At 40.4% G+C, this 72,089-nt stretch overlaps 2 long non-coding RNA genes across 5 annotated transcripts; one reads left to right on the top strand and one right to left on the bottom strand.

Moving 5' to 3' along the window:
* Positions 1–30,329: 30,329 nt before the first annotated feature.
* On the bottom strand, positions 30,330–44,865 carry LOC140690452 (uncharacterized). The gene is made up of 2 exons (XR_012065724.1): positions 44,569–44,865; positions 30,330–30,628 (listed from the first exon to the last, which is right to left on the bottom strand). It is a non-coding gene; the product is annotated as an uncharacterized lncRNA (long non-coding RNA).
* LOC140690451 (uncharacterized) lies at positions 38,713–46,608 on the top strand. Of its 4 annotated transcripts, XR_012065723.1 has the most exons (6): positions 38,713–39,042; positions 40,976–41,072; positions 42,999–43,088; positions 43,601–43,788; positions 44,545–44,620; positions 46,359–46,608. It is a non-coding gene; the product is annotated as an uncharacterized lncRNA (long non-coding RNA). The 4 variants fall into 4 exon arrangements; XR_012065722.1 differs by lacking the exon at positions 46,359–46,608 and having other exon boundaries at positions 41,013–41,072; XR_012065720.1 differs by lacking the exon at positions 46,359–46,608 and having other exon boundaries at positions 41,006–41,072.
* The last annotated feature ends 25,481 nt before the right edge of the window (positions 46,609–72,089 follow it).

Below are 72,089 nucleotides of genomic sequence, written 5' to 3'. Positions count from 1 at the left end.
CCTCAGTAGATATTGGTTAAATTAATAATGAATGAGTGAGAAATGAAGCATGGCAGATGTATAAATTGTGCCATGTTTCATGCATCCTTGTGGTGGTGGTCAACTTAGGTGTCTTTCATAGTTTTCCTTCAGGCTTTGTGAGGGCTTCATTCATCTGTGTATTTATTGAGTATCAATTAAATGTGTTGCATTATTATTACAGATACCGATAATTGAAAGGATTTTGCTGAGTCTAAACAACACAAACACAGTTTCCCCCTTTACCAAGAGAAATTATGTCTAGTTATATGCCTAGAAAGATAGATTCATTGTTGGAAGAAGATTTTTCTTCTTCTGAAGGTGGACCAGTGTTCAGTAGCTCTGCCCTTCCCTTCATTTTGTCATTCATTCGCTATCTATTGGACGTCCACTGTGGGCTAAGCACTTTGTCTTTTGAATAATCCCCAGCCTCAGAGTGGTGTTAGCATCAGAGCTAGGGCTTGTCAGGAACAGATGCATGATTTTCTCCTGAATGTCCATTTATGCCTGTGTGGTTTATTCAGCAGCACACAAGCAAAAGCTATGGCACATGACAAAAAGTTCACGTTCATAAGGCGAAAATACTTCTCTCCTGGCATATGCAAGCTGAAAGGTAAAAGGGAAGAAACTGTACTTTTTGTTCAAATGCAGTTTTGAGACCCGCTCCCCTACCTTCAGCCCCTGAAGGAGAACAGTATAGTGCATCCTCTGCTGCTGATGGTTTGGGTGGCCCATAGCAGGTACAAACATTGTGAGCTGTTTTAAAGTATAATGTTTTATTTTTTTAAACATTTTTATTGTGTTATAGTCATTTTACAATGTTGTGTCAAATTCCAGTGTAGAGCACAATTTTTCAGTTATGCATGAACATACATGTACTCATTGTCACATTTTTTTTGCTGTGAGCTACCACAAGATCTTGTGTATACTTCCTGTGCTACACAGTGTAATCTTGTTTATCTGTTTAAAGTATGATATTTTAAATTTGGTACTTTTAAAAGTGGTTAGAAGAGTTAAGTGTATTGAGGTCAAGTGATTATTATTTGTATGTTATTTTTTAATGTTGCAAGAACTATTCCATATTCCTTCCCTCTCCACCCCACCTTTCTACATGAACTTAATTTTGCTGTTGAAGTGCGATTGAATTGTTTGAAGTATTTAGAGTATGAAAATACTCTCTGTATTTTAAAATGGTAAAAGCACTGGTGTCCCCTGCAACCTTTGATTGCAATTTCCCACACAGGCTTTGATTAACACCTAAAAACTCACACAAAAGGTTCCTTCATCCCAAACAGAATGGACCACTGCACCTTGGACAGATCCATCGACACAGGCTAACTATCCTGATGAACTTCCTAAGAAAAAAATCCCTGCTGTTGGTGGTACTTAGCCAACTGGACATCAGATCTGCCTGGATGCTTAACTGCAGCAAAGGAGCCTTGCCTGTTTCCTGCCCAACCTACCAGGGGCTGTTCTTAGTTTTTAGCATGAATTTCAAATTCATGTGAGAACAATTCAAGGAAGCATTGGCCAGAGTGCATTCTGTGCTGTGACTGATGATTTCCTGTAGATGGTCTCTGGGTGGGCTAAGGAGAGACACACAGGAGCTCCTGTCAACAGTCTGAGCTCTGACTTCCCAAACTTCTTCCCCAAAAGGCTACAGCACTGGTCAGGAGCATCAGCCAAGGCCGTGGGTTTGTTAGATGTTAGTATCTGTTTCTTGTCTGGGAAAATGTTATAAATTCTTCTAAAACTGTCATCTTGGAAAAGGGTAATGTGAATGAATAAGCAAGGGATGACCCCACTTGGAAATATGAGTGAAATGATTGAAGCTGTAGATACACAGTGGGAGGCCAAGGGGTAATTACTAGTCTCTCTCTGAAGGTGCAGAGAAGTCATTCCGCAGAGCTAGAGTCAGCCTGCTCTTGAAGAAGTAGGGAAAGGGAAGGAGGGAGTTGGGTTTTTCCTACCTCACTGATTTTGCATCACAACAACCTGTTGTTGCTCATAACAGCTTCGATGGGCAGGAGAAAATGGAAGTGAAAGATCTGAACTTTGCTTTGCATTGCGTTGTAGTGTTTATCCGTGCTGTGCTAGGGAACGTGAGCTTCACTGAATGCTTGGTGGGTGGTTAGACTAATTCTCAGTTGTCTTAGTAACAGAAATGGAAGGACCTGGGTCTTGGGGTTGGATGGCCCCAGGTTCAGTCCTGGCTCTGTCACAGATGGTTGTGAGCACGTTCTTCTTCGAGTCTCAACTCTTAGCCATAGCTTGGGTCATATAATATCTATTTCATAAGTATTTGGGAGAATTACCTTTTCAAAACGCATTAAAAACATGGAGCACGATGATTAACAGTGGTCTGTATTATTTTAAATACAGAAGTAGTGATATAAATAATTTGAAGAGTAAATAAGGTAAAATTATTTGCTTTATTTTAGTTTACTGATTCTGCATTGGACCTTTCTGGATTGGCTAATGACATCCGAAGAATGTGTGAAATACCTTTCCTTACAGTATCCTCAAATGCTGTGTTGTTAAACTTGCCCTCTCGAAAAGCAGAAGGCACCCTGATTTGTATTTGCTAATTTGTCTGATTTAAATATTTCCCCCAGGGCTGATTTCCAACTACCAGCATTTTAACAGCCATCTTGCACATGGTCTGAGCATTGGCCGTTGCCTCTTGGGAGGCTCTCTAATTTCAGCACACGCTTGAGGTCCTGCCCTGGGAGGTGAGGGACCTGAGGCCCATGTTTTCTTCTCTTGTCTATAAACATGCAATTCCAAGAGGCAGAGTTAGAGGGGAAATTCATATCTGCTCATCTAATGTCCTTCCTCTTCCTCTATTCTATTCTTGTAAAATTACCTGGGATCATAAAGGTGGGTTGATAAATAGGAAGTAAGGAAATTATCTCCACATGGAAATAGTGTTACACCGAAGAATGTAAAAGTACTCATTTCCCACATTCGTGCCAATACTTGACAGTATCATATTTTAATTTTGTTGTTTGTTAATCTCCAGGCATAAAATTAGAACTTACTGCTACAGTTCATGTGACTTCAATAACTAATGTGAAAACAACATCATATAAGCCCACTTTCTGTTCAAGCATTAAGTGAAGTAAGGAAAATATATCTCTGTTTAAGCAGGGGATCAATTTTAATTAAAAGTGAACTCTGAAGTAAGTCATTGAGACCTAAAAATAGTTTTTTGGTCAAGGCTCAATGTTGTAAATTGTTTCTCATTGTTGATAAGGAAAGCCAAGGTTACAGAATATTTATGACTTGGGGAGCTAAACAAAGAACATGCCTGATAAATAATCAGATTGAGACAAAGTAAGATGGGAAACTTGGTTCTAGGGGCACAGCCACAGTTGGCAGATTTCTTGTAGAGGGATTTTTCCTTTCAACCGATAGAAGGAGATAAAGGCTCTCTTGCTGTTCATTTATTTCATGCCTCATGTATGCTGTGAAACTCTGAATCACAAAACATGCTTAAAGTTATGAAGAGTCACAAAGCATGACTGGTGTAAGAGGTAATAATATTTCGTGAATGCCACTTACTTAAATAATCCGTATGCAACTAAAATTAAAAACCTTGACCATGTTGTCTTCCAAAACTATGAAACATCAGAACAGCACCTGGATTTTGAGATAACTTCTTTAATAAGATCTCTTTCTTTTACAAACATTTAATTATAAAGAAGGGTTTTCAACAGTATCAGAATTTCACCATAATGGAGAACTTTGCTCAAGTTTGAAAGTAATGAGATTGAGCATCTTTTGAAATGGTCAGTGAGTAGCTTTCAATTGCAATCTTTAGTTGCCGCTTAACCAAGGTGTTGGCCTTTTCTAGTGGAATTGCAGGAATTCTTTATGCAGTACAGGTTTTAATTCTTGGTTGACCATGTACATTTTCAATATCTTATTCCTGCCTGTACCTTACTTTTTTCCTGCTTATGCTAACTTTCCTTTAAAATATCCAGAAAAGATAATTTCCAAAGACATTATGCTGAGTGAAACAAGGTAGTCTCAAAAGGTTGTATCTTATAAGATTCCATTTATATGACATTCTTGAAAAGAAGGTTACAGGGACAGACAGCAGATCAGGGGATGCCAGGGGTTAGAGTGAGGAAGTATTTGACTACAAAGGAACAAGTGAGATTTTGGGGGTGATGGAACCGTTCTATATCCTTATTGTAAAGTAGGTACATGGACGTATCCATGTGGTAAAACTCTTGGAACTGTACATCCAATGAGTGAATTTTTCTGCGTGAAAATTTTAAAATACACTTTATCCAATATTCCCACGTGTTTGTAGCAGTGAGAAGGGACTAGAACGGTCCATCGTGTGGCATTAAGCCATGTCTCTGCTATTCTTGTAATAAGAAAAGACAACATAATGGAAATCAGTTTGTTAAGAGAAGACAAAAAGATACACACACACACACACACACACACATACATCTTTTCAAGTTAGTGTTTTTGTTTCCTTTGGATAAATATCCAGGAGTGAAATTGCTGCATCATATGGTAGTTCTATTTTTAATTTTTAAGTTTTTGAGGCCCCTGCCTGCTGTTTTCCATAGTGGCTGCACCAGTTTACATTTCATTCCCCTCAACAGAGCACAAGGATTTCCTTTCCTCCACATCCTTGCCAACACTTGTTATTTGTAGCCTCTTAGACCGTAGCCCTTCTGATAGGTATGAGGCGATCTCTCGTTGTGGTTTTGATTGACATTTCCCTGATGGTGAGAGATGTTGAGCACCTTTTCATGTGCTTCTTGGTCATCTGTATGTCCTCTTTGGAAAAATGTCTGTTCAGATCCTTTGCCCATTTTTCAGTTGAGTTTTTTTCCTACTGAGTTGTATGAGTTCTTTCTATATTTTAGAAATTGCCCCCTTGTCAGATACATGATACGTAGGTATTCTCCCCTGTTCAGTAGGTTGCCTTTTCATTTTGTTGATAGTTTCCTTTGCTGTGCAGAAGCTTTTCAGTTCCACCTCAGTTTAATTCTTTTCTTATTTGGATGCTGATAACTCACATTCTGATGTTGAATGGAAATGAAGACCTCGTATGATACAATCTGTAATGTAGATATGTTTTTTCCCTCTAAATTGACTGAAAACCCATGAAAGATAAGAACCCATGTGAATATGTTGCCATGTTCTTTTTTGAACCCTTCTCAGCATCTTCATCCTACTAATGCACCTGGAGGGCATGCCTGATGTTACATCAGAGCCAATGCTCCACGAGGGTCCCTGTGACCTCATTTCTCGGTTGACAAGGAAATGTGGCTTCGCCGAAGCTGGGGGGTTGATTGTGTAAGAGGACAGAGTTCAGGTGGCCTCGTGTTGGCCCAGAATCTGACAGGATGGGATCAGAAGCTTCCTGGGAGGCACCCCGGCCCCTGAAGTTACATCATCGGCACGGCTGAGGTATCCGGCAGGGACTCCCATTCCCTGAAAGAGCAGATCCTAATTGTTGTCGCTCGGACTTTTTACAGGACCCTCAGTCTGTCCATAGACAAACCTACTATTCCAACTCCACAGAAGAAAAAAGATTGTTTAAATATAAATGAGAAGAGGTTAGATTGCACTAGGTCCGTTGCAAAGAAAGGCAGTTAAACCATTAATGGAATTAATGTAACGAGTGAATTTCATTTCCTGCAAAGAAAGAGGAAAAGTACATTTTCCCTCAAAATTTTACTTTCTCCTTCAGACAGTGCTTCTAATAAAACGGGTTTACTGGCATCAAAGTGATTTAATCAATGGATTTAAATGGTCCTTGGCATTGAACCTAGTGATTAAGACTTTACTGGATTTCTGTGCTTAGCACATTGGCACTGGCATGCTTATTAAACACGGAAAATAATTTGCGACAAAGTCTGCTGAATCTTCTCAAGCCAAAGGAAGTCGAGAACGTTTTCCTATCTTCTGCCCTGATGAGCATCTCATTCTTTCTAAGGCTGAATGCATACAGGTTGACATGTGTCTAAGAGCCGGAGATAGTTTCCATCAATTTGAGACAACATTCTCTGGTTCTTTTTTTCCCTATCAAACGAGTGCTTAATTTGGTGAATGTTAAGACATTTGGATTGGGAGAGAAGGAGGACACAGATTTATTTCCTGTTTCTGAAAGGGATATAGTTCTGAGCCCACTACGTATCCCATTAGGTAAGGAGAAAGAACAATAGTGGGGAGGATTGTCCACTACATATAAAAATAGATTTAAAAAAAGTTTCTTCTGTATAGCACAGGAAACTATGTTCAATATCTTGTAGTAATCTTTAATGGAAAAAATATGAAAATGAATGTATGTATGTATATGCATGACTGGGACACTGTGCTGTACGCCAGAAATTGACACATGGTAATTGACTGTACTTCAATTTAAAAAAAATAGTGGGGAGGAGAAGTGGCCAGAACACAAGGTGCTTCTGTGATTCTAACCAGAGTCACTCTTTAAGTCCCACCCCTTACACGAAGCCTTCCTGGTGACAGCAGTTTATATCAGAATTAAGCAGTGCTAGTGATCAGTACCCTGCAACTTAATGCTGTCTTGTGTTGCTTTAAAGTGGCTATTGAAAAATTGTTTTTAGTGACTTAAACTTGTTTTTCTTGGGACTGGAGGCATGCCACTCACTTTTTTTTTTTTTTTTTTTTTTGCATCTCCTGCAGCCCATGTTGTAGTGTAATAAGCCCTTAGCGGGTGCCCTGTAAATACTCACATTGCTTGTTCCCTGAAGAAAAAAATGTTTGTCTACTTCCCAACATTGGCATATGTACAGGTAGTACCAGCTACTCTAGATGTTAATTTCTTGCCATTCGGGAAAGAAATAGACTCCCTCTAGCTTGACCAGAGATGCTGTCCTTTTGACCTTCAGCGTTTTCACAGTTGTTTTCAATACAGCATAACTATCGCCTTTGACTCCGTGAACTATCCTACTTCTGCCGATCTTACTGGTTTTGCCTAGTTATGATTCGAATATAAGCAACTGTGAAAGAGCTGATAATCTCGGCTTTTCCAAAGAATCAATCTGTCCAATAGCTCCTTTGCTCAGCTGCCCAGCTTTCACTTCCCCCAACACAATGAGGCGACAGGAGACGATATGTCTGAAGACTTGCTAACAAGTGAGCACCTGCAGAGGGCTTTTAACAGCACTTTGACCAGTGCAGCACTTTGCTTACAGCCTACCTCTTCCTCTCACTCTACCTCCTTGTCCCACAACCATGCAGTTAGGACTTCTGCAAGGTCATTCTAATCAGCAGCCCACTGCCAGTGCTGTGTTCCCTGGCAGTGTCATTGTCCTTCCTGGCTCAAGTCTCATAAGGCTGGTGCAGCCATATCATCACTGGCTTTCCCCTCCTGCATCAGGTCTCACCCGTTTCTGATGAAGTGCTACTTGTAAGTCCCTGAAGTCTGATGTTATTAATATAAGAGGAAACAAAGAGGACTTAGTGTCATTTGGGAATTTTAATGATGGAAGGAAGTCTGCTTTGGGCTGTGCTGTGGACTGAATGTTTATGTCTTCTCAAAATTCATATATTGAAGCCCTAATTGCCATTTGGAGAGGAGGCTGGCATTTGAAAGTGGAACCTTTGGAAAATAATTGGGTTTGGATGAGGTCACAGAGGTGGAGCCTCCCTTCCCCCATGGTGGGATTGGATGCCCTTATAAAGGGGGTGAAGTGACCAGAGCTCTTTCCCTCTGCCATCTGAGGCTCAGTAAGAGGGAAACCAGGGAGAGAGCACTTAACTTGCAAAGCAAGAAATTAGATCGGGAACTGAATGGGCCAATAACCTTGATGTTGGACGTCCCAGCCTCCAGAACTGCAAGAAATACATTTCTATTCAACGACCCTGTCTATGGCAGTTCTGTCATAGCAGCCTGAACCAAGGCAGGCTGTCTTCCTCTCTGGGACACAGTTAGATCTAGGGTCTGATTAGTTTGCCCGAGGCTTGATAATCAGTGGCTTCCTCTCTACTTACAAAGAAGTCCCTGATACTTCTGCTCATCTATGCCATTCTTTCTGGGCAGTTGTCTCCTAAACTGTCCTGTCTAGATGTGACACCTGGAACTGGGGCAGCTGTTGTGTGATACTGATTGGAGCCAGCCCAGTGGCAAAGCAGATACACAGAGCATGACCGTGTGAGTGATGGTCTGAAGAATGAGAGTCCCCGATGATAAACTCGTGCTGCAGAGTGAGCCAGCCCTGGAGCTTACCATACCTTTGAACTGCTTGATGTGTGGGGAAAGTGATTTTTGTATCATTTATACTGCTTTGAATTGCGATTTTCTGTCACTTGAAGCTGAAAGCATCACTCATGCAGCTGGTTAGGGGAAGATTGGTTATTAGGGCTTCCACTTGACCTACCTTTTTCTGTGAATTTCATGAAAAAATATTCGTGTAATAATTACTGCTTGGGCACCTCTTTGCAAAGGAACAGTACTAGACAGTGGAGGTATGATGGTAAATAAAACATTTCCCTGCCCTCATAGAGTTTATCCCAGAGAAGGGACAATATTAAAAAATCAATTCTGCATGTAATTATTTCTTTTCAACAAGAAATGAGCACTTTGAAGGAAAAGTAGGAGTAATACAAGAGTATAAGTGGTCAAGATTTCGTGATGTTTAACCCAAGATCTGAAGAAGAGGAGGTTGTTGGCTCTGAAAGCATTAGGGTGTTCCAGGCTGAGACAGAGTGTTCGCCTGGAGACCCTTAAAGACTGAAAGAGGACGAGAGGCAGCCTGGCTGAGACAGAGGGAGGAAAGAGGATGTGTGTCCTGTAACGGAGCAAAAGGCCTGTTAAGTAATTGGCACTTAGTGTGGGTTCAGCGATAGTCGTTACTACGATTAATATGATGGGAATGGTGGGTTTTGCTTTAGTAAGAATTACAGGGTAAAACTGAAGATTGCCTCTGAGGCGTTTAGGTGATTAATGAATATAAGATCCATTGTAGATTATGAAGAAAGAGGAGGCTGTCTGCGGGGAGCTTGCTGCTCTCTGAAACTCAGGTCATCCTAGACGAGGCACGTTCAGGGCCAGTGCCGGTGCCGCGGTTCTGGGCCAGATGGGCAGTGGGTCAGACAGAGACCTGTGGACCCACTGCCTGGTCCTTGTCCTGGGTTTCTTGGCTCATTCTGCAGCATTGGCTCCAACGTCACGCCCCAGGTCTGTGGAGGGATGTGGCTGTGTATCAGGACAGAGCAGCCCCCCTGCTTTGTAGACTTCCAGGATAGCCTGTTTGGGATGATGACATTAATACTTTCCTGCCTCAAAAATAGATCCTGCTTTCTAAGACCTCGTGAGTCCCCTAGGTGATGTGAAAAGGGTTCTGGTGGTAAGCAGAGAGCGGCAGAGGAGGGAGAGGGAGTGAAGGTGGAAGCTTTAAGGCAGGAGGGGGGAGGGTCATGCTGATTTGGGAGATCTTTACATATCAGGGCGTTTTAGAAAACATTTTGGGCCAAAATCTGTCACTCTGTTTTCAGGTGCCGGCATGTACCAAAAATGTAAAGTGATGGAGTGTTAATTTTTAATAAATCCTCAGGAATAAATGCAAATAGCTCATCCATGAAAGGTGACTGTGTTGCTTTCAGTTACGAAGAGACCTTGATAATATATTAATGAGAGGCATAATGCTTACCCTTCAAGGGTGACGTGCTTCATATATATGCAAACGCCACATCACCCCACACTGAACTTTGGATAATGTCCAAACGTCCTCCCTCTCTCCTGGTTGTGTGCCTCTCATGTCTGTTTGCTGGGTGCTTGCTCTGGCACTACTGAGACATAAATAATAATGTCTGGAGGTTAAAGAATCCAACCATGTTCTGCTGATGGATCAATTAATCAGTTTCCATTGATTACCAGAATGTTCTATTAATTCCATTATGATGTCCAAAGGGGAATCCATAGCAATTAAACAAAAAGACGTTTGATAGTTTTTGTGGTAATTGAATTTGTAAATTTATTAGCTTTCAGGTGTTTACTTCCAATATAAGTAATTAATATTTCATGTTACTCTTTTAAAAGAGAAGATGCTTATGAGATCATTTAATTAAGAAGCAGGTATTGGTTTGAAACGAAACCCTTAAAAGCCCTGAGCTTGTAATTGGATAATTCCTCTGTTGTCGGGTGCGATGCATCCTGACTGTGTTCGTGTTTCTCAGAAATCTCATTCCCTGGCTCAGAAGGCATGTGGATCTGTGCTGATATGTCGCCGAGGAAGAAGGCAGCTATGGTGTGCTGAAATAATGCCAGCTGTAGCAGCAGAGATGAAGTACGCACGGTGGTCTCAAGACAGGGGTTTGCCAAGGTTAAGGCAGAGAAGATAAGAGACCTCCTGGAGCTGAGGCAGAGGAAGGAGGAAAGGGCTGCTGAAGGGGTGTCAGGGAAGGGGCGGTGGGGGCCTGAGCTGGAAGGCTTGGAAGGCTCCGTTTGCAGCAGTGGACGGACGGTCCTCACTAGCAGGAGGGGGCTAGGTCTAGATTTGGAAGATCTTCTAATGGGGACCGTGGAAGAAAGCCTCTCATCCCGCTGTGATTCGTGAGTGCCAAGGACCCTCAGGAGGTCGCAGGGTGGGAGGGGGCCTATGGCCCGAGCTGATCAGAGCCCATTCAGTTGAAAGGAATGAATGCAAGACACAGAGAGTAGGGCCAGTTAATCAGGGACTGGGCATCTTGTGCATGAGACCAAAGCAGGAGTAGAAAGAAGCTGGAAGACTGTTCTTTCAGGAGGCAAGCAGCCGGGTGAGCAGCCAGAGGAGGTCAGCTCCCGAGGGGCAGACTGCCCCTGCCTCGTTCGCCTCAGCAGTCCCAGCGCCTACAGCAGCGCTTGGTGCATCGCGAGTCCTCAGAAATACACCTTAGTGTGCCGTAGATTTGGCCCGTTGAAGAAACAGAACGTTGGTGGGGGGTGGTCTGTCTTCGCCCATTTGGCTACTATAATAGAATACCATAGAACGGGGTGGGTGATAAACACCATAAACTCATTTCTCATAGTTCTGGAGGCTGGGAGTCTAAGATCAAGATACCAGCATGGTCCAGTTCCGGGGAAGGCCCTGTTCTGGGTTGCAGAATGCTGACTTCTCCCTGTGGCTTCACATGGTTGGAGGGGCGGGGGAGCTCTCTCAGACCTCTTTTATAAGGGCACTAACCCCATTATGAGGGTTCCACCCTCATGACCTAATCACATCCAAAAGGCCCATCACTGTGGGGTCAGATTTCAACCTAGGAATCTGGGGGAAACACATACAGACCATAGTAGGGTCCGAGTGAGTGTGTGGACAGTAAGTAAATTAAAGTGCCTTTATTATTATTTTTTTTTTAACTTCTGCAATTACCTTCAATTTTTCCACTGTTTAGAATCTGTCCTAAAGGGCAAGTTGCTTGATTTCTACCTGGATCATCTTATGAAATCTCACAATAAGAAAATATTTAGGATATGTGTGCTGCTGTTGCATGCTATATGAGTGAGCTTTGATTGACCAGCCAATCAGCATTAGTGACTGATATCAGATACTTTTTTGTTTTTCTGATACATCAAGGGTGAGGGAGGGGCACAGAGAAAGTAAGAGAGCTTTGCAGTTTTTGAAATGGCCGGCATTACAAGGGCTAGGGTATGAGTTAAGGAGAAATGCTGTGTCAGACTTTACCAGATTCTGTATATTTCTGTACGGGGTCAGCCCCGTTTCCCTTTACTATGAGGCCACATATAAAAGCTTGTGATGTTTTTATGTTTTGTTATAAAGCAGTTTTATTCACAATAAAATGGTGACTATTAAAAGTGCATTTTGAGGGGTGGGTATAGCTCAGTGGTAGAGCACATGCTTAGTATGCATGAGGTCCTGGGTTCAGTTCCCAGTACCTTCAAAAAAGTGCATATTAAAGCATGATTTTTAAATAAAAATGACCCATCACTGATATTTCTTTCCATTTTGCCAGGACAAAGTAGCATTCTTATCAGAAGAAACCTTCCAGATGACACAGGACAATTGCTTTGATCTTTACAATAGATTTTTTTTGAAGATTTATCATAATTTAATAGTAAGTTGTGCCAAGCACCAGAGAAGTAGTGTGGAAAACTGGGACACACTAAGATGTCCCTACTTCAGATCTTAGTCCTGTCTCATTAACTATCTGAGTGACCTTGGCTGGGCTCTTCAGCCTTCTGAGTCTCATTTTTCTCACCAACTAAATTATAGAACTAAACAGATAATCTTTTAGGTCACTTCTAGCTCTGAAAACCTAGGGGTAGAGTCAATGGCAGCATTGTCCAAGAGAAAGATATTTTGTGTGTCACAAATAGAAAATTTTTTAGTAGCCTTGTAAAAGAAAAGTAAGAAGAAATAGATGAAATTAATTTTAATAATACATAGTTTTCCTTAAATCAGTATATCCAAAATGCTGTCATTTTGACATTCAATCTAAATGAATTGTTTCACGTTATTTTTCACTATAGTAAGTCTTAGAAATCCAGCATGTATTTTATACTTAGAGCACATCTCCGAGCTTACTAGCTGCTTTTCCAGTGTTCAGTGGTCGCAAGTAGGTAGCAGCTACTGTATTAGGTAACGCACGTCTATAGCATTCAGCTAGGAAAAAACTTCCGTTAGATGGGAACAAGACTTACTCAGCAACATGTGCGACAGATGAAAACGTTTTTCATGGAGTGATTAGGAAAGGAGCTAGATTATTAATAACAACAGTGAGTTGTGGTGAGTTGCCCACAGTCCGGTAGTTTCTGCCATGTATTAACAGGGAGTAGAATTTATTCCCCTCTGAGGCTGTCTTTTGCTTCTCTGATTCACCTGATGCCCATTTGTGGCTTGAGCTCTGCCTTAGAATTCTGATTGCTTTTCTAGGGGTCTCTACCCAGAGCATGGTCACTCCCAACCTGGAGGAGTTGATGGCTTTTTGGCAGAGGTGGGAGTAGCAAGCTCTGCTCCTCCCTCCCCTGCCTCTCCAAAAGGGTCTCCTCTGCCCCTCCTTTGATCTTTTTTTTTTTTTTATCCTGGATAGCTTTTATTCAATTACTTTAATAGTTCTTTTTTTTTCTCTGTGATTTATCATAACATTTTGTGTATATTTCCCTGTGCTATACAGTGTAATCTTGTTTATCTATTCTACAATTTTGAAATCCCAGTCTATCCCTTCCCAACCTCTACCCCCCCCCCCCGGTAACCACAAGTCTGTATTCTCTGTCCATGAGTCTATTTCTGTCCTGTATTTATGCTTTGTTTTTGTTTGTTTGTTTGTTTTTGTTTTTTAGGTTCCACATATGAGCAATCTCATATGGTATTTTTCTTTCTCTTTCTGGCTTACTTCACTTAGAATGACATTCTCTAGGAGCATCCATGTTGCTGCAAATGGCATTATGTTGTCGGTTTTTATGGCTGAGTAGTATTCCATTGTATAAATATACCACCTCTTCTTTATCCAGTCACCTGTTGATGGACATTTAGGTTGTTTCCATGTTTTGGCTATTGTAAATAGTGCTGCTATGAACATTGGGGTGCAGGTGTCATCCTGAAGTAGATTTCCTTCTGGGTACAAGCCCAGGAGAGGGATTCCTGGGTCATATGGTAAGTCTATTCCTAGTCTTTTGAGGAATCTCCACACTATTTTCCATAGTGGCTGCACCAAACTGCATTCCCACCAGCAGTGTAGGAGGGTTCCCCTTTCTCCACAGCCTCTCCAGCATTTGTCATTTTTGGATTTTTGAATGACGGCCATTCTGACTGGTGTGAGGTGATACCTCATTGTAATTTTGATTTGCATTTCTCTGATAATTAGTGATATTGAACATTTTTTCATGTGCTTTTTGATCATTTGTATGTCTTCCTTGGAGAGTTGCTTGTTTAGGTCTTCTGCCCATTTTTGGATTGGGTTGTTTATTTTTTTCTTATTGAGTCGCATGAGCTGCTTATATATTTTGGAGATCAAGCCTTTGTCCGTTTCACTTGCAAAAATTTTCTCCCATTCCGTAGGTTTTCTTCTTGTTTTATTTCTGGTTTCCTTTGCTCTGCAGAAGCTTGTAAGTTTCATTAGGTCCCATTTGTTTATTCTTGCTTTTATTTCTTCTAGGAGAAAATTTTTGAAATGTATGTCAGATAATGTTTTGCCTATGTTTTCCTCTAGGAGGTTTATTGTATCTTGTCTTATGTTTAAGTCTTTAATCCATTTTGAGTTGATTTTTGTATATGGTGTAAGGGTGTGTTCTAGCTTCATTGTTTTACATGCTGCTGTCCAGTTTTCCCAGCACCATTTGCTGAAGAGACTGTCTTTATTCCTTATAGTCTTGCCTCCTTTGTCAAAGATGAGTTGACCAAAAGTTTGTGGGTTCATTTCTGGGCTCTCTATTCTGTTCCATTGGTCCATATGTCTGTTTTGGTACCAATACCATGCTGTCTTGATGACTGTAGCTCTATAGTATTGTCTGAAGTCTGGGAGAGTTATTCCTCCAGCCTCTTTCTTTCTCTTCAGTAATGCTTTAGCAATTCTAGGTCTTTGATGGTTCCATATAAATTTTATTATGATTTGTTCTAGTTCTGTGAAATATGTCCTGGGTAATTGGATAGGGATTGCATTAAATCTGTAGATTGCCTTGGCCAGTGTGACCATTTTAACAATATTGATTCTTCCAATCCAAAAGCATGGAATATCTTTCCATTTTTTAAAGTCTTCTTTAATTTCCTTCATCAATGGTTTATAGTTTTCTGTGTGTAATTCTTTCACCTCCTTGGTTAGATTTATTCCCAGATATTTTATTACTTTGGGTGCTATTTTAAAGGGGATTGTTTCTTTACTTTCTTTTTCTGTTGATTTATCGTTAGTGTAAAGAAAGGCAACTGATTTTTGAACATTAATTTTGTAACCTGCTACCTTGCTGAATTCTTCGATCAGCTCTAGTAGCTTTTGTGTGGACCTTTTAGGGTTTTCTATATATAGTAACATGTCGTCAGCATATAATGACACTTTTACCTCTTCTTTTCCAATTTGGATCCCTTTTATTTCTTTCTCTTACCTGATTGCTGTGGCTAGGACTTCCAGGACTGTATTGAATAGGAGTGGTGATAGTGGGCATCCTTGTCTTGTCCCAGATTTTAGTGGGAAGCTTTTGAGTTTTTCACCGTTGAGAACTATGCTGGCTATAGGTTTGTCATATATAGCTTTTATTATGTTGAGATATGTTCCCTCTATACCCACTTTGGCAAGAGTTTTTATCATAAATGGGTGTTGAATTTTATCAAATGCTTTTTCTGCATCAATTGAGATGATCATGTGGTTTTTGTCCTTTCTCTTGTTGATGTTATGTATTACATTGATTGATTTGCGTATGTTGAACCAGCCTTGTGTCCCTGGGATGAACCCCACTTGGTCATGATGTATAATCTTTTTTATGTGTTGTTGGATTCTATTTGCTAAAATTTTGGTGAGGATTTTGGCGTCTTTGTTCATCAGTGATATTGGCCTATAATTGTCTTTTTTTGTAGTGTCTTTGCCTGGTTTTGGTATCAGGGTGATGGTGGCTTCATAGAATGAGTTTGGGAGTATTCCCTCCTTTTCAATCGTCTGGAAGAGTTTGAGAAGGACTGGTATGAGTTCTTCTTTGTATGTTTGGTAGAATTCCCCTGTGAAGCCATCCGGTCCTGGACTTTTATTTGTAGGGAGGCTTTTAATTGCTACTTCTATTTCCTTTCTAGTGATCGGATTGTTCAAGTGTTCAGTTTCTTCTTGATTCAGTTTTGGTGGACAGTATGTTTCCAGAAACTTGTCCATCTCCTCTAGGTTATCCAGTTTGGTTCCATATAGTTTTTCATAGTATTCTCGTATGATATTCTGTATTTCTATTTTGTTTGTTGTAATTTCTCCATTTTCCTTTCTTATTTTGCTAATCTGTGCTCTCTCTTTTTTCTTCTTTGTGAGTTTGGCCAGAGGTTTGTCGATTTTATTTACTTTTTCAAAAAACCAGCTTTTGGTTTGGTTGATTTTTTCTATGGTCTTGTTAATCTCTACTGTATTTAATTCCTCTCTGATCTTTATAATTTCCTTCCTTCTGCTGCTTTTTGGGGCTTTTTGTTCTTCTTTTTCTAATTGATTCAGGTGGTGGGTTAACTTGTTTATTTGAGATTGTTCTTCTTTTTTGAGGAAGGCCTGTATTGCTATAAACTTCCCTCTTAGCACTGCCTTTGCTGTGTCCCATAGGTTTTGAGTGGTTGTGCTTTCATTATCATTTGTCTCAAGGTATTTTTTAATTTCAGCTTTGATTTCCTCATTGATCCATTGTTTTTTCAATAACATATTGTTTAATCTCCATGCTTTTCTTTTTTTCTCCTTTGTTTCTCTGTTGTTGATTTCCAGTTTCATGGCATTGTGGTCAGTAAAGATGCTTGAGATAATTTCTATCTTCTTAAATTTGTTGAGGTTTCTTTTGTGTCCAAGTACATGATCTGTCCTGGAAAATGTTCCATGTGCACTTGAAAAGAATGTATATTCTATTTTTGGGGGGTGTAAAGCTCTGAAAATATCCACCAAATCTAGTTTTTCTATTGTAGTATTTAATTTCTCTGTTGCCTTGTTTATTTTCTGTCTGGAAGATCTGTCTAGTGATGTTAATGCAGTGTTAAAATCTCCAACTATGATTGTGTTCCCATCAATATCCCTCTTTATCTCTGTTAGTAATTCTTGTATGTACTTAGGTGCTCCTATATTGGGTGCATATATATTAACGAGTGTAATATCTTCATCTTGTATCACTCCTTTTATCATTATAAAATGTCCTTCTTTATCTTTCTTTATGGCCTTTGTTTTAAAGTCTGTTTTGTCTGAAATCAGTACTGCAACACCTGCTTTTTTGGCTTTTCCATTTGCATGGAATATCCTTTTCCATCCTTTCACTCTCAATCTATATGTGTTCTTCTCCATAAAGTGGGTCTCTTGTATGCAGCATATTGAAGGTTCTTGCTTTATTATCCACTCTGCCACTCTATGTCTTTTGACTGGAGCATTTAGTCCATTAACATTTACAGTAATTAATGATGTGTGTTTATTGCCATTTTGAACTTATCTTTGCAGTTGAATTGGTATATCCTCTTTGTTCCTTTCTTCTTCCTTTTGTGGTTTGGTAATTTTCCTTTGTATTATCATGGATTTTATTTAATTTTTGTGACTCCCTTGTAAATTTTTGACTTGTGGTTACCCTTTTTTGTAAATCTATTAACCTATACCCGTTTTTATTAAACTGATAATAACATGATCTCAAACCCATCCTACTGTTAAAAAAATTTTAAAAAGAAAGAAAAAAAAATTCTGTATTTCCCTGCTTCCCTCTCCCACTCTCAGTGATTTGTATATCTTCTTTTATAATTTCGTGTTTTCTTTATTTGTAATTCATGAGTTATCACCTTTCCAGTTGTACGTTTCTCATTTCTGTAGCATCCTGCTGCTTTTCTATTTAGAATAGCCCTTTCAGTATTTCTTTTAGCATGGGTTTAGTGTTGCTAAACTCCTGCAGTTTTTTTTTGTGTGTGAAACTCTTTATTTCTCCTTCTATCCTAAAGGATAGCCTTGCTGGATAAAGTATCCTAGGCTGCATCTTTTTTTCATTCAGGGCTTTGAATATATCTTGCCACTCCCTTCTGGCCTGTAGTGTTTGTGTAGAGAAATCAGCTGATAGCCTTATGGGGGTTCCCTTGTAGTTCACTCTTTGCTTTTCTCTTGCTGCCTTTAGAATCATTTCTTTATCCTTGACTCTGGCCATCTTGATTATGATATGTCTTGGTGTGGGTCTATTTGGGTTCTTCCTGTTTGGGACCCTCTGAGCTTCCTGTACTTGTATATCTGATTCCTTCTTTAAGTTTGGGAAGTTTTCAGTCATGATTTCTTCAAAAACCTTTTCAATCCCCTTTGATCCTCCTTCCCCTTCTGGGACCCCTATTATGCGAAGATTGGGACGCTTTATATTATCCCATAGGTCCCTTATGCTATTATCATTATTTTTTATTTGCTTATCTTGTAGTTCTTCTGAATGGGTGCTTTCTGTTGCCCTGTCTTCTAGATCACTAATTCGTTCCTCTGCATTAACTAGTCGGCTTTGCACCGCTGTTAGATCATTCCTCATCTCTGTCAATGAGTTTTCCCATTTTGCTTGGCTCTTCTTTATAGCTTCAATTTCATTTTTGACATATTTTATTTCTCTAAGCACTATCTCTTTTAATTCCTTCAGCAATTTGATCACTCCTTTTTTGAAATCTTGATCTAGTAGGCTATCGATGTCTATTTCATTGAGCTTTCTTTCAGGGGATTCCTCTTGTTCTTTTAATTGGAAAAGGTTTCTCTGCTTCTTCATCTTGCTCATACCTCTCTGGCACTGTGGTGTATGGAGTATCAGTTGTCTATTTTGGATCTTAAGGATTTTATCTATCTAATGCCTATTTAGGAATAGAACTTACGGAAAAAAAAGAAAAAAGAAAAAAAAGAAAAAGAGAAAAAATAAGAGAGATTTTTAAAAGAAGGGAGAAAGAGGGTTTGAAAACAGTGTATAATGAATAATAGAAGAGCGGGTTGAAGCAGAGTATTAATCGGGTGGAGACGTCCTTTTAAAACCTTTAAAAAAAAAGGGGGGTGGGGAGATGAATATATGTGTTTGAAGCCTGTGTCTAATCAATAACAGGACATCAAAACCCAAGAGAAATAGAAATGAATTAAGAAGTAAAAATTAAGAGAGTAATTGAAAATAGAACAGGTAAAAACAGATTAAAAACAAAAACAAAAACAAAAAACAAAAAACAAAAACAAAAAAAAACAAAAGGGGGTTGTCGGTGTTCTCCTGGAGTGTGTGTGCTTTTAATGTGAAGTCCTTCTGTCTTCGTCCTGTTTTGGAAGCTCAGCTTGTTTTCATAGGCCCTCCGTTGGCGCCCTCTTCTGTGCTGCTCCCAGCACCTGTCGGCAAGCCGATCGCTCCTCCTCCTAACGCGGGGTCAGATGCAGCTCTCCTCTGCTGCGGGCGGGCGGTTCACTGCCCCTCCGGATGCGGCAGTCAGATGTTGCAGACTGGCCAGGCAGGAGGGCGGGTCGTGCCCCCTCCCAGCACCTCGGTCAGGGGTTGTGTTCCTGCCCGACAGACGGGGGGCCGCTCTCCCCCTGCCTGCGCCACCGGTAGCTCCGCTGCTCTGTGAGGCTGCGCGCTCTGCGCCGGCGCTCCGCCCTGGCTGGCGCTCCGCGGGTGGGCTCGGGAAAGACCGAGGGGCAGCCTCGTCCCTGCTCCGAGCCAAGACCCAGCTGCTTGTTTGTCTTTGTGGAGCAAGTACTCTGGGGGACCAGAATGGAAGGATCCTATCTGACCTTTGATCTTTCACGTGTCCTCAGCGACACCAGAAACAACTCCTGTGTGCATTACACTTCACCCACAGCGTGGCGCACCTTGAGAAAATTAAACACGGTGGTGGGAAACTGATGATGGCTCATGTGTAGGACTGCTGTCAAAGTCAAAGAAAAGAGAAAAATAGGAGTTTCCTCATGATAGGGTTGCCAGATAAGATACAGAATGCCGAAATAAGGTTGAGTTTCAGAAAAAGAAAAATAGGTTTTAGTATAACTGTGTCCCAAATATTGCATGGGATATGAGATATACTAAAAAAAAAATATTACTTATCTGAAATCCAAATTTGAATGAGCAGCCTGTTTTTTTTTTTCCCCTAAATCTGGCAGTCCTTCTTCATGGATATCCTTAGTTTCTGGTGTCATTTCTCCTCAGAGTGAAAGCCCCTTCTTCAAACCTTTCAGTGTTGATCTCACTCCCTTCAGGAGTGCCCTTCTATGCTTTAGATTTGGTCCTTTGCTCCATCATTCCTTCCACTGATCTATGGAGACAGCAATTCATCATGGAACATTTTCTGGAGTCTGATATAGTCACGTAGTCGGGAGACTGTCAGTGACTTTCAGTGAGCTTTGGAGTTTGAGGTCTAGTGCCCTTTGGGTAAATACCTCTCCCAGTGCGAGTTCAATATGTGGCTGCTTCTCTCTGCCATCTCCAGCCCCAAGTTCTAGTCTTTTTTTCTTTTTAATTGAAGTATGATTGATTTACAATGTTGTGTTAGTTTCTGGTGTATAATATCATGAGTCAGTTATATGAGTATCTGTATCTATGTCCTTTTTCATCATAGGTTATTACAAGCTATTTGATACAGTTCCCTGTGCTCTACAGCAGGACCTTATTTATCTATTTTGTATGTAGTAGTTTGTATCTGCTCATCCCAAACTCCTAATTTGTTTTCCCCAACGCTTTCCCCTTGAGTAATCTTAAGTTTGTTTTCTATGTATGTGAGTCTTTTTCTTTTTTGTAAATGAGTTTATTAGTATCATTTTTTAGATTCCACATTTAAGTGATATCATATATTTGTCTTTGACTTATTTTGCTTAGTATAATAATCTCTAGGTCCATCCATGTTGCTGCAAATGACGTTATTTCATTTTTTTTAATTGCTGAGTAGTATTCCATCGTGCATATGTGTATGTATATATTCTTTATCCAGTCACCTGCTGATGGACATTTAGGGTGCTTCCATATCTTGGCTATTGTAAGTAGTGCTGCTAAGAACACTGGGTGCATGTATCTTTTCGAATTGGAGTTTTGTCCGGATATATGCCCGGGAGTAGAATTATTGGGTCATATGGTAAGTCTATTTTTAGTTTTTTTAGGAATCTCTGTACTGTTTTCTACAGTGGCTTCACCAAATTGCATTCCCACCAGCAGTGTAGGAGGGTTCCCTTTTTTCCACACCCTTTCTAGCATTTATCACTTGTGGATCAAGTCCTAGTCTTTTGAGAGAAGCCTTTGGACAACACACACAAACAAACCCACACACAGCCAGAACACCCCAAACAGTAATTCTGAGGAACTGTGCAGTCTAAATCCACAATAGGGAAGGAAAAATGACTTCCTAAATTCAGCACAGCCTCTAAAGACCCCACGTTTAAAATAAAGAAAGAACATTCCTTTTATTTTGTGAGACAATTTAAATACTGCTTTCTCAGTCTCCAGCTCTCAGACTTTGCTCAGCGGTCAAACTGAACTTGAAAACCAAGGTCTGCTGGCTGGCGTTGCCTGGACCGGGCTGGCTGCGGTGCTTTCCTGTACCTGCGGCTGCCCCTCCCCGGCACCTGCAGCCCAGCATCTCTCACGCACACACAGACACAGAGGACATGGACACAGCTATGTTTTAAAGTTGCATCTTTTGCTTCCATTTTGTCCAACACCGTGAACAGTTGGTAATTTGACCCCCAAGTAGATGGCCAAAGTCAGGTTTGGTCACCTTTGTAGGGGATCCAGGACTCGTTCCAGGCAAAATTGAGCAGCAAGGAAGGCAGTTTTATTTCCCTTCTTAAACTCTTCATTTCTCTATACACATTTCACTACATGCCTGTCATGATTTTGGCCTCTGAACCCCCTCTTTTTTCCCGTTATGACTAGTCCCTGATAACATTATTTACATTTAGTCAAAGTGTTAGTGGATAAGGGTTTATGACAGGATTTGGCAGATTTTCTATCGTGGGTATATCGTATATTCTTCTATTCGTGCTTCTGTTTCTTCATCCTGACTGGAAAGTCTCCCTGTGACCTGCTGAACTTCCTGAAAGAAGACGTTGCTAGTTAGGGGAGAGTTGTGTCTCCTGAAGCCCATGGGGACCTCACTTCCACCGCGCCATGGTTGTCGCCCGTCTTTGGCTGGCTCTGGTACGATCCCTCGCCTGTTCCTGCCTCTTCATCCAGATGCTTGATGGCATGATTTCCACCCGACTTTCCGAACTCCCATTTAGGTTTAGACATTCTTGAAATGCAGAACTGCTCCTTTCCCTTTGTGAGATATTTTTCCCCCTTCAAATAGGACATGTTCTTCTTCAGCTGTCATTTGCCAATAATTCTGCAAAGTTCCAGTGACATTCATGAACTTGTATAAACTTCACTGGGTTAAATGTCTCGACTTCGTTTTGTTTATTACCCATACTTCTCTCGTTGCTATAGGTGCTCTGAAGTTGTCAGATTTACCCTTTGATTCTCTTCCCTGTTATTTCCCTTTATGAATTACTTGGCATCTCCTGTATTGTTTCTCTTTTCCCTACTTTGTACCTGATAACTTCTTAAGGGCAGCATTTTATAGAGCAAGATGGGCATTTCATCCCTTTTCTCAGGTTTCAGCTGAAATCTCTATCATGTTGACAAGTCTGCTAGAAAACATATTCTTCTCAGGCCCTGTGAGATAAACTGTTTTTTGCCAGGAGTTTTTTCATTTTGGTGTCATAAGTCTTGATCTAAAAGAAAAAAAAAAAAACCCTACCATAGCCTTTTTTTGACACCATCTGTACAGCCAGCTGTTCACACCTTGAAGCCTCTGGTTGATTCTAACGTCATGACTTTTAAGTAGAAAAGGAGATGAAAAACTCACCTCTAGCCTTAAGCCCTTTTATTTCTAGCCTAATAATTTGTAGAAATGACACTTTTCCCATTTTTACTACAATAATTTCATCTCATATCATTAATATTGGTGCAGATCTCTGTTGTAATGATAATTTGTACAAAGACATTATAACATGAATATGTTAAAAGCATGGTACACAGTGAATGATTACGAGGTGTAATAGCTGGATAAGAGCTGAGGCTGGGGAATGCTCATGTATGGAGTTAGTCAAACCCAAACCCTTACTGAATCTAGTTCACTTATTTGTAAAGTTCTAGAAGTCTCCTTGAAAGGTAACTTAAACTTAATTGACAATCAGGCTTAGACACTTAACAAATACATTTGATGGGCATGAGGGAGCCGTGGTCACAGAAGTTATATTGCAGGGAATGAGGTGAACAAATGAACCACTGTGGAGGAAAAAGCCACCCAAATGGGGAAAGTTGTTGGGTGTGGTGGGTCAGATCAAGAAACTAGGCTTGGATGTCAGGAGAGAGCAGCGGAGCGTCCTAAAGCACTGGGTAGAACAGAAACTGTCGTTGGCTCATCTTTCTTGGAGGAACTTATGTGCCTAAGTAGAAGGGGACTCTATGATAATACCAAAATAACCCTGTCATTATGGGACACAGGAATTGTTTTGGAGTTGTTGGAGGAGAATTTGGGTGGATGTGTTAGCACCTGAAGTCCAGGGAAAGCAGTGATGGAGAGGAGCAATAAATAGCAAAAGAGAAAAGAAACTACGTTAATGCCGTCATGTGAACAGATAGTTCCACTTCCATTAAAGCTACAAGCAAAGCAATGATGGACAATACTTGAGATGGATGGAAAGGGTGCTCTCAGTGCAGAAGGAAAGCAGTGGTCTTAATGCTTTAAAATGTCCTTAGGATTTGTTTCAATCAGGTCTGGTAAAACGACAGATGCAAAGACAGCTGCCTTTGAGAGAAGAGTTTATTGCTTACAGTTCCCAAGAGGAGGCAGCACACCGTGCCGCATAGAGCCACGTGGGGAAGCACCAGAGTTGGTTAGGAAGTAAGAGGAACAAGAGTCTCCCCGTGTGTGGGCACAACCCTTTACTAGAATAGTGGGAGGAAGGTACTAGGTGTGGACATCTCCAGTTGGGTAAGAAGTCCAATACAAATGTTGCAGTTTGTGTTCGGAGGGTTCGTAATAAGATTTTCATGCACCTGTGAAGACCCAGAGTGAGTAAAGGGGTGAAAACCTATTCTGTTAAATGACCTTATGACACTGGATGTGAAATCATCAATTACAGAAGCTCAAGAATGACCGTTATATCCAATAATGGTGCCGATTAAATGTCTGACAAAACCTACTGTGGTATCTTTGGAGAGAAGCCAGAAAAGGAAGGGACTGAGAGAATATTGGTGAAGTGGTCTTCAGAAAAACTGAGACCCTCTCACTATTGAGAGAGAGAGAATATTTTCGTTACACTTGCAGACATGTGAATTAACAGAGCGTTAATGAGATCTCTCCTCTAGTAAAGATGTTTTTCCAATTTGGGGCTCCAGATGGATCAGCAACTACTTTCTGAAAGCAGAGGTATTCTGTTACCAACTCAGTGATATATAAGTGAAGGCATTTGTCTCCTAAAGGCAAAGGGAGAAGAATGAAGAGAAAAATGGTATCTCTATAACTTGGCGAGCCTTCCAGAACATGCCAAAGGGGCAAGATGTTTTTCTCTTCTTCATAACAGGGGTAGCCATTCTTGCAGGTGGTGGTATTTTCGGAACAGTCATAGATAGATTAAATCAGTATAAATTGGTACACAATGAGGAATGAAATAAATGAAAATATTTTCAGGGCAAAGAAGTAAATATGCTAATAGTATCAATTATATGTAAGGCAATGGAAAATGATAACATAATCCCTTTAAAAAGATCAATCTCTTCATAGATATAAACCAGTTATTTTTAAAGTTAAAATAGAATAATCAACATTGAAGAATAGCTACAGAAACTCTGGAAAAGAAAAATCAATAATGGGGGTGCTGTGGTCTGAGTGTCTGTGTCCCTGCAAATTTCATATGTTGAAATCCTAACCCCCAAGGTGATGGTATTAGGAGGTGGAATTTTGGGGAGGTCATTAGGTCATGAGAGTGGAGCTCTCACGAATGGGATTAGTGTTGGGATAAGAAGACACCCCAGAGAGCTCTTTTATGCGTCCGCCTTGTGGGGCAGCGAGAAGACAGCCATCTGTGAACTAGGAGGTGGGTTTTCACCAGACACTGAATCTGATGGTGCCTTGGTCTTAGACTTCCTCACTTCTAGAACTGTGAGAAATAAATTGCTGCTGTTTATAAACCACCCAATTTTTGGTATTTCTTATAGCAGCTTGAACAGACTAAGCTGGGGAGTGCTAGCTGATTGAATATTAAGGCATATGTTAAAGCCTGTATAAATTAAAATGGCAAGTTTTTAGTTCATGAACAAATTAAAAAGTGAACCAAAATTCTTGAAATAGTCAAAATGCAGTTGAAATTTTTATATATAATAATATAATATAATAATGTAACTTTGTACATCAATTGGGAAAATGCTGACTTTTTATACAAGCTGCTAGGACAATCAGATAGCCATTTGAAAAAAAATAGATCTGTTTTTTATATTATACATTGAGATAAGTTCCAAACAATACAGTTATATAAATGTAAAAAATAAAAAAATAAAAAAGAAATAGTACATGTTACCAAAAGAAAATGTAGCATTTTCAACTTCACATCTTCTCCTTGACTTAGACTTTCCTGCCTCCCTCTTATGGGGACCCTTGTGATTAAACTGGATACTCCCTCCATCTCAAGATCTTTATTACATCTACAAAGTCTTTTTTTGGCATGCAAAGTGACATATTCACAGGTTCTGAGAATTAGGACATGGACATCTTTGGGAGCCCATTATTCTGCCTGCCACAGTTTCCCTCTGGTCCGCAAAGATTCACATTCATCCTGTATGCCAAATACATTTATCTTATTCAAAGGTCACTGAAAGTCTCAACTCATCATAGTGTCAACTCAAAGTCCATACTTTTTTTCTAAATCTCATCATCTCAAAGTCCAAAATCTCATCATTTAACTCAGGAAAGGGTGAAACTCTGGGTATGATTCATATTGGGGAAAATTTCTCTTTGTGAACGTGTAAAGCTAGAAGACAGGTTGTCTGCTTCTAAAACACAGTGATGGGGCAGACATAGGATAGCAGTTTCAGACTTTCTCTTTAAAAAAGGAGGAAACGGAAAGAAAGAGGGAGCCATCAGTCCCAAGCAATTTTGAAATCCAACTAGGCAAAACCCATTAGGTTTGAAGGCCTAGGACTAATCCTCTCTGATTAGGCTCTGCCTCTGGGCTGGGATCCCACACTTAGAGTCATCCTTTTATGTGAACGGTAGCACATATTTTCAGCTGAGCAGTTTCATCAGCCTGTTTTTTGCATGTAGGGATTCCAACAGGGGATTTTTGTGGCTTTCCTTTTTTTTTTTGTCCTTTCTCCCCTTTGGTCCAAGCTGGCAGTGTTTCTCTTGGTATAACATTCTCGAGAACCTTGTAGGTCTCCCATGTATGTCATGGACCTCACTTCTCAGGTGAGAGGCCCTCTGTAGTGCAGCCTGGACAGTCTCATCTCTCTGCTGGTTTCTGCTGAGTCGACTGAGGGCATCTGTGAGTGACAAGCCTAACTGCATACACGTTCGGTAACACAGAGAAGTCTCCAGTTCCTTGTGGTAAGCGAAAGAAGCCAGATGCATTCATGTGACAGTTTGAAAAAAAGGCAAAACTTTGGGGATGGAGGACAGATGAGTGATTGACAAAGATTGCTGGGCAGGATGAGGTTTGCCTGAAAAGGATAACACAAGGGAATTTGGGGGGAGATGCTGATAGAACTGTTTTGCATCTTGATTGTTTAGGTGCTAATAAAACTCTATGCATTTGTCAAAACCCATGGAGCTGACGGCCAGAAAGAGTGAAATTTACTCTATATAAATGAATAATAAGTAACCAAACAACAACAACAAAATCCAGAGGTGGCAGGAGAGGCATTTAGAGTTCATAGTAGATGGTTTCCCTTTCTTGTAAAAGTTCCAGAAAGAGAGAAATTGAATATGAGAGGAAAATGAACTATTTGTCTTAGGAGAAGATAGTTTGTAATAATCCTTTCTGTGTTGGCCTGATTTATGCTTTCCAAGGATAGAACATCCTGTAGAGAGAATTTGGCCCTCATGTTTGAAGTTTCCTGCAATGAGCTCAGCTTCAAAGCTGGAACCTTCATTTCTGCAGCTTTAAAATTGAATTTCACAAAGGGTCAAATTCTCCTTTTGAAATGTAGTATATGTGTTGACCTTTAATTCACTAATAATAAAAAATTGGGATCCTATCCTGCAAGTTATTTGAGGATAAGATCTGGTTCTGCCTCACTTTGATTTTTTTTCTAAGTTCCTATCACAATCCCCTGGTAATACTGCATATTACCCTCAGTATATCTACCCTGACTGAATATATCTGTCAAGAAACAATCTCTCTCAGAACTGCAAATATCCTACAGGCTTTGAGAATTTTTGTTTTTTTCTTCATACTGTTTTATATTTCATATGTTTTCTACAATAAGTGTGAATTACTTTTATAATTAGAAAAAAGCAATAAAAGTTATTTTGCAAATGCAAACACATCTGGGAGGGTTATTTCAACCTTATTGCTTTTTGTGAAACAATTGAGTTCAGCTGCACAGGGGGAGTTTCGATTTGAGGAGGATTCAATATGTCATTTGAGTACAAGGATTATTTTTGAGATGGCTCTTACAGTAGCTGGAGAACACAAGACACTTGATGAGAAGTAGGAAAGAGATGCGGAAAGGGAGATGGAAGGAAGGGTCCAAAATGACCTTTCATATTTTCAGATCATTTCTTCTGGCACCACTACATTAATGATAACAGGAGGAAATAATTTTGCCTTTTTCTCTTCCCTTCAGACTGACTAGATTCTGTGCCTTGGGCATAGGAAATACTGAAAACTGCCTATTTGCTGGAACAGTATTTCCCAGTGCAAAGTCCACAAGTCAGTCCCTTTGACTGACTCTTCAAGTGGTAGATTCCAAGCTGACAAGAAGTTCCTAAACAATGTGTTCATACACTGCAGATTTCAAATATAACTCTTTTCTATTCCTCTTGGTGTAATTCTGACACTCTGTTTTTCAAATATATATTTCTTTGTCCAACTAATGAAGAGTGTGACGCTTTGTGTCTAATATAACGATGTATGGCACATGGCAAATGTCTGAATGGTTTTTCTGGTGAATTAATGAATGTCCCACTCTCTGTCGTCTGCACAGTAGCAGTGTTCTGGTTACATTTCATCCTGTGGTGACAGGCACATCTGGCATTGAGTACTCACATTTTAGCCTTCTTTCTTACAATCGCACCCCCACCCCTCACATACCATGTACTACGGTGACATGAAATTGTCAAAGATAATGTCTGGGGTGAGTGTTAAAATATAAGTAAAATTAATTTTCCAGGCGTGAGTATTGAGGGGTTGGAGGGTGGAGGACAGGGAAGATTTCAAGCAGAATGGACAGCATATCAAATGGAACAGCACATAGTTCCAGGTTCTGTTTGCCAGATTGTTCTCTCTGCCTGGAAGTATTTCCACCTTTCCAAGACAGCCTAGACAGAAATTACTTAGTGTGATTTCTTGTCTTCTGTTGATCTCTTCAGTGAACTAAATAAACCCTTTAGATGGCTCAGACCACTTTCTACTTACCTTTGGTTCTGTACAGTTTTGCTCAAAGAAGCACTCAGTGTATATTAATTGAATAAAGACCACATGTAAGGGTCTCTAATAATGACAGTAAAATATTTCAGTTGCACTTTACTGTTTGAAAAATCCATTTTCAGATCCATAGAAACCATGAGATAGTCAGAAGAGGAATTTATCCTCATTTTACTGGTAGAACAAGAGAAAACAAACAAACAAACAAAAAAACCCTGAGCGTCATGGACTGAATGTTTGTGTCCTTTCAGAATTCATGTTTTGAAGCCCTAATGTTCAGTGTGATGGTATTAGGAGGTGGGGCCTTTGGGGGATAATTAGGTTTATATGAGGTTGTGAGGATGGAGCCCACCTGGTGGAATGAGCCTCTTAGAAGAAGAGGAAGAGACACCAGCATGCCCTCCCTCTGTCCTGTTAAGGTGCACCAAGAAGGCAGCATCTGCAAGCCAGGAAGAGGGCCCTCGGTGAGAACCAGATATGCCAGTGCCTTCACCTTGGATGTCCCAGCCTCCAGAACTGTAGAAACAAGTGTTTGTTCTTTAGAATACCTGGTCTGTGGTATTCTGACACAGCAGCCTGAGCTGAGACACTGAGCTTCAAAGAATTAAGCTTAGTCCAGGATCATATCCCAGAGTGTGGTTAAGTCAGAAGCGGCACCTAGGTCTCCTGATCTCAGGCCAGTGCTCTTGGTGTTCACTCACTCACTCACTCCCTCACTCAACTATTCATTCTTTCAACAAGTATATATTAAATATCCCATTCCTCTTATTTCTTCAGTTTCTTCCATTGCTAAGCACCATATAGAATACATCTAGAAAAGCTAAGGAATGGAGTTCTTAGAAGGGCCCGTCGTGGAGAAGCAGCAGTGGTGTTTGGGGAAGCCTGGAAGTGGGTGTGGGAAGGAGCAGGCTGGAATGGGAACGTCGTTAACAGCGTAATTCCGAGTTTATGAGTAGGGAAGATTGAGTCCCCAGGAAGTCATTTTCAGGGAAAGTACGAGGTAAAAATCCAAGAGAGATGAATCCAAACACACAGACAGGGTACAGTTTCCAAGGTTTCCGCTGAGGCAGGGGCAGAACTCAGCACAAAGCTCTGGAACGTCTTGGGAGCAGAGTGTATCTGGTGCTGTGGGAGGGAGCAGAAATCCTTTCTGAGAGGGTCACAGATCTTTCAGATGCTGTTGCAAATGGAATTCTGATAAAGCTTTCCCCTGGATGTATTTAGCTCTGCCATTGATCTAGGATAACCCGTGTTTATTTGTACCCTCAGGCTGAGAAGTAAATCAGTTTAGTTTGTGAAATTTCTTACGGTCTTGCTTCCCCAGAATCACATACCAATAATGGCTGAGACGAGATTTCAATTTAGTGAGTCAGGTTGTGGACCAAAATGCAGATGGTTGAGCAGCTTTGCTATATTGGAAACTCAGCACGGATTCAAAAATCCCACCCTGATGATCCTGTGCTAAAATGATGCTTGTCATTTAGGACAATTATTCCCTTAGTTAGAACACATTCTATTCTAAGAGCTGGTTGTAAAATCCACTTTTTAAGAACATATTGAATAAAAACTCTACTCTTGCTTTTGCTTGAGTTGGAGAGAAGAAACTAATAACTATGAGACAAATGCCAGCGTTGCGGGACCAAATTAAGTTATCCATCACCAAGAGAGAAGTCTCTTTGCTCTTTTCTATTTTCTCTTCGGCTGAAATCTGTGCAAATCTGGTTTTGCAGGTTCCATTCCATTTGGTGTTTGTAATTCTGCCATAAACCGTTGGTCTGCTCCCAAACTCTACACATCATCTTCTTTGACTTGGGATTGTGGTCTCTTAATGGCCCAGTGGCTAACTGGAATCCCCAGACCACGTGTAATCAGGATGCGTGCTTCCACTTCCACAGTTTTTAATGTTCTCTAAAGACATGGAGTTCCTCTGATGAGGCAACATCATGACCCACCAATTGAAGCCTGAGGACAGAGTGTAATTAACGCCTCGCCAGATCACTGTGTCAAGCCCGGACCGAGTGATGTCCATGGTGTAAGAATCCCAGGACACATCAGAGAGGTAAGAAAGGACCACTTGCTATTAAAAATACTCCTCTTTTCAAACCACTCAAACTGCTACGATTAGAGATATTTTCCTTTTCCAGAGACTTTACAGAATCTGTGCTGGAAATGAATATTTTAAGAAGTCCCTAACCTTCTGTGTAGACACAAGATGCCACGTTCTTATCTCATGCTTCATCATTTCCAGCCTCTCCATGTTCCTCTTCAAGTCATTTCCTTGTTGATGGGAAGTCCTCTGCACTTGCCTCTTAGTATCTGGTTGACGTGGGGTTGAGATTTCCATGACTGTTATCTGCTCTTAGGGAGACCCTTCACCCTGTAGAAAGAGAAGCTTTAAGACAGTGACTTTTCAGGTTTACTCACCCTTTCACTACCCCTGGGAATCCATTCTAGGGAACGTGTCACAATTGTTTGGCTGGTTTAGGTAGGAAGAAGCAGTGAGAACCACACTGCTTCCAGTGTGGAGGAGGAAGCAGAGTTGTGTGGGGAGAATTCTGAGAATGGCTTGATACAGTGGAAAGAGGAAAAGCGAGACCTCTGCATGGAGGAGTTCAAGTCATTGTGAAAGCCCGCTGAAATACCGTGCCCTCTGAGAGACTGTGAGTCGCCGGCACTAACGGACCCGGCCGACTGGGGGAGAGTGGCCTCAGAGCAACACCAAGGTCTCTTTATTGACTTTATAGATAATTATTTAGCCGTTAGGATGACGAGAGCAGACAAAGGTCTGAGATGATGATTAGCTGTGTGGCTTGACCACGTAGCTCACCTCTCAAATTCTGTTCCTTCCCCTGTGGAATGAGTGCAGCAGACGATGTCTCAGGAACTAACACTCCGGCGTTTTATCATCTATTGTTCTGTGAGCTTGCTGGCTTTTCATATATGTCATTTCCTTTTTTCCCCCTGCTCCATTTGCTAAGGAAAATGGAAGTTAACCTCCAGGGAAAACTGGAATGGCTGTTTTAGATCCTCAAGGACCATATGTTCAACTTCATTCAAAGGAATAAGCTTTTTTGAGTGTCTACTATGCATTGAGCTAGTAATATTTCAAGGACTTCAGTAGGATTCAGGAAAAAACTATGGCTGAGTCTTTTTTTGATAAAGAACTAAAAATCTAACTGTGGTAAAACGAAATAGTTAAAGGAGAGTATAAGGCTCTAATAAGATTCTAAACTACATATAATCAAGCCACAAGTTAGATTATGCAGTACAATTTTTTAAAGGTATTTTTTTCTGTGGTAAAGGTGTTTTTGGAGGACCACTTACTCTGTCAAGAGTGCCAGGATTTTAGGGCAGAGATGTTGGGGGAGTGAGGGGAGGGCAAGAACAGATTTGCTTTGAAGTGCTATGAATACAGCAGCTTGAACTTACTTTATTGGTAAAATCCACTTTAGCTTTCTCCTTTGAGTCAGCCTCAACTCTGTGTCTGCCCCACATCACATTGGCCCCCAGTGAGTGTATCTTTTGGAAATTTTGCATTGAAGACATACAGAAGCAACTTGACAAGATAAATTCCATCATTCAGCCTCAGATATATTCATCCAGGTAAGGGCTCATATTGCTCACACTCTTGCTTACATGTTATTTATAGGATTGACATTATTTGCAATATACAGAGAAGAGAGAATGCAGTTGAATATTTAGGGGATTGGCTAATTTTTTTCTTAGAATGGCTATTAAGTTAGTTCCTTAATTAATGTCAGATAGGCATAAGCATTTTGATGTGGAAATAAGTGGGAGTCTCTTTCAAAATATGATTGGGAAAATCCTCAAGTCCCATGCCTAGGCTAGATCCTGATTCTTTGAAAATAAATCAAAGAGAATATGAAATTCTCTTCCAAGTTACAGAGAAGGTATGAGGTGTGCTGGTGGTGTGGGGGCGGGTTGGGGGAGTGAGTGGCTGCTGGAGCGCATGCTGACTTACTCCTGGCACCGTCCTGCACATTAACATCGTCCTGTGTGATGTCAGTGAGTGTGCAGAACACTCAGGAACTCAGAAGGGCTTTGAGTGCTGATTATGCATGTGCCCCTTAAGAGGTAGACTATTCAGTGTTGAATTAGAAGGAGCCACAGAGAAGGATTTTATACATGAGTATTGTAGATAAGAGAGGTGGTGACTTAATAAGGAGCCGTGTAACAGACACTGAGACTGTAAAAATAGAGACCAGGCTTGAAAATCCCCAAGCAGGAGAAACTGCTTACACCACATAAGCAAAACTAAATCGAGCTTATTTCATGAACATAAGCAAAACTAAAGTGATTTCTTGTGAATGCCTCTGATAATCATAAAAGAAACTGAAGTCCTCTTCCTCAAGTGGTGTAAGAATCACTTTTAACCAGTCCATGACCATCTGGAAACCTCCATCGTTGTAACTAGTCATTGTGAAGGTTAAACAGCTGCCACATTCTCACTTCATAAACCATCCTGGAATGTCTCTGAGCTTCTTACCAGTTTAAGGTAAGAACCGTGCTTCTGTGCACAATAAACTCTTCATCATTACTATCCTACTGGTCTGGTTTTAATTTTTACTAGTTTTGGATTTTTGACACCACCACACACCTAATTTATTTTCAAATTTAGCTGCCCCTACTTGCCATCCTGGGCAGGGCAGCCCTACATGAATTTCTTTTTTCCCAGGAGATTGTTTCCTCTTACAGATGTATAGAGAAATCAGTCTCTAACTTGGACTCAGCCATTACAATTTATTCTCTCCAAAATTTAATCTAGGAGACCCAAGGTGGGCAGTTATCCTTGAACTGAAAGGACAATTACAGTCAAGGCTGCAATCAGCACCGCTCCATGTGACACGTGGGTGAGCCTAAACTGTGAGGGAGCAGGAAATGTGGCTCTCGATGACTGGCTGATGCATCTGGGGAAGCCTGGCAGATAAGGAGGGGGGCAAGAACCGGCAGTAACAAAGAGCAAGAGTAGGAGAGGGAAGGCGACACCTTGGCTCAATTCCCAATGTCTGATTCCCAAGTTAAGTTCCACGAGGTCTGGCTGTGCTGAAGTTCAGGGTAAAACTGTCAGTCTTTTAAATAACCACAGCCCATGACTTTCCTTTTGCTGGTTTGAGTGCTCCTGACAGTCTGACCACATGCTTAGACAAGGACACTGTGAATTAGGAACGGAGCTTGAATTTAAGACTTGATGAACCAAGACCTGCCACCGTCCAGGCCAGTGTTTTACTCACTGAGCCTCACTGCCGGCTGCCCAGCCACACTGCCCATAAGCTGGCTGCTTTTTATCCAAGATTTTTTTTCTTATTCTATACCACTTAGTAAGTTCACTTTTTTTCATGAGAATTAAAAATCTCAAAAAGAATGAATAGCATCCATGTCTTGGTTATTATAAATAGAGCTGCCATTGGGGTGTGTGTATCTTTTTGAATTAGAGTTTCCTTCAGATATATAGGCCCAGGAGTGGGATAGCTGGACCATATGGTTAGTCTATTTTCAGTTTTTTAAGGATGGGAAACCTAAATGTCCGTCAGCAGATGACTGGATAAAGCAGTTGTGGTGTGTGTGTGTGTATATATACACACACATACACACAATGGAATACTACTCAGCCATGAAAAGAATAAAATAATGCTGTTTGCAGCAATATTGGTGGACCTGGAGATCGTCATACTAAGTGAGGTAATCCAGAAAAAGAAAGAAAAATGCCATATGATATCACTTATGTGTGAAGTCTAAAAAAATGACACAAATGAACTAATTTATAAAACAAAAGCAGACTCACAGACAGAAGACAAACATGGTTCCTATGGGAAAGGGGGTGGGGAGGAATAAATTGGGGAAAAGAAGAATTAATAGCAAAAATCTCTTAGGGGTGCAAATGGTGTGTTGGGGATAGAGTTCAAATACCTATTTTCTCAAACAATAGGCTAATTTTTAGTTGTTTCAAGTCTTCTTAGAAGCTTTACTACTTTCTCTTACTCTACAGGATTACTTCATGTGCTTTTTATCTACATATAATTTCTCTAAACCTCTTAAATTATCACAGTCATTTTTCTTTAGAAATATGCTACTAAGTGAACCAAAGCAGGTTACAAAGTGATATGCATGGTTCGTTTCTGAGTATCGTTTACAACCACATCATTGCCTTTACTGGTGCTCTTGTTTGTGTGTGTGTATTCAAGTTACTACCTAGAGGCACTTACTTTCAGCCTGAAAATCTTCCTTCAGTATTTCTAATAAGGAAGAATAGTCTCAGTTTTTGTATCTCTGTTTTGTATGTTTTTATTTCACCTTTTTTTTTGAAGATAGTTTTGCTGGATATAAGATTCTTCGATGAGAGGATTTTTTTTCTTTTTTCCTTTTTTTTTTTCTTTCTTTTTTTTTTTTTTTCATCTTTCAGAACTTAAAATCATCATCCCTCTGCCTCTGCCTCTGGCTTCCCTTGTTTCCAATGAAAAGTCAGTTACTAATCTCACCCTTTGTATATGATGAGTTCTTTTCTCTTGCTGCTTTCAATATTTTCTCTTTGCCTTTCAGTATTTTAACTGTGGTGGGTGGATATCTTTATATTTTACCTGCTTAGAGTTCCTTGAACTTTTGGATACGTATGTTTGTTTTTTCTTCATATGGGATTTTTTTAACCATTATTTCTTTGAATGTTTGCCGACGCTGTCTCTCTGTCCCCGTAGGGTGCTCCTCGCACTTGTATGTTGGTGCATGCAGTAGTATCCTGCATTTCCCTAGCACTCTGTTTCTTTTTTCTTCATTCCTCCCTGTGTTCTTCAGATTGTATTATCTGTATCAGTCTATAAATCTCTCATTTTTTCATCTTCCAGTTCAAATCTTCTGTTTGCCACTTTAGTAACGATTTCCATTTAGTTCTTTTTTCATAATTTTTATCTCTTCGTCGATTCTGTTCAGTGAGAAATTGTCATCATAGCTCTCTTTATTTCTTTACATGTTTAATGAAAATTAGTTTATTACAGCTGCTTTGAAGTCTTTGCCTGATAAATCCCCCACCTGAGCCCTATTAAATCAGTTTCTATTGCTTGTTTTTTTCTCTATGTATCTGTAACAGTTTCATATTTCTCTTCATGTCTTGTGATGTTTGTTGAAAACTGGGTATTTTAGGCAATATGTTGTAGCAACCTTAGATGCTGATCCCCTTCCACCTTCGGCTTCTTTGTTTTTATCTGCTACTTTATTTGTTCAGTGAATTGACTGGGGCATTTTAGTGAAGTCTGTTTCCCCCACGTAAAGCGTGAAGCCTCCGATACTGCTGTTTTGAGAGCGAAGCCTTGAGCTTTCCCACAGTCATCCTGAGATAATGGTCTAGCAAGCCTCTCTTTGACTTTCTCTTTCCCCAGTAATCACTCTTAATCTGTCTGCCTCTGTTGCCATGATACCCAGCAGTTAAGTTCCACAGGTTTCTGACTGACCGTCTTACTGTTCTTAACTAGGTTCTGGGCATAAGTTGCTCCACAGTGTTATCTGGCTCAATTCAGATGCCTTTTCAGGAATGATTTTTGAGACCAGTCTTTGAGATTTGTTCTGAACCCAGAAGGTTCCTTTTTAGCTGATTCTTTCTCCTGATTCTCCTGGTAAACTGGTCTGTATTTTAGGTTACTGCTGTCATGAAACTCTCAGCTTCTTCATAATTGCATGCTACCAAAATCTGCTCTCCTTTTTTTGTGAGCCCTCTTAAACTTGAACTTCTCACACTCTTTTTCAAATAACGTCAGGTGTCTTGGGGGAGGATATTCAAACTTCTTTGTTCTTAGGGACTTGCTCTCCCCTGATCAATATCTCTCAGTTACCCCTCAGATGGTAACTGGGCCAGTGACCTGCTTCTTGAGACACCCCTGCCTTAAAAGGAGGGTGCTGGGGAGAGACTGTAGCTTCTAACCTTCTTGGGCTTCTCTCTCCTGGGTGAGACTTGTACCCTACAAATGCGCTGGGATGCAGAACAGAGGGACCTCAGTGTTCTTTGTTTCTGTGCCTGTGGTAAGCTCTTGTGCTGTGAGTGGTGAATGGGGGAAGGAGGTGCCCCTGACCTCTCAGCCGTACTTGCCAGGAACTTAGCCTCTGAAACTTGGAGCTGGATGGAAAGTGGTGAGAAATCCTGATGGCATGGCTCTCCTGGGAAACACTGACCCCTTGACTGAGAGCTGAAGGATGAGGAAGCCTTATCCTCTTGGCCACACGCATCCAGAGTGGGGCTTCTGTCATGCTTAGCTGAATGAGGAGAGGGAGTGAGGCTCGGCTCACATGTCATAGGCTCTTGCTGTTCTGAGCATAGTTTAGTAGATTGTCATGAATATGTGTTTCTTCTTTGCTATTCTAAGTGACAATTCAAGTGTCCTGATTAAATTAGAACAACTTCAAAAGACTTTAAATGTTTGTTTTTTAAAATAATTTCAATAGTTAATGTTTGTTTCACTCTAGAGGGAGCATGGAGCTCCTCACACTGCCATTCTAGGAGTGGAACTCCAATGAGTACATTCTTAATACTTAGAATTTTACACAACTTTTTATCATCTCTGTAATGGCTATATATTACTTGCATTATCAGGTACATTAATGAATAACATGTCAACTATTTAAAGAAAAAGAGTTACTGTTTTTTAAATATAGGGGAAAGTATTATTTAGTACCTTTTCAGAGAATATTTCTTTAATGACTAAAAAATAATCATTTATATTTGGAATTTTAATTATTTTCATATAAAGAGATGCTTCCAGTTAGCTTGAAGGCCCTTGCGAAGAGTTGACTGTCTTAAATATTCTAACTCTCCTTTTGCAATCAATTCTTAAGCCAAGACTTTGCAGCTTTCAGTCGTGCCCCTGTCCAAATTAGAATGATAATTGTTCTCCCTTTTCTTGGCTGAGAATTCTTGAGGTTTCCATAGTATTCCTGCTCATCTTTGGACTCCCTGGCATTCATCAGAATTGTTTACTTGAAATAAAATGAATTCTGCATTGATATGGGTCAAAAACTGTGACGAATTTGAGATTTTTCCCCATGTACACACTAACAAGGTAGCATGCCACAGTGTCATGGAGGCTGGCGGAGGACACAAGATTCTTAGGTGAAAGAGAAGACGATTTATTACTCACAGCAATAGCCAGAGCCACTTTATCATCATTTTTCTTTGGTTCCCAGAGCCCCAGGTTTCCACAGGGCAACACCCAGAGGGTTAGGTGACTTTTGCATATGGAGTAGATTACATTATAGGAGAGGAATCCCAAGTTTGGAAAACCCAAATATTTTATAATGGACAATTATCTTACCTGAACTTTGCACTAAAGAGACATTATATTTATCTCAGACAATAAGTAAACCTTCCTTTTGCTCCAGAGGGAGCCAGTATGTTTATCTTTCAAGGTCATTTGCTGTATCAACATCCTTAAAAAAAACCATTTGAGAACAGAGCTAGCTGCTGGCGCTTGTGCATTCAACATGTACATAAATGTGAGAGACCCGTGGGGAATTGTCTCCCAGTAGTGTGAATCGCTTAGGTGCGACATTTTTGCAATAACAAGTCAGCAGCAGTACCTGAAAATGAGAACTGCACTGGAAATGGAGCGTTTCCCACAGGTGACATTTTCATATAATTGAAGCTTATGCTTGCAGGTGCCAAAATTTGAAAGGATAAATTTTTTATGATGGAAGCATTTAAAATGTATGTAACAAACTATTGTGTCGTCTTAAACAGACGATAGAAACACAGTAGACATTTATAAGCGTGCAGGTATGAAATGATAGTTACAACCTGTTCTGTAAGATTGCAGTGCTTTGGGGAGATCTGACCTGTACTTAAATAAAAGGCACCCCCCAAAACAAACACGACAACGCGTCAGAGAGGGACTTGGATGACCATCTAGCCCGTGTCAGTTGGTTAACTCCCCAAAACCAATAGTTATTTAGGAGTAATTTTTTAGGAATTAAGCCCAGGACCCTACTTCTAAGACTGAAGGAATTCTGAGATCTCATTTCTTTTCCATAGAATGGTGAAAAATACGCTTATAATACGTTAGCTCATCTGCATCTTAATCATCACTAATTTGAGTTGAGGAAAACCTATTACTAACACCCATTAAGTGAAACCTAATTTCACCATTGAAAACCCATTTCTGACATTGGGTTCCTCGAAATAACAGAGCATCCATTTGTGGATCATAATAGGTACAAATGCTTTTGCTGGCTCAGTCTTTTCATATGAAATACTGCAAAGTGAATGGAGGTTAGGGTGAACGACCACCCTTAGAATGGAGAGTAAAACGCTCCTTCCTGGACGTGCATACTCACTCTCTGCATGCGCATACGATATAAGTTACAGTCCTTGTGTAAGGGGTTTCTGTTAATTCTGTTTTGCAGCTGAGGTAACAGAGACATAGGGAGGTTCTGGAACTCAGAGTCACAGAGATGGGGAGCGGCAGACCTAGCTCAGAATCAGCATCCACGTTTGTTCTGTACTATAAGTCTTTGCTGGTTTCTGCTGCATCTTTCATTTTCCCGCCGTATTCTGTCTCCACCACGTTGTCGATTTCCATTAGTTACTTCTTTTATGAGTCTCCTTCTCCTGCTTCTACTGGTTAACAAACGAAACTTCTTCAGGAGCTGAAAAATCTAGATATGAGTTCTTTGAGTGCTTTGCTGTAAAATAGCCAGGCAGCAGGACTGAGTGAAAGAGTAGGGCTTGGATTGAGACTAGGACCTGGTAGAAGCTGCTTCCAGGATGCCTCAGGGCTGTGGAAATCTGTCGTCTCTGTAAGTGGTTTGTGATTGTGTTTAATTTTAAGGTTAACAAAGGGGGACCGGGGAGCAGGTGATGGCTGGGTTGTGCTTGATGAGTCCGGCTCCATTCAGGAGCACGTTTCTGTGGTGACTGGCTGTTATTGTGTAAGGACAATTATTAATTCCAACTATCAGCAGGGCCTGAGCCAGATTAATCTCCATATGGCAGAGGGACACAAGAGAGCCAAGTGTAACCATCGATACACACAGGTCCCAACCTTATCCACATGCTGGTGCAGACCGTGTCAGTGTCTTGTTGTTCTTTGGGAATATATCATTTGATTCATGTGTGAGAGATCAGTGAGGGAGGAGCATAAATCCCACTTTTGTTCAGGCTTCTGGGCAGTTGGAGCCTGCTAATTTCTGCAGTATGCATGATGTATAACAGAGCAGCCACCTCTCAGATTTATAGTCTCTCCTTGGAGTCAAAATTAAGCAGGCACCCATTTATTAATATTTTCGAGTGAGAGAGACCTGTGTTCTGGTAGCAGGACAAGTTTAGAGCACGTGGATGAGTGAAAAGCCCTTCTAAATCTCTTTCCTCAAGCTGTTTATTTATGAGCATGTGCAAGCTTATGTGACGGTTGGAGGGTGTGTTCCCCTGTGATCTACACGGCTGGTTCTCTCTCTCCAACCAGGTCCCTGGTCATGTGTCCCTGGACTGTTCTTCCCTGACCACACGGTATGAAACAGAACTCCTCCCCAGCCCCTGCTGCTTTCTTCCACTTGCCTTCTACCTCCTTTGTGTACGTTTGTGGAATCTGTCACCACCCAGTACATACCTATATGCTGGCTGGCTGACTTCTACTTAGAATTTAGGCTCAGTGAGAGCAAGGACTTTGTCTCATTCATGAGTACATCCGTCCTTAGAGCCTCAAACACTTGCCTGGTGCACAGTAGGGATTCAATGAATATTTGATAAAGGCAAATGAAATGTTTACAAAGTTCTGTCTCCTCTTTCTAGTGGCAATAGGGAAAATGTCATTAAGAGCATTCAGCATTCAAAGTAAAGAACTTGAATTTGCACAATGCTGTTGGCAAAGAATATTTCATTTAACCGTCATTAGCCCTTGTCCTAGAATAACTCCATTGCTGTTGAATTGCAAGTGTTTTTGCCTTCACTTGGAAGAAGCAAGTGAAATTGTGTCGTAGCAACTAAATTTTTCCTTTTTTTAAAAAAAAACGTGCAGTTTGCTGTCTACAGAATAACTAGATTATCCTTAATGGCAAGACACAAGTAATAAACATTTTGATTAAGACAAGTTGGGAAAAGGCCAAAAGCTAATAAAAGAAAAAAAAATTACTGGGCCTCCTGAAATTAAATTGACTATATAAAGAGAAAAAAGTTTAAATTAGTTACCAGTGGCCCCCAAATGAAGCATTAGTGATGCTTATTACTAGAAATCTGCAGAACCTAAAATTAATTATTCTGTTATTCTTCCTTAAAGCTTAATTTAACCAGTAGCCATAATGATACAGAAAACCTTCTGGGGAAGAAAATTATTATGAAAAAGACAGGTGGGATTTGCCCAATAACACTTAGATGTTGCTGGTGTTACCAGACACTCATGTTCCACGATACGCCATTGTCCAGAGCCACAAGCCTTTATGAAGCAATTCCTTTTTAAGCCTGCAGTCGAAAAAGCAAAATTTTCACTTTGCCAAAGTCTGTAGCTGAATTCTAAAGTTGAGTAGGACAAGGGCTCCCAGCATCCATGTTTGCATCTGTGACGTGGTGGAGTCCAAGGTCAGGCAAATATTTTGACCCTCCACCAGCCACAGGAGAGGGTACACAGCTTGGTCCACCCACACTTCAAAAGGCCATTGTCAAGGACTATTTCTGCCTAGGATTCTCAGTTGGTCACATCTACCCAAATTCATTCTGTTTTTCTTCTCATTTGTAAAGGTTTTCCCTCACCCCTCATTTTTCTCTCAGTCTCCAGCCCATCTGACAGTCCCACCTCCCTCCTCATCTTCAGGGCTCACCTCAGCTCTGCCTCTCGGTAAGCTCCCCCTGGCTGCCCTAGTCCTTAAATCTGAATGCGTATTGGTGTATAAAACTATGATGATGACGATGATGAATATTTACTGAGCTCTTACAATGTGCCAGAACTGCAGTTTTTACTCAGTTAATCCTCCCAGTACCCTGTGAGGTAAATACTACCATTATCTGTAATTTTTTGCAAATGAGGATTAGAAGGGTTCGTTAAGGACTGAAATGATTTGCTCTGCAGAGATAAGGTCTGGAGTCAAACCTAGTTCCACTGCATAGAACCAGTTTCCACACTACCTTACAGTTATTTAATGCCTCATGTTTGCCTGCCAACTAGATCGTAAGTCCTTTTAAGATAGGAGACTCTCCCTGTATTTCTTTGGTACGTGGCTTAAAGATGTTCACGGTCACCACGTGGACTTCGGTATCTAGTTGCTGACGGATCCTGTAGTCTCAGACTATTTCCTCTTTCAGAGTCCCAGGAAAAGGACTGTCACGTCTTATTTATTGTTTCCTTGTTGTCCTGTACTGGCGAGTCTCTTGAGACAGTTTCTTCACTAACAGAGATGAGTTGTTTGATTCGCCCAAACTCAACTTAAAGCATTGCTTTCTCCCAGTGCCTTAATGCCTAGGCTAGACAATGCCTGTTTCTATGTTTCTCATGGAAACTACTTAAGATAGCTTTGGTCTGCCACGGGACTGATTTGACACTCTGTTCATTGCTCTGCAATCAGTCATAGACTGTCTGAGCCCGAAAGGACAGAGAGGACCATCCAGTTCACTCTGTCCTTCCTACAGACAAGGAATGAGACTAGTTGGCCAGAGCAGGCTTCATGCTTCTCAATGACTGGTCCCTGGCTCCTTCCTTCTCACCTTTTTCGTTGAGCTACCACAAAAACCACAAAGGCTGCTGAGTGAGGGCTTATCCCCTGACCCCTGGATCTAGCGTTCTATGCAAATGAAATATCAACAAAGCATGGTAATAGGTTATTTTTTAAGAGTTCATAGAAGGCAGAGAATACTCATTGTGGACTTAGGGTGGTCAGGAAAAGCTGCTCAGAGGAAGATAGAACTGAATTGGGGATTAAGGGTTGTAAAATATTTTATCAAGAGAAAACGATGGAAGAAGGGGTCCAGACTGGAGCGATATAAAAGTGGTAAAGTCAAAAACCAATGCTGGGGAGCTTTGAGAGAATTTGGTGGAGAGGACCTCTTGGAAGACTGGGGAGACCAATCCACTCTGTCAGAGATTCCTGCCTGTAGAGAATAAGCCTAAGAAATAATGGCAAGTGGAAGTTCTGAACGTTTTTGAGCATGAAGGTGATGTGATAGAGGTGTTTCATGAAAATTAATCTCATTGTGGTTTGCAAGTTGAACTTGAGAGGGAAGAAACTGGAAGCCAGCCAACCAATTCAGAGGCTGCTCCAGATGCTTTTGGGTCTGATGACCTCAGAGTTCCCACAGGTTATAATGAAGTCATTTAGGATCTGATGACTCAGAGAAATGAGATTTAATTTTTGATCCAAACTTTTTCCCGGTAAATGGAAGGAAGGCTTTTTGTTGGGGAGATATGTTAGCCATGGAGATACTCCACTTGGATTCCCCTTCAAGGAAGGACTTGATGCTCAACTGTGGGGAGTTGGATTGTCAGGCAGCCTCCAGCTCTCAGCATGGTCAGGATCTGGCTCTGTGGTTGGGAGATATCTGGCCATGACTTTGATGACTAAGCTGGCCACTTCTGTCTGATGCTTGTCATTCTAATGAACAATCCTTGCTCCCCCTGAGCCCCCAGATGGGTGAGGACCTGCATTGTGGGACCTGCACTGAAGTTCAAGTGTTCCTTTTCCTCACTTCTGCTTTCACTCCTTTCCTGTTATAAGTGTTGATCCCTAATAGATACCTTCCTGCAAAGCCCTGTCATGGCATTCATTTCCAGAGAACCCAGCTTGTGACAAGACGGGGGTCAAGGACACAGATCAGGAGACGACAGTCCATAGCTGTGTGAATGATCCTGGAGCACATGCTGGTGACGCTTTTTTGCCTTCCCCTTGGCGGGTGTTTAGGGGTAATGATCTGATTGAAAAGAGGGTTGGGGAGTTGTTTGAATCTGCTCTTGGGTAGCCCTTATATAGAATTATTAAAGTAATAAATCACACATCAAAGAAGTGGTAGCAGGTGATTGGTTGTGCTGATGAGTCTATGGAAGGGGGAGTGGTGGTGGTGTTGCCTTCCTCAGCTCCTAAGCCACTTCTTAGTATTGCCAAGAACTTCTTTTCCATTCCTTTAAGTGATGTTAGCTACTTTTGTTATTATTCTCTGAAGAAGGATGGACTGGGTTCCTGTGCCCCACATCAAGCAACTCCCAAAGCTCAGTGACCAAGAACAATGGAGATGTAGTTATTTCACATGACACAAGCTTATAGCAGGTGTCCTGGGGCCTTGCTTTGCCCGTGTTCTAGGACGCAGAATTTTGTTAGGCAAACTTACAGTACTAAAGACCTCTTCACTCAGTTATTCTTTCCACTAAATGGCAAGCAGGTGGCCATGGCAGAGAGAAAAAGAGTTCTGGAAGGTCTCACACTCAGATGCTTTAGCCTGGAAATGGCACACATGACTTCCACTCATACTTATCAGCCAGAAGGACACACGTGGACTCCACTAGGAAGTGCATTCCTCTTATGAGCCTAGAAGAGGAGGGACCTAGAAATATTTGATAAGGGCCGCAGGTAATTAAAAGGTTTTCATTTTCTCTTTCCTTCTCTCTAATACCCTATTTCTTTTATTCTCCAGTTGGCTGCCTGCACTTTAAACCTGCCAGCACACCCATAGCCACTGCTGAGGGTCTTTAAGAATTTCCAGGAATTGAGGATCATGGAGATGAGACATCCCACCTCTGCCTAAAAAGGATTGTGTGTGTGTGTGTGTGTGTGTGTGTGTGTGTGAGTGTGTGTGACATTCCTTACAGTACAAAGTGGGGTTAAAGGAAACTATTTCCATGTAGAATTAAGCTGGGTATCTATCTGCATTGCAACACAAAATGGAGGAGGGAGAATTGGGCAGAAAGGAAAAGATATAATGGAAATCCCATTTTTGTGTTCATTGTAATGTCACTCCTGCAGCAGAATTACCTTGTATCCCTGACAAAGATGAAAGGTTTTACTCCTTCTAGTTATCAGCAACAACTCCTCTCATTAAGCGTTCATCTCACCACTTACACAGCCATTTATCCAAATATATATGTGAAATTAAAAATAAATAAAGAAACTAATCCATAAGGGTACACTAGTGTAGGCAGGTAAGGGGATGGGATGGGAGAAATGCTAGGAAAAAATGAAAAATTATATTAAACCCATATTTCACAAGGCACAGGAAAGAGATTTCTCATTAGCTCATCCATCTCATTATCGTTCTAGAAGACATTTCAATATTCTCTTTCACAAAGACAGTTTTTAAAGGTTCATTTTTTTCTTGCTTAAATGTAGGTTCAAATAGCTGGAGAAAAATACCTGTTTTCTGGAAATGTTCAACTTTATGGTGTTGACTCAAGTTCGGCGTCAGGCAAGTTCATTCTTCAAAAGCTGGTGATCTGAATGCCTTCAGCATCACTGAGGGGAGCACGATAGAGAAAATGCCTGAATTGCAATTAGAGTATTTCGGACTAGAGAAATGATGGCATTTCTTGACGGAAGAGATTACTGCCCCCTGGAGTAGTTTATAATACCTATGAGGACTGCCAAGAATTGTGAGCCTCTGCTTACTCTGTTTCTAACACCGGGCGGAATGTTTATGTAGAATTTCTAATCTTCACAGTGACTCCTTGACATGGGCGTATGTTAACATCCCACTGTCCAATAAAAAAGGCTCAGAAAGGTTGAATAACGTGCCCAAGGCCACACAGAAAAAAAAAGTAGCAGAAACAAGATGCAAACTTAGGTCTGAGAAGACCTCAACTATTTGCTGAAGTGGGTGGTGGTGGTGGTGGTGGTGATGCCAATAATGACAGCAGATAACAATTACTGAGCACTTAATAACATGCCAGCCTCTCTCATATGCACTGTTGATGTATTACCTCACTTAATCCTCAAAAAATCCACTGAGTTCTGAGACACCATTTCATAGATGAAGGAATTGATATGAAACTAAGAGCAGTTAAGATATTAGTGGTAGTTGTTCAAAATATAACCAAGACCAACTTTGATCGTAACTACCGGCAACGTATGTAGTTCTCTCTACTTTTTTGTCCTCTTTGCCATCCCACAGTACCATGGCCCACAGGATGCCATGAAGCATGATGGTGAAGCAGGTGAACTCTGGAGCTAGACTGAGTTCTAATCATAGCTGAATGGATTTGGGGAACAGTCCCTGTGTTAGTTTCCTAGGGTTGCCTTAACAAATTACCATAAACTAGGTGGCTGAAAACAACAGAAATACATTGTTTCGTAGTTTGGGAGGCCAGGAGTCTAAAACTAAGGTGTAGCAGAACTCCACTCCCTCTGAAGTTGCTAGGCAATGATCTGTCCCAGGTCCCTCTCCTAGCTTCTTGAGGTTGTCGTGACAGTCCTTGGTCTCCCCTGGCTTGTAGACACATCACTCCAGTCTCTGCCTCTGTCTTCATGTGGCATTCTCCTTGTGCCTTTGTGGTTCCAAACTTCCTTCTAATAAGGACCCCAGTCATACTGGATTTAAGGCGCACTCTAACAAGTGTGACTTCGTCTTAACTTGATGGTATCTGTGAAGACCCTCTTTCTAGATAAGGTAACATTCACAGATTCTGGGTGGACATGAATTTTGGGGTGTGTTTTATTCAACCCAGTACTATCCCTAAAATCCTCTAAGTTATTTTCATGAGTAAAATGGTGATAAAAATTACACCTCTGTCATAGGCATGTTGTAAGACTTAACAGACATGAAGGAAATTAAGAACAGAGCTCAGCACAAAGCCAGTATTATTCAAGTGTTAGCTATTTTAATTACACGACTGACTGCTATGAGACCCTTGATAGGATCAAGAGTTACCTTAGGCCTGATCCTATTAAAAATAGGTATGTACAATTTCCCCTAGCTCTTGTATTTTTCTGTAAATTAATAGAGCTGATGGCGAAAACTGATGCTTATAGAAGTTGGTTTCATTGCAGAAAGGCAGGCTTTGATCCCGATCAATGCAACAACTGAGTAAGATCGATATACTAGTTGCAGTGACATAAAAATACTGGACTTTATTCTGTACCTTTCAGGAGGGAGAGTGTTCCTCTTTCCTTCCCATCAGTTTATCATCTTTCCTCTTTTCTCCGTCAAGATTTTGCATCTCGCGAGATACATGCAGGGTATCAAAGGAAACCTTCGCTGCAGCCCATGGACAGGAAATTACCTGATTCATATAGCAAATGAGCGAATTGAGCCAACACTTACATCGGCTGCTGTGGGTGAAGTGCGACTTCACTTTGGAGCTGGCCAGCCAAGTGGCCCTGAAACAAATTGAAATAGGATTATCTGACAGTGTAGAGATTTCGATGTTTTAAAAATAAACCCTGTAGTCAGTGACTGATGCTGCTTAGTGTTTCTTAGTAAGTCCAGTGAGTGAGATCACAAGGTTGAGTCAGTGTTTATTTTCAACCATAGCTCTTGGAACTGGAGGGTGCCTTAGAGTATCCAGGGCCACCCCCTCATTTTACCATCAAGGAAACATTTCTCTCTGGGGGTTCATAATGGGCTGTGACATAGGAAATGCTTCATTCCTCCCCTGACCAACCTTCCCCTGACAATTTCATTCCATTCTTAAAGCTCCCAATTAGTAGAGCCTGAGTATTCAGGGGTGATATTTTTTGAAAGCAAAGGTTTGGTTCAACAGAAGAAGGAAAAGTCACAGAACATGAAAACGAACAACAAAAAAACCCCTCTGCCTACTAGTTAGTGGCAGCAGGAGCCGGAGAGAGTTAAAGGAAGTTAAGCTCAGTGCCGCAGCGCAGTTTCTGAGCGTATGCGTGAAGCTGACGCTTGTGGAGTCGCTGTTCTCTTGGATTCACACCAATTTAAAATTTCAAGTTTAGAAAAATGATTGAGCAGGCTCTCATTTTGCTCAAGGAGACTTTCTTTTCCATATTTTGGCAGCCCTTCTGCAAATAATTTTAAAAATTAATTTTGCTTTGCTGTATTTGAATTTTTAATGAATGTGTATTTTGTTAGGATTCCCCTTAACCCTAGCCAGGCGCGGTGAAGGTATCGGTTTGCTCATGAAGTTCTCGCAAAGAACTTGCATCTCCGAATAGTCATTCCCAGGATAAGTAAATGGGCGTTCTGCTTAAGCTCGGTCTAGAAAGAGTGTATGAAGTGGTCAGGACAAGTCAAACTGACAGTAAGAAGAATAATAGAGAATAGTAAGAAACTAGATGACAATGAAATGCTCTGTCTTACTTCTTTCCTGAGGGCATATGCTGTTTGCTTTGAGATGATAAAACCCTGCTCGGCTACAGAAGGATTTGATTCAGCTGCTGTTTGAGTCAGCCTCTAAGGTTAGGACAAGTTTTATTCTGGTCTGTCTTGAGCTCATTGGGCAGTCATATCCTCACCTGTTAAATGAGGCACTGGGCCCAGAGAATTTTAAGTTTCTTCTTGCTCTGAAACTTAGACCCTTTAAGATTCTATGATGAAAATGACTGTTGCCCAAGGAGTTGGAGGCACTTTGTGAGTCTGCTTTTTCAAGTGATCTAAAAAAAAAACTTTGAATAAAACAAAACAAAAAACAACAAACAAGCAAGTCTGTTTAGATGGAAGTGGCCCAGGCTGGTGATCCAGGTGCTGTATGTGTTAGACATATTATTATATTAAAGAATATAATAAGAAAGAATTCATGTTGATCTTGGAGCGAAGAGATCTGGATCCAAATCTTCGCTCTGCTGTTTCCAGGGAGAGTCTCCTATTCTCTTCAGATTTCACTTTCTTTAACTGTAAAATGAGAACAGCACCTTCCCTACTCACCTTTTAGGATGTTTATGATGACCCAGTGAGATTTACACTTGACAGTCATGTGTAAGCTGTAGAGTGTTCTTAGCTGAACCTTCTGCCCTAGAGATTTCTAGATCACAAAGACAACATGTGCTCTTTTGGGAGAGAACATTAAATCTCACTTTTTCCTCTCAAACAAATCCTGGACACCCTAGCACTCTACGTAGCATTACATACCCTACAAAATATTTTAGGAAACACTTTTTTTTAAAACTCGGAAGTATCTGCACCTACATATCTGAAGTGCTTATGTAATTTCTGATCACCTTTTCATGAGCACCATTCCTGATCCTACTTAGTCTCTAGAAGGAGATGCTGGGTCTTTCGCTTCCTGTTCTTGGCCATCAGGGCTTGACCCTTCTCTCCACAAATGCCTTTAGCTCTGAAATTTCCTCTGGCTTAGGAACACGCTCTGAACTCTTCACATGTCTTCAAGGGCATCTCTAAGTTATTCAACATTTACTTCTCCATTTAATAAAAATATTGTTATTACTGTGTTCTTGGTACTTTTTAATCCCAAGGCTAGAGCTTTGAACTTGACAAAACCCTGGACCTCATAAATGGTGAAAGGCATCATCTGCAATGTTTCAGCTCTTTAGGGCCTCTTGAACCAATACTTAGTGTACTTCAGGATTCACTTTCTTTCCCATTCCATAAAAACACTCCTTTTTAATCTCTCATTCTTCTCAGAAAATGGGGAAAATCTTCTGCACAAGGAATGTTCCTCCTTGTCTTTCTTTTATTCTCTAGAAGGAACTTTCTTATAAAGACTTGAGAAATTGCTGTTTTTTAGAGTTGTGTGGTTAGCAGAGTGTGGAGACCTGCTTTGCACTTACTTGCTTTGTGAATTACAAACTCTCATGGCCCTGGAAGTGGTTATCAAAATCAGAGGGCAAGCTGAGGAACAGAGTCCCCTACATTCATCAGATCACATACACTTAGCTTGTTTCAGTCTGTGATCATGACTTCCCTCTATGGAGACTGACCTTTTCCAGGAACCGTTTCTGGTGACCTTGTCCTGTCACTGAAGTTAGGTGGCATTGACAGATCTTCTCTGAAAGTCAGCAGTGCTGCCCCTGGTGGAGCCCCGTGTCACAGCTGCACATGGGAGAAGAGCTACCACAGCTCTGAGAACACAGCTGGGGGCCTAAGGCAGTGTAATTGCTAGTTACCATCAACGTTGATTAGTGTACTGAAGGAGAGAGAGTGAGTCAGCAGCTGTCACCCAGTGCTGTCCACCAGGTGAGAAGACTGTGTATTGGCAGGAGCGTCATGCGTCTTGTGTGTCTGGATGGGGTGGAAGTGACTCAGAGCCCAAATTAAGAAAGTATAGACATCCAACATAGCTGCATTACCTTGGCTGGTTGGATTCCTGAGCCAACGTCAGGATACTCAGTGTCAACTGACATTTGGATGAACATCTATTGCTTGTCTCTCTCTTACTCTCTTGCTCTCTCGTCCACTCTCAGTAGCTTTATTGAAATATAATTACCATGCCATAAATTTGCCTGCTTAAGTATGCAATTCAATGAGTCTTAATAAATTTAGAGACTGTGCAACCGTTAGCTCAGACCAGTTTAGAACATTTTCATTATCCCCAAGAGATTCCCTCATGTTCGTTTGCAGTCAATCCCCATTCCCACCCCTCATCTCACACAGCCACTAATCCACTTCCTGTCTCTATGGGTTTGCCTTTTCTGGACATTTTATATAAATGAGATCATTCATGATTTAGTTTTTCATGTTTGGCTTTTTTCACTTAGCATAATTTTTTTTGCAAGTTCATATTTTATTTCCAATACGTTTGGAGCTTTGATTTTTGCAAAAAAGTTTTCACTGAATTCACTGAAAGCCCTTTTGTGCTGAGCCCAAGGGGGGACCTGGGCTGGACTAGACCTTTTAGCATAATGTTTTTGAGATCCACCCATGAAGTAGCATGTATCAGAGGCTCATTCCTTTTTATAAATGAATAGTATTCCATTGTATGGATATATCACATTTTGTTTTTCCATTCACTCAGTAATAGATATTTGAATTGTTTCTACTCTTTGGCTATTAAGCATAAGGTTGCTATGAATAGTTGATACATATTTCTGGCCCTCCACCCATTAGTTAGAGTCTTCCATAGCTGAGATTATTTATGTGTTAGACATTTTTTCCTCATCTCTTTATGTTTGAAATTCTTCCAAATGTGTGTGCATGTATGTGCATTATACATACACAGGTGAGTGCATAGATACACTCATACACTACATATACATTCTCTGTTTCTCTGCTCTCTGAACTCATGAGGCATTATTCCAAGGTGTCCTTCATCTTCCAAATGAAGAAACAGAAAAATAAATCATCAAACTTCTCAGTGAAGCTGAACCACAGAGGACAAATGGGTTGGGAAGAACCCAGGGGAAGCAGTATTCTGGGTCATTCTATTTGCTTTTCTGAGGTGGCTGATCTTATGCGGAGGTGAATATGGGCAAGAGAAGTGATGAGGAGAGGGAAGCAGGATTCAGTCACTCCCCATAGGTTATGGAAGAGGAGGGAAAGGGGGAAGGTCTGTCATATTAATTGCACGCACCCTTCCTGTCAGATACCTGCTAGTTGTGTTACATTCCTCATTACACTTAATCTTCACAACCACCCTGAAGACACCTAGAATTAACATGTGAGAAAATGAGAGCAATGGGAGATTAACGGACACGTCCAAGGAGATACTACTCAATATAAAGACCAAATTCAAGCCTAACTGTTCGTGATTACAAAGCCCAGGTCTTGAATAGGAGCTTGTAATTATCTTTCCAGACAATGAGGTAAAGAATGTTAATGTGTTCTGAAGTTCCCAGCCATCCTATAAAGTTCTTAAAGATAGACTTAGAATGCCAGATAGTCAGCTCCCTGCTTGTCTTTCCCCGCGGTAGCTAAGGAGAACATAAAATTCAGCTCCAAACTTGCACTGAGCTTTCTATATTCTGAAAGGCCCAAGGACATTGTGATAAATAAGTGGAATCTGTGAGGGGTGTGTATGTGTGTGTGTGAGTGAAATCAAGTCTGTCACATTGCAAGAAGAGCTGGGAATGTAAAGCAGAGACTAGTTTGTGCAGAGCGTGTTAGGGACTTCTCTTTGGGTGGCTGCAATAATTATAATAATACCTACAGTTAATACTATGCTGTGTGTCAGTTCGTGTGTTTACTGTTTTATGTACATGACAAATTTCATTTTCACAACCAACCTACAAGGTGGATGTTTGTATCAGACAGTATAGTTTAGGTTATGCTGTAATAACAAAAACAAAAAAGGATCCCACAATCTCAGTGATTTAAAAAATAAAAAGTTCATTTCTTATGTTATATGTGCATTTCAGATAGGAGTGTTTGCAAATCACAGTGTTTCAGGAACCCAGGCTAACAGAGACTCCTTCTGATACATGTCTGCATGATTTCTGACAAGGGGACATTACTTTAGTGAGTTGGGCACTGGCTATGAAAGGTTGTGCTTTGACACGTATGACACATGTCACATTTATTCACATTTTGTCAGCCAAAGAAAGTCCCAGTGGCCATAACTAACCTCCTGGAGCATGGAAGTGCAATCCTACCACTTGACTAAAAATGGAGAACCTGAAATATTTGATAGTTCTAATGACTACCACAGTCCATCCTTATTGTCACCAGATATTTGGTTCACTCTCAGTTGGTTCTATGGAATATATTCTAGGGTCCATGGAAAGCTCACAATAAAAGAGGCAACTTCAAAGTTACACCTAGTTATGCTGTCAAGTTCAAAGTCCAGGACTTCTGAATACTGTGCAGGCAAGAGTGTCTTCACTGAGGACCGTGGCTGGGCCATAGTGTTCCATCAGGTTCAGAGATGGCTCACTTTGGGACAGACATGTCTACACTAATGATAAATGACTTACCTTCCCTCGTATGTAAAATGGAGTGCTGGAAGTGGGACAGGGGAGACACAATAGCTGGTGTAATTATTGCTATTTATAACTTAATGTCCTTTTTGAAAAATGACTGAAGAAAAGAGAACAAGTGTATATTTACATTCCTTTGGTTAGTTCAGAGGATTTTGAATAAAATGGTGGGCAGAAGCAGAAGGAACAAAGAGGTGTTGCATGCCAACTCCCAACCATACTAGAAAAAAGAAACGCGTGGGTGGGAAGGGAAAGACGAGAGATGGTGAAAGAATGAATAAAGAAGGCAGTGTAGGATATGTAGAGAGTGGGACCTGTGGCCTGATTCAACCACAGGATGCTCAGAGGGTGGGGAGAAGGTGAGAAAACCGTCAGTGAGAGTGAAGAATGTCTGTATAATGAGTCCACGTGGACAGGGACCTAGATAGATAGGCCAAGTTTCCACGGGGTGGAAGTTACAGAAAGATGTTAGTGCTTCAGCCTGCTCTGGTCACAGCAGAGAGATGACAACGGACTTGAAAGAGCCTTACGGACGGGGTATGGATTATCTCAGGAGTGACTCGTGTGTGTCTATGGCGGAGGATTAAAAATAGGGAAGGGTAGGTTCTTATTTACATGGATAACTCAAGGACAGATGCACCATAATACCTTAGCTCTTTATAAACCCCCAAAATTTAGGAGCAACCAGACATTCCTGCAGTATGAGGACTTCAAATAAAAAATAATTAGCGACATAGGAAAATGAAGGAACTTGTTTGCACACACATATAAATAACCAGGAAAACCTAGCAAAGAAGAGTAACAAGAGGGGCATAATTCTGCCCTAAATCAAAATATATAGCCCTTGTATTTAAAACAGTGGGGTGTTGGCACAGGAATAGAGGGACACACCAATGGGACCGAAAAAGTCTAAATAATAGACTCAATTGCATCTAGAAATCTAGTATGTATTAAGGACTACCCCCAAATCAATGAGTGAAATTATGTTTTTAATAAGTGATTTTGAGTTAAGTAAATATTCATATTAAAGATATCAGATTGGATCCATTCCTCACATTGTACACCAGGATAAATTCCAACTGGATTAGGTATTTAAATGTTAAAAAAAGAAGAAAAGCTAAACCAAACCAAACAAGTACCAGGAGAAAACATGGTAAAATGACTAAATTCCTTTATACTCAGAGAAAGGCAAAACTTTTTCCTAATCATGAAACAGTACTCCATGTGCAAAATTAAAAAGAAAAATGCCAAGCAAATACAGTATTTGAGACTTGCAGTATAGACTTAAAATTAACATACCTAATATGAAAAGAACTAAAAATAAGAAATCAGCAATTCAGTTTTTTTAAATGGGAAGAAATAGTCCATAAACACCACAGAACATGAAACGAAAATCACCTTTACACATATAAAAATATGATCAATTTTTCTCATATTAAGAAAAATACCAATTTAAAGGACAATAAATTAAATTTTGTTTCCTGGTTAGTCACAGTGCTGCAGTATCTCACCACACTTCAGCACATTTCTTCTGTAGCACTTAACCCAGTGTGACTTGTGTTGTAGTTAGCTGAGATGGAGAATTTCAGGAAGTGACTCCCCACCCCTAAGCTCTTCCCTTCACCACAGGCGGGGTTGTGTTTATCCTTTTCTCTTTAGTTCTTAGTATAGTGTGTTTACCTGATTCATGCCTTTAACTGATTGAAACCCCTATTCAGATGCTGAGCAAAATGATAAATGCACACCCAGAACACCAGCATCGTCTGTTCTATCCTGACTTTCTACTGAGATGCAGCAAAGCGTAGTGGGAAAATACACGGCTTTGTGGCCAGATTATTTATGTTCAGTTCCTGGCTCTACGATTTACAGCTGTGTCTTTGGGCAAGCTATTAATTCTCTCTGCATTTGTATTTCCTTTAAATGGGTATGTAAATGAAACAGGAACCTACCCTTAGGGTTACTGTAAGGACTAAATGGATTATTATATGTAAAACTCTCACAGCATTGCCAACTTGTAAGTTTAAGAGCCATATAAATATTTTCTATCACTGTTAATTGAGGAAATAGTGCTTCAGTTCAACCCAAGGAGACTGGAGGAAGTCTCAGGAAAAGGTGATAAAAGAGAATATGTTAGGTTCTGGGAGGGCAGGGAACTCTTTTTTCTATTTTTACCTCCACGCCTCCCATGATAACTTTGTGACATTGATTATTGTTGCATAGTGTGGCAGCCCATCTTACATGTTCCTTCCTACCCAAAGTGTAGACAGCAGTGATTTCCCCACTGTCTCCTTACTTATCTCTTGTGCTTAGAAAGACCAGTGAGTATCAAGATGGGTGTTATTCTGAAAGGCTTCCAGGCTTTCCAAAACTGTACTGAATAAATCAAAGAAATTGTTGAAGCGATTGGGATCATGTGCTGTGGACCGGCATTTGTCACCTTGCTACGGAACAACAGCCACTGAATGCCATTCGTTGGCTGCGTTTTGGAGAAACAGACATTGGTCCTTGTGATCTACCAAAGAATGGCTACAGAATGGGGCTTCAACTTCCCTAAAATTTCCATCCCTTCAAAAATGTTAATAACAGTAATGGTAATAATAACAATAATATTAGCTGACGTGAAAGACTGATATTTTCTTAATCATACACAAAATGTGATTAGAGGCATATTTAGAACAGAGTATTATTTTTATCTCTGATGTAAATTGGAACAAATTTAATCTGCTTACTATGAAAGTACAGTTTCAAGAGGCATCTCCTGGCCGCCTTCCTTCAGTAAGACCCTTCTATGTAGCAAATCTGGAGCTGCCTCCTGCCTGGATCGGTTGATAAGTGATGACTCTGTAACAGTTTGTGAAAATAGGAAGAGTCTGCTGAAGCCCTCCAGGAGCCAGAATCCATCTCAGCTGATATGTCTAATATTCTTATTGTATTGGTTACTTTTAATTCAGAGTTACAGATACCTACTTATTTTAAAGACACAAACCTGGAATGATTCATTTTACTTCTAACACACCTTAAGAGAAAACAAGAAACCGTACAGTCTGGGGGAAATAGAATAGTCAATAATTGAGTTATGGATTGGCTTCTGAACAACTGGGCCATGAATAGACAGGGTGCCCTTAAAATATTTGTTTTATTAAATTAGCTAATAGGGCAATCTGCATCAATTCAAGGTTGTAGATTGCAGGGGCAGAGCCTACAGCACACGCCAGGCAGAGGAGTCAATTTGGACAAGGTATGGGGAAATAGCTAAGCTTAGAAACCAACCTTTGGTGACAAAAAATCTTGTCCTTAGGAAATGGGGCTCTAGGCAAGAATGGGCAGCCTGGTGATCAAGTCAGGACCCCGGCAACTGGGGGAATAAGAACCAGTGTCAATGTGACACTTGCAATGTGGATAAGAAGTTGAATCAGCCCTTTATCAGACATCTCCTTGAGGAAAGGCTGATTCAGTACCCATTTGCTACACTACTAGAAAGCTCTTTGTATTTCCCCTTTGAGGAAAAGAAAAGGGCCCAGATCCTGGAATTGGGACAGGCAATGAGAGAAACAGATTAAGTGAAGATTGCTTCTAAATTTAGAGGCGTTAGAGGAGCAGGAACTCAGGCAAACTGTTATAGAAATTTACTTCCCTAAATGTCTACTATTCCTCCCAGAGCTTCTCTGAGCAGCAGTCCCAGGTGGTGGGAGGTGCTTGGGCTCTGAAGTGAGACACACCTGGGTCTGCATCCTGATTCCACCACTCAGCACTTGGCCCATCTCGTCCCGTTTCCTTAACCACTCTGAGTCACCACATCGTCATCTAGCCAATGCTAAGGATAATTAGTGCAGAGGATAATTGTAGGGTTAGATCAGAAAATCTAACTAGAAAGTCTGCCACAAAGTAGGGGCTCAAGAATTAATGTCACCTATTTTGAACTCATTTGGAGAAAGCTCAAAAATCTTAAAAATTTTGTTCGTTTTTCCATCCAAGCCACTCAACAAAGTAAAAATTTGCCCTCATACATTGGCTATCAGTACTTTATCAAAATTAAAAATGAACGCATGCATTTATGCAATAATTCAGCTTTTAGGATTTTTTTCCCTCAGTGATACGAGAAATGTATGTACCTTTATTCACTTAACTGGGGAAAAAAACTAGAACTAACCTAAACAATTAATAGGAGTGAAGTTTAAATACATTATGATATACCATTGCAGTGAAATACCATGTAATCTCTAAAATGAACATAGTAGATGTCTATGAGTTGATTTTAAAGTCTGGGTGAGATAAATGTATAATATGATTCCATTATGTTAAAAAAAAGCATTTGTAGTTTTGCTTGTATGTATAACTATTTTATGGAAGACAAAATAATTCATATTTTAAATGGAGTACATATAATGGAATGGTATAAATATGTTAAGGGTTAGTTTTCATTTTATACTTTACTATAGTATTTAAATTATAATCCCAACCAGTTATTACTTCTATGATTTAAAAATAGTAGTTAGAAGTGGTTAACTTACTTTTGTAATCCACAGATTAAAGAAAATAGAAACATGAGTTGGCTTGGGACACAATGCAATAATACTTTCTTTACTACATATTTTACTTTTTTTCTTTCTTTAAATAATTCAAGTATTTCAGTTTCACAGAAAAGTGCAGAAAAATACTAAAAGCCATGTACCACTGTTGACCTAGTATTTGCCATCTTGACATTTGCCATCCTGATTTCGAATCTTTTATTTATAAATAAATGTAGATAAGCAGAAAAATCTATATAGTGATACATTAGATATATTGGTACTAAAATGTTAAGAGCCTCTGCTTCTCCCTTCTCTCGGTGCCATTTCCATTTCTCCTCTGGACTCCGTATCCCAGAATGATGTACTTCCTTCTCATCCATGTGTTTTGCCGTGGATTTTTGTAATAACTCTTTATGACAGGTATTGTTATCATTATGAGTTTACGTATAAGGAAATTGAAGCTTAGAAAGGTGTGATAACTTACACTCCTCACATGGATGGTGAATGATGAAGCTTAAATTCAAACCAGGACCATCTGACTAAGTCTTCCAGTATATTCCATGATGAAGTGATGCTTTTTTTCTTGTGAGTGAGTTGATCTTATCTGAATCTTACTGTTACGGGTTGAATTGTGTCCCTCACAAAAGATATGTTGGAGTCCTAACCCCAGTGTCTGTGAGTGTGACCTTATTTAGAAATAGGGTCTTTGTGAATGTAATCAAGTTAAGATGAGGTCATGCATGGTTCCATGTCACTGGTGTCCTTATAAGGAGGGGAGAGACCCAGACATGCATGGAGGGAGAAGCCATGTGGAGATGGACACAGAGATTGGAGTGATGTAGCTGTAAGCCAAGGAACACTGGAGGTTGCCTCTGAGAAACTAAGAGAAAGGCATAGAATAGATTCTTCCTTGGATCTTTGAGACAGAACAGAGCACAGGTTTTAAGTTTTAGCCTCTGGAAATGGGAGATAAAATAAAAAAAAAAGTTTTAAAGCCATCCCAGTTTGTGGGGCTTTGTAACAGCAACACTAGGAAAACAGTATTTATTTATTCAACAAATATGTGTTGAGTAACACATATTTGTATGAGCAACAAAAGGTAAAAATATGCATTCTTGAACCAAATTCCCTGGATCCAGATCCTGGTTCTCCTACTAAATACAGTTGACCCTTGAACAACTCAGGGGTTAATCCATGCTTATTGTCAGTGCTCTGTATTCTCTCTATCCTCGGATTCAAACAACTACAGACTGTGTAGTACTGTGATGTTTACCATTGAAAATAGCCACCTATAAGTGGACCCACACAGTTCAAACTGCATTATTCAAGGATCAACTGTAATTGCAAGATTTGGGGCAAGCTGTTAACATCTCTCTGCTTCAGCTCTTTACAATATTATGAATGACTTGTAGCCTTTGCCTCTAAAATAAAAAAAAAGAAAGGAATAAAATAATAAAAAAGTGTGTTTTAGCAATATATAAAGCAAAAGACTGTGGAGATTATCAACAAAACTAAAAGGGGACACCTACAATGGATAAACTTAGCAAGACTGATCAATAAGAACAGAGGAAAGAAAAAAAGTGGAAATGAAACAACACCTAACTGCAGACACAGTATAGATTTTTTAAATCTGAAGAGAATCCTATTAACAGTGTTACAAAAGTACATTTACAAATTTAAGTAAGAATGAATGTTTTCTAGAATAAAGATGGCTAATATTAACCAAAGAAGAACATCAAAATCTAAACACATCAAAAATAAGGACATTGAATCAATAATCAAATGACTTGTCTGAAAGACACTAGTTCCAACATTTTTATAAATTCATTTGCCAACCCTTGACAAATAAGAATAATGATTTTGAAAAAAGAGAACTGGCTAGAATAGTTGATCACACAATTGGCCGGGAAAGCGCAATCAAAATAATCACACACAGTTTCATTTTCTTGAGTAAGGATGCACATGTTCTAAGTCAAATACAAACAAGTTTAATTAAATAGAATATACAAATATTACTAATTACTAAGTAGAGATATGGTGAGGATGGTTCAACATCAGAAATGTAAAACAAAATATTAACAGTAATGGTTTTCTGGAGAAAAATCTTATAAGCATCTTAATACATGAGGATATGACCAAATTCTTAAAAATGGACCTTTTTAATATATCTTTTTTTTAATTTATTCTAACATTTATTGAGTTATAGTCATTTTACAATATGGTGTCAAATTCCATTAATATATCTTTTAATATTTGACAGAAAACACACTGAATGGTTAAACTTTATAATCTTTTTTCATAAAGAATTTGCACATCTTTTATGAGCTTTATTACCTTATATTTATTGCTACTCTTTATGGAATCTTATATTCCTTTACATTTCCCAATTGTTTCATAGTGTATAAACACTGTTCTTTTTTATGTAGAGATCTTTTATTCAGTAACCTTGCTGAATTTTCTTAGTTTATTGACTCTCTTTGATTGTTTATATAAAGAAATAGAGAACTTTACCTCCCTTTGTAATTATTTTTCTTATGTTATTGCATGAACTAGGGCCATGTGAGACGACAAGGATACTCACTGTCCTCACTTCTAGTCATCAATGCATTACTAGTGGCAGTTCACAAGAGATGTTCTGTGAATGACCAGTGATCCCAACAAAAGGATGCTCTATCTCATTAATAATCAGAGTAAGCTGAACGAAGACCATAGAGATGCCATTTAAATGGAAAAATATGACAGTTCTAAGTGTTCATAAGGATATAGAAAACCATAAAGTCATTGACAGAGGTGTAAGTTTAGGCATTCATTTAGAGCATTGGCTCTCAAGGTGTGGTCCCCAGACAAGCAGAATCAGCAACACCTGGGAAATTGTTAGGAAGGCACATTTTCAGGCCTCTTCACAGACCTACTGAATTAGAAACTCTGGGTTTGGGGACCAAATATCTGTGTTTTAAGAAACCTTCCTGGTGACTCTAAAGTATGCTAAGAGATCCTGACTTAAAGGGAGAAGCCAGAAACTTATTTGACACTAGCTGGCAAAGATGAAGGTGTCACAGTTCTATTTCTCATTGTAAACCCTAGAGAAACTCAGGTACATCTATACATGGAAACATGAACCACAGAGTTCATGGCTGTATTGTTTGTAATAGTATGAAATTGAACATTTATTGTAAATATCCTTCAGTAGAAGAATGGATAAACCACAATACAGCCAAATAGGTTTAAAATGAACATAAAGTGAATGAGCTAAAGTGAGTAAAACTGGAGAAATAATGTTGAGTGATGAAGCTATGCTGTATAATGCTACTTATGAAAATGAAAACTTATGAATGTTTAATGTGTGCTAGGTACTGTTTCAAGTGCTTTATGTGTATTTCCTCATTTGATGCTCCAAGCAGCTCCATGAGGTAGAAGATGAAGTTTAGTCCATATTTAAAAATGAGGAAACATTGACACAGAGAAGTTAAGTAACATATGTAAGGTCACAAAGCTTGTAGGTGGCAGCTTGAGTCCTAAGCCTGGGCGCTGAGGAGTCCTGCTTGTTGGTATGGAAGTGCATCATTGATACTAAGCTTATAAAAATGCAAGACAGGACCCATATATTGTTAATGGATAAAAACCAAGTTCAGAAGAGTGGCTGCCTCTGAGGAGGCAAGGAAGAGAATAGAACTTCTTGAGAAGTTTCAGCTTGATTGGAAATGTTTCATCACTTTAAAAAATTTTTGAGTCAAATAGAGCAAGATGTTAATATTTTATTATTTTTTTAAATTAGCCATTCTTTTCCCAAGCTTTCTCTTTGCTCTTGTTAAAAATACTTTAAAATATCCCTAATTATAGATACCTCCTCCCTCATTCCACAAAATCATTTTCATTTACTCTTTCAGAATTAAGAGTGTGAAATATATTTTTTAATTTATTTAAGAACCTGGGAAAACTCACAAAATAACTTTTGAGTCACCCAGGTCTATGATCCGAGACAAAGTTAGTTGAGAGAAACATGTCCATGGAGAATCAGGAATAATTTTGCAGGTGTTCTCCTGAGCAAGGTTAAATAATTATTAAGCATTCTGGGCATGGAGCTAACTAGAAGGTTTTTACTTAAAAGAACAATGGCATTCTAAATCCATTTCACTCTTTGAAATTTAATTTAAAAAATTAACAATTTCTATTTGCAATATCCAACACAAAGAGATGTCAGCTGTCCTTAGAAAATTGTTCAGAGCAAGAGATGACTCTCTTGGTGTAGTTCCTGGACAGACTGGAACTGGTTTCAGGCAACCTACTGTTATCACTAAGTAATAGAGGCCACGGTCTTCCCACCTTCACGTCACCAAATCTTAAGCAACGTGTGTCTTGCCATCTGTCACAGTCAGATGTAGATAGAGTATGATGAACCCCATCCATTCTCCCTGTCGTGTTCATCCATCACTGCCTGGGGAATTCCAAGAGCCTGAGGAGGACCTGTAAGTAGTATAGAAAGTGAAGCCAGGATGAGAATTTGGGAGATACATGTGCTTGTCCCAACTCTGTTATAAAAATAATAGAATTTTAGAATGTGAATGTCAAAGGGACCTCATCGATCATCTCATCCATTGCCATCATTTTAAAGATGAGACTCCGCGTGAGGGAGTGACTTGGCCAGGGCCATACACAGCCCATCATCAATTATGGATTGAGAAACAAATGCACTGGAGGGAGAGGGTATTCACATACAGGACTCAAGAGTCTCTGCTGTACTACATAGCAGTGTGACAGTGTGGTGGTCTGATTCATAACCTCTGACGGTCCCCTTGATTGTCAGCACATTAAAGGGGGGCTACGGTGAGCCCCCTGCCTGTCCTCAGGTTTACTGTGAGGGTAGAACAAAATGGAGGCATTTTCCCAGTTTCCTCTGCTTCGCTTTTGGTTACACCTTCTGTCATTCTGCCTTTTATCCTACTGTTTTATTAACTTCATGTCATAAAGAACTCTTGTCATTGTCATTTCTTTAGAAGATCATAAGAGGTACTAAATCTAAATGTAGATGTCATCTAGTCCCTTCAGATTAAAGCGTCACACAAACACAGAGGTCATTGCAGATCTGTTTACTCACTGTTTGATAAAATGTTGCTTTTTCTACTCAGCTGTTCTGTCAGAGTTGTGTGTGTGTGTGTGTATTGAAGGTGGGCAAAGTAGAGGCAGGTAGGGCAGGGGAAGATGCATGAAGCACCTAAAAAGAGGCAACAGCATTTTGGAAAACAGCCTAAGAAGGGGACAGTGGAAGGAGGCTTGACTTGGAGAACAAGATTTCAATGTTACAGTCTGAGCAAAGTCAACTGTGACCAAATCAATCTTACAGAGATTAAAGGAAAAACAACCAACCAACCAAACAAACAGTAGATGAGTCTGGATGTTCCATGCTACCTCTTTTACTCAAACTCAACTCCATTTACCATCTTCGTATATGATCCAGAAGCAGCTCGCCCGCATCCTTCCTATGTTGTAATGGAACATTGTGCTTCTTGAAAGCGTGGCTGATGCCAGCCTTGAAGGATGCTAAATACCCCTGTCACTTGTCACTAATAGAACCGAGCTCCCAATTAGCCTTTTCCACCTGACCCACTTACCATGAGGCCTCACCACAGGTCTGCACCTCACAAAATGGGGATCCTGCTCTTGTTTAATTGGGGCCATAAAGCCACAGAATGAATATGCATGGATGCTAATTTTAGTTGGAAAATTAGGAGAGATATTAAGTCTTTTAACAAACGATTTAAAGTATTTTCACATAAAATGGACATAGCCTAGAGTAGAATGCAAAAATTGCCTGCTTTGGGGAAAACAATGACTACCAGAAATTTCCCCTAAGCTTGTGCTTCAGGTGATCTCCTGGCCCTGAGGCTGTGCCTTTGTCGTCTGTGCTGTAAAGGAGAAATGTTCCTAATCACCTCAGCTCTCCTGTACCAGGCATTGGATGAGACTTGTCCTCTGGGAGGAGCTGTGACCACGGGTGAGACAGAGATGGCTTTCTTGGGCTGAAGTCAAATGCCATAGAGGAACCCAGCTAAGAGCTGTCAGCCACCAACTGCAGCTGGAGCCCTGAACTGATCTGGGCGGTGCCCATGGGACCCACTCCATCCAGGGTCTGCTAGCTGCTCCCCATCTCAGCGCAAACTAATGATGAGAATTACAGGACTCTCTCTGGGTCTGTTATGCAAACACATGCAGCCTGAGAGGAAGCAGCTGTTTCCGGGGAGCACCATCCATGGTCTTCAAGGGCTGCCAGTGGACTGAATTCAGATGCAAGTACACACAGGGAAAGTCTTTTCATACATCACCAAATAAGCTTATTTTCTAAAATGACCATCTCTTTGACTCCCTTCCTGTTCCCCTCAAGCAAATTATTTCCATTTCAGAGTGCCAGAATTTGCCCTTAATGATTGGGATTTGGGGGAGAGAAAGCTTTTTTGCTCTATGTATCTATTCACCTGTGTAGTATAATGGGCATCAAATTGATCCTGTTAGATAGAACTCATAATAATATCCTTTAGGGTTAAAAATGTCCCAACCAAACAGTCTTTTTTTCCTTTTTTTTTTTTTTTAAGTTGCTTTCATCAGTTTTCTGGCAGAAAAAAGAAAGGAGGAAAATGTACTTGAAAATATCTAAAATGTTTTCTTTAGTAAATGTCTAATGTTTCAAAGTTAAAAGAATTTGAGGATAGGTCTATATTTTTTTAATTTGGGAAGTTCAAAACCTTAAAATTTAAACAATCATCAAAGGACACGCAGGTCTGTGCTCAGGTGTAACTCAGTTCCCTGATACTAAACACTGGCATGAATGTTGTCTTCATACAAATACCACCCTCTTCACTTTTACTCAGCCTCAGCCGGACTCTGGGATTAACCCTTTCCTGTCTTCCTACCCACCTTAGGGGCCAGGGCAGGGTAAGGAGGGATAAGCTTAGAGATACGTGACAAAGCAAACCCAAATATTAAAATACTAAGAAAAATAAAAAGAAGGTCTGAGATCAAAAAATGGTAATATACCGTGACCTATAAGAGGCAGAGAAAATTCCCTTCTATGCACCTAAAGTCAGGAGTGGGCGGGGGGAGAGCAAAAAAAAAACAAAACTGAGCTTTATAATAAGAACTCAAAGAAAGGAAAATCACCACTTTTTTTGGAAGTTATTGAAAGTAAGCTGTTGTGTGGATTTTGATTTACTTGTAACTAATTTCATAATTTTCACTGGTAGTATGATATGTTCATTATTTTTAAATTTTAAATTCACCTTTAGGAACTGAAAACTGTTGCCTTTTATTTGATACTTCAGCTCTTTGTTTCCAATTTCTAGATAGAAATAACTAACACTATTGCTGGAATCTCCTTATTAACTTTTCTTTAAGGTCCAAGCAGGAGCTAACCCTTTAAGACCCTGCATCAGTGAGTAATTGCTGTGAGACACATACAGCAAAAAAAAAACCAAAAAAACAAACAGAAACAAAACAACAAACTTAGGATGTGTGGTGGTGAACTTGTGTGTCCACTTAGGTAAGCTTGAACGGTGTCTCCAGATTTCCCTTTGTTGCATAGTTCTAGGTCAGCGTGGGCCACAAGAGATGTTTTCCTCCAGAGGGGAAGGTGGAAGTGAAGGTTCTGGGTTTCTATGCTGGGAAGGTGGGTTCGGAGCATGCGGTGCAGTTAATAGCACACCCACGTCACTGCTCATCTCCTGGGGCACCTTGCTGGCTGGGCTGCAGCTCCTTCAGCCACACTAGATCTCCTCCTCCAGCTTTCCTGACTCTGGACCAGATGAGTGTTCAGCTCTTCCTACAGGGACACCCCTGTCATCTAAGTTGGAGCCTTTGAGGGATGAGCACTGATGTCAGTTCCAATCAGTCCTCACTGCTCACCCTCACAGGTTCATTTGCTGTCATTGGAATAGACACTCTAGATATGGATTTCCCTTCTCTGTTATAATGCTTCTGCCAAAGCAACATCCCTGAACTTACGGAATATCTTATTCACTATCATGGTGTTCCCACACCATTGATTCTGACCAAGGCATTCATTTAAAAGCCAGTGAAGTATGGCAGTATGCCCATGCTTATGGAATTCACTGGTCTTACTATATTCCCCATAACCCTGAAGCAGCTGGTTTTATAGATTGGTGGGATGGCTTTTGAAGGCTGGGAAGTGTCATGCAAGGTGTTAGTGCTTTAAGTCATTGACCTACTGTGGAGGTATTTCTACTATTAGACAAGATTCATGGATTTGATTATAAAGGAATTTCCATGGAAGTGAATCTTCTTCCTATGACCCCTAGTGCTAGATTAGCAACATTTTTGCCTCCCCTCCCTGCAGCTTTGGGCTTTGCTGGTGTAGAAGGTAGTTCTCAAGTGAAGAAGGCTTTTACCAGAAGACACAACAATAGTTCAATCAAATAATTAAGCTGGAAGTGGAGACTCTCTTCTGGACACTCAGGGCTCTTCATACTAGTAATTAATAGGTGAAGAACAGGGTTACTTATACTGGCTGGGATACGTGATTCTGATTGTCAAGGGAAAATTGTATTACTGCTTCACAATCAGGGTAAACAAGGCTCTCTTTGGAATACAAATGGTTCTTTAAGGTGCCTCTTAATGCACTCATGCCCTATGATTCAAGCCGACAGAAAACTGAACAACCCAGTACAGTCCGAATTGCTAATGGTGTAGACTCCTTAGGAGTAATTATTTAGATCACATCACTGGGCAACAAACCAAACTAAGGTGTTTGCTTAAAGCAATGGGAATATAGAATGAGTAATAGGAAAAGGTGGTAAAAAATACCTGCTCTAACTATGGGGCCAATTTCAGAAATATGAGAAGTTTGTATAAATCCTGGCCAGGCTTGATTTTTCTCAGATAGGTTTGCTCCTGCATCTGTGATCAGCTGGTGGTTTGGCTGGGACATGAAGCTCTCTCTGCTCCATGTGGCCATTTGTCCTCCAGCCTTCACCTTGTGCTCTTAGGCAAAGCAGGATTCTAAGTTGAGTAAGAGAAAGACTAGAAGAACGTATGGCCATATTATGATTTTAGCCAGCCTAGACTCAGAGCAGGCAGGGACTACCAAGTTTCAAGACAAAAGGCGGGGCTACAAGGAGACTGTTCATTGTGGCTGAATGCAGTCTACCGTGGAAACTTTATAGCTTATGGAGAACACTAAGTTGCTGATAAATGTCATCATAGTAGAAAGTCTGAAAGATTTGTTACAGCCTTCACTCCTGACACCACACTTCACCCGCTTGGAACTTGCCTCCTATTTCTCACTTTATTCCTAAGGATTCAACCACGTTTTTCCAGTGCCATCTTTGCATCTCCAATTTTAACACCGATCTTTGATTACATTTTCCTGATTGCCACTGGTAGTGACGACTGGAAGTTTGTGAAGATTTGGGGTGTCCCACAAACTGTATCAGCCTCCTCAAAGCTACCTCAAATGAACATATTATCTAAACAAACCTTATGTAGATCTTGTGTAACTTCAGTTTTAAAGACAAATCCTTTAATCCCTTCTCCATTTACCTAATTTGAACCGTATGAATTTGCCAACTTTTAACCCTTCTGACCTGCAAAAATGGTGGTGTCTAATAGTTGAATTAATAGTTGAATTAATTTCAGGTTACTGAAAGTTTTGGTTTTTTTCCCCTTTGGCACAGTGTCTTCAAGGTGTCGCCTGGCATTTAACACAACTGGAACCTCCCATTCTTATATACTCTTTTCAGATATGGTTCTCCTCATCCCTGGCCTACTCAGGGGGCCAGCTCAGGTATCCAGGAGACTGAAACATTTCATTAACTGCAGAATCAAAAGACAACAAGGGGAAGCTAGTAAGCAAAGAAGGCACTGAAGTCTCGTGCTTTCTTCTGTGAAAATGTCACTGTCCCCTGGAGGTATCCATTCATTTTATTCTTTTGTTGTGTTGAACTGTACTGGAATAGTAATAGTATGCTATTTAAGGCAGTTTAAAATGGAAATCCTCCTGTTGAGTCGTTTCCATGTGTTAGCACTTTATTAAAAAAAACTTTATTAATTTTTAAATTGCATTTATGATTATAATTTGCCTAGCACTTGGGAAGTGAAATTGGGGAATGGGATGTGTGTAGAGGTAAATCCCAGGAATGGGGTGGGAATAATAGGAACAGGGAATTTGTTATGTTCTCTTTTTGCACCTTGCCTCTCTCAACCCCCACCCCCACCTCCTTAAAATTTCTCTATGCTCTTCAGGAAAGGGAGATTGAGATCTGAGATACTATATTTTTGGTGTTGTATACAAGCGAGTAGTATATACTTATAGTTTGTCACTTTAGAAATAGACGTTGGATCATGATGTGTTGGAGCTAGGGAGGAATCGTAATGGTACACAGGTTGACCACAAAAGTCTACTAGAATCTCCTTCCAGTGTCTTTTCCAAGGGCTGTGATCACGTAGGTGATACTAGGTTTCTCCCAGGATGCTTTCCCACAATACAAAGCCGTCCAGTCTGTTTGAGGCATTTCTGATAATGAATAGTTTTCCTAAATGAGCCAGAATTTGCTTTCCTGAAATTTTCAGTCATTGATTCTGTTTTCCCAATTAGAAGGCTATTCAGGAAAAAAAATTCCAATTTTAGTTGCATAGCACAGACTTAAGGATTGTGGTTTTGTGTGAGTACTGTAAATTGGAAAGGACTGTATGCAAGTATATGCTATCATTATTGTCTCATATGAAAAAAAAAGCATTTGAAATCAACTATTAAGTCAATGAATTGAATAATTTATTAAAAAGATGACCTAAGCTTCTCCCTATGATTAAATTCCTAAATAAGAGAAATATTATCCCAATGGTAGTCATTCATACTTAATTGAAAGTGGTATTTTTAGAAGCCTTTTTGAGAAGTGTAAGTTGCATTTTACTTTTTCAACGATAAGTCAAGAAATGAATATAAGTTTTACAAGTAGATCCAGAGTGTTCAGTTAAATACTAATCTAAATTTAGTGTATTTTGTGTGATTAATCTTATAAAATATGATTTACATACAACTATTTATAAATTTTTTTTTAGTAAAATGAGATATATGTATAACTAAATTATCCTTTAAACACTTTATTCCTTATTGTAAGTGGCTAATCAGACACGGTACTACTGCTTGGCCACCCATAGTTTTGTATCGGGTAATAGGCTAGTCAAGAGAAGGCGCAGATGAGGAAAGAACTGAGAATCTAGGATTCTGTTCTACAGAATTCTGTAGAATTTTCTGACAGGTTTCCTAGCAACGCAGATGTGTTCTTTGTTTCCTCAAAACTCTTAAGGACAAATATTGCATTGACCTTGCTGACCCACCAGTGAAAGACGATGTTTCCACTTTTGGTCTTTGCAAATAAGCCTCACCCCTCTGCTTGGACCAGGAAAGCTGTCTAGAGCTCTGACCCTCGTCGTAATTGTGGAGCGGGCTGGTCTGTGTGTGGAGCGCCTGGAGGTTCCAGGCGCCCTTGGCTGCTGATGGCTGGCCTCTCACTGTTCTCACCCCCGACCTCGCAGCTGCCTTGCATCATAGTTTTATTTCTCTCTCTGCCCTCCTCTTAAGGAAAATACCTTGTGTGAATTAAGTCCTCCTGGTGCTTTTGCTCAGGTATCTACCCAGTCTGATGCACTCACTTCCCTGAAGGACTTCCATCCTGCCCTGTCCTGCCCATACTCCAGAATGCCACCAGAGTGAGCTTCAAAATAATCTAATCAGGACATTTCCATCACTTAACTCTGCTTTTCCCACCCTCTGGAATTAGCTGTCTATAACTTACTACGTAGACTTTATTTAGCACTACAAAGGGCTAATTAGTCTGCATCCTCAGAAGAGTCTTCTCTGTGAAAGTCCTCCTGTGTATCCTGCACACCACCCACACTGCACTTGTCAAAGTTTCTGTATTAGTAATTGCATCAGTTTCCTATGGTTGCTGTAACAGATGGCCGCAAATTTGGCTGACTTAAAACAACGAAGTGTTGTGAGCAAATGCTCACAATTCTGTTGCCCAGAAGTCCAAAACGAGTATCACTGGACGGAAATCAGGGTGTCAGAACGGCCATACTCTCCCTGGACTTGAGAATCTGTTCTTCGCCTGTTCCAGAAGCGGGTGACTGCCAGCGTTCCTGGACTTGGGCCACATCACTCCTTCCCCTGCCTCAGTGGTCACAATTGCCTTCTTTTCTGTGTGCTTTTCCCTCTGCTTCCCTCTTATAAAGATACTTGTGATTCCATTTAGAGCTCATCTGGAGAGTCCAAGATCATCTCCTTCCCCAACTCAAGTTCTTTAATTTAATCACATCCTGCAAAGTCTTTGCCAGTAAGACAACATTCGTAGGTTCTGGGTGTTAGGATGTAGACATGTCTTTGGGGAGCATCATTTAGCCTACCACACTTATCTACTGCTGAGTAGTGTATTAACCCCCAAATTTATTAGCTTAAAACAGCAATACTATATATTATCTCCTAGTTTCTGTGAGCCAGGAATATGGGTGTGATCGTGGGGAGCCTTGTCAGAACCTGCCCCGCTCAGCTCCCCAAACATGGCCTGTCCTTTCATTACTGCATGCATTTTCCCCTCGTGCTGGTTCAGAGCTGCCTGCCTGTGGAATTCTCCCATATGCCTCCAATCTGATCTCAAATAGCATCTCTACAGTGAAGTGCGTCCACACAGTATTTGGAATCCTGCAGCATTTTGTTTACACCTCTGTGTAACCTGTAGTGTTGAGACATTTGACTCTCTCATTAAGCTGGGGATTCTCTGAGGTCTGGGGCTCTGCCATCTTCCTCGAGGTTCTCAGTGTCTTTCTAGCACAGTGAGCAGAACTTAATAAATATTGTTCTGAATATTATTTATTTTCACAGTTGCACAATTTGGTGCTTATCTGATTGAAATGGGATTATCAAACTTCATTATTCATAGTTTTCCTTGAAGAGTCATAGTTCGTCTGTCGTGTTTTAGCAGTGTTTCTTTAACTTCACTGTACAAATAAGTCCCTTGTAATTTCTGTTAAAATGCAAATTCTTATCTTCTGAACCTGGGATGTAGCTCAAGATTCTGAATTCCTAACTTGTTCCAAGCTGATGCCTGTGTTGTTTGTCCAAGGACCACATCATGAAAGAAAATATTAGCTATCTGGTCATTCTATATTAAGGGTTGGGAAATTTTTCTGTAAAAGACCAGATAGTAAATATTTTCATCTTGGTCCATACAGGCTGTACAGCAACCATTCGGCTCTGACATAGACAATATGTAACCGAAAGAGTGAGACTGTGTCCCACTTCGACTTTATAAACAAGTATTTGGTTAGATTTGGTCCATGGGCCATACTTTGCTAGCTAACCCTGTTCTGCAGTCTCCATGTACCTGCCCAACTGAAAAAAAGTGATTTAAAACTAGATCGGATCTGGTAAGGTTTCACTAAGATATTAAATAGATTATACTGGCTTAAAGTACCTTTGCTTTTGAACAGGGAACATACAGTATCTTAACTCAAAGGGACACAGCGCTGCAGAGGAAGATTTTCAGGCATTGGGGTTAGGCAGCAGGAAGTTAACGGATACTTTTGATCGAGGGGTCTTTGGAGGGCCCTGTATTTGTGCAGCATTGAAAGTTGCTTGCTCTGCCTATATGTGAGGTCAATCTTGTTACTCAGGGGGAGTTGTGAGCATCTGAGGGTCCCCGCTGAAGCCTTTCTGGGACAGCTTACTTACCAGGATGGCTGAGAAGCCACAAGGGGAACAATGAGCCCTGTTGTTGGAACTGTAAATAATGAACTGACTGCAGTAGTTCTGCTCTGTAGGGCCCCATTCTGACTGCTATTCAATTGTAAATATCCCCTTTCTGCTGATATGCTGGAGGGCAGAGAGCTGGTTACTATATATTATGCTAAACATTCCCTGGAATCCAACTGCAGGAAGAGAGGACAATGCAGGCAGCGAAACCAGCCCGTTAACTTGCTGTGCATCTGCTTCTGTCTCCCCGTAACTCATGGTGCTGAGACAGCCCGCGCCTTCCCTTTGACACGTGGATGTTTTTATAGGTATGGAATACATATATGCATATCAGAATGCATTGCTCTTTGATTCCTTCAGTGGCACCTTCCTGGAGATAAAAAGAGGTCGACTCACGCCATTTATTTTCCCTGCAGTGTTTTTCCTCTTTCACTTGGTCTTGTTCTGCTTTAACTTCCCCTGAGAAGCTATTAAATAGCTTGGGAGGTATTTTAGAGATGCTTAAATTAATATTCGTTTCACATCTGTTGCCCGTGGCTGTCACCAAGACCCTGACTTGAGTTGCTGACCAATTACTGCATTAACTCTTTTTCTAGATGTGATCCTTTCATTTGCCAGTTTCCTAGATTAATTCCTGATTCACTCCTGCTCTCTTGACCTTTGAGCTTCTCGGCTCTCAGCTATGTTTTGGCCCTCTGGTCCTGCCTATTTCTGCATCTGTTCCCTGAACTTGATCTCTGGGCTCTTATGATTCCTACTAAACTTTGGAAACTTTCCTGTGTATTAGATAAAGCAGGACAGTTGTTCCATAGGTAAATTTATAGAGCTTCAGGACTTAAAGGGACCCTAGAAATCATTAATGATAAACCTTTTAGCATGAAGGCCACGAGGCCCAGAGATGTTGCCTGATTGGCCAAAGTCATCCAGATTCCACCCAGATTCCAACCAGATGTCAGCCTCCTTCCCACTCCCCACCGTCCTCCTCCCTGGGCAGCCACTCTGCTTCTGGTATATTTGGGAAAAGTGTTCATGTTTCCTCCCATCCTCTCATGACTTGGTTCCTGCCTTAGGTTATCAAACGAGTGGCTCCCAGAAGTTCGGGGGTCTTCTGAAGCTTTGTTAATAACGTCATGCCCCCCACTCTTTAAAGTGCCATCAGTTTAATGATGTGTTTTGTAGCACATCTCTCCCAAGCAGACTTTCACTTATTTGGCAGAATCATGTGAATACCGCAGCTGCAAGGGAAGCTGAGAAATTAGCTACTTAGCTGTTCCCATCTCTTTGGAGGCAGGTGGAAGAAGGGCTGTGATGATGCGTTGAGTTAGCCAACTTAACGGTGTCTACCACACCTTCCTATATAAAAAGCAAAGGAAGTAACTTTGACCCACTGAGCTCACTTCCCTTTGGAATCAACAATTGTTTTTAAGAAATACTGTATATTTCTTAGAGTCACGTTTGCTCAGTGTATGCCTTAAGCACATCCCCAGAGGAAAAATGCTGACAAACAAAGCATCCTTTAATACCAGGATCACACACGGTGGGTCAACACTACTTCCTATGTCAAGTGGTTAAGAACTGCTAAGAGGTAAGTTAAATATTTCAGGAGTCATTAATGCCATTTGCCAATGATGTTCAGTGTTCCACCCTTTTGAGCACACAGTAGGATTGCATTTTTGGCTTCTGTTTGATTGGTTCGGGCAATGTAACTGGTGCTTTTCAAATGGGTTGTGAGCCTAAGTGATGAGTTTACTTGCATGGTAAAGCATTCAGTTGTATATTGTACAAGTGAGAACCTTTAGCGCTTTCTTTTCCTCTGGCACAAACAACTAACAGTGTTCAAG

The sequence above is a fragment of the Vicugna pacos genome, chromosome 30, assembly GCF_048564905.1.
Source record: "Vicugna pacos chromosome 30, VicPac4, whole genome shotgun sequence".
NCBI lineage: Eukaryota > Metazoa > Chordata > Mammalia > Artiodactyla > Camelidae > Vicugna > Vicugna pacos.
This window is presented reverse-complemented; position numbering and strand designations above follow the sequence as displayed.